Source organism: Theropithecus gelada, chromosome 13 (genome assembly GCF_003255815.1).
Source record: "Theropithecus gelada isolate Dixy chromosome 13, Tgel_1.0, whole genome shotgun sequence".
NCBI lineage: Eukaryota > Metazoa > Chordata > Mammalia > Primates > Cercopithecidae > Theropithecus > Theropithecus gelada.
In genome coordinates this window covers 74,737,261-74,809,349 of record NC_037681.1, presented here as the reverse complement: position 1 = coordinate 74,809,349, position 72,089 = coordinate 74,737,261, and the positions used below count along the sequence as shown (strand labels likewise).

The 72,089-nt window shown below is 40.6% G+C and overlaps 1 protein-coding gene, 1 long non-coding RNA gene and 1 pseudogene across 3 annotated transcripts in view; all 3 read right to left on the bottom strand.

Annotated features, from left to right (window-relative positions):
* The window catches only part of ACYP2 (acylphosphatase 2), a 202,443-nt gene extending 197,740 nt beyond the window's left edge, over nucleotides 1–4,703 (bottom strand). For both annotated transcript variants that reach the window (XM_025354685.1, XM_025354684.1), the window contains exon 1: nucleotides 4,213–4,703. In XM_025354685.1, the coding sequence (XP_025210470.1) occupies nucleotides 4,213–4,354 (142 nt within the window). In that variant the 5' untranslated portion in view covers nucleotides 4,355–4,703. The remainder of the gene's footprint in view (nucleotides 1–4,212) is intronic.
* A 31,778-nt stretch (nucleotides 4,704–36,481) lies between these two features.
* LOC112605095 lies at nucleotides 36,482–61,062 on the bottom strand. Its single transcript, XR_003115347.1, has 2 exons — nucleotides 60,961–61,062; nucleotides 36,482–37,629 (listed from the first exon to the last, which is right to left on the bottom strand). It is a non-coding gene; the product is annotated as an uncharacterized LOC112605095 (long non-coding RNA).
* Nucleotides 61,063–66,309: 5,247 nt separating this feature from the next.
* Nucleotides 66,310–67,673, bottom strand: LOC112605093 (annotated as a pseudogene).
* Nucleotides 67,674–72,089: the final 4,416 nt, after the last annotated feature.

Sequence of the window (72,089 nt, the reverse complement as noted above, 5' to 3'; positions counted from 1 at the left end):
CAACATCATTGACAACAAGGTAAGTCTAACAGAATGTCACAGCCTCAAGGAGCCTAAGGAGCCAAGGGGGCTATATGTATCCTGGATGGGATCCTGGAACAGAAAAAAAGACATTAGGTAAAAACTAAGGAAACCTTGAATAAAGTAAGGACTTTAGTTCATAACAATGTATCTATATTGGCTTAAACCAGTTATAAGGTCCCTATACTAACAACACATCATTTTTGGTTGGAAAACATTTTCTGTGATAAACTCAAGTAAGCCAATTTAATTAATTGATCAATTTTCCATATAGGAAGGTTAAAACATTTTCCATTTTTTCCATGTTCACTTTAACTTCATTGAAACCATTTTCACTAGAAATAGTTTCCACTCAAATATTTTAATGATGACTTTATCAATCCATATTTTGTCCATAATAAATGTTCCCAATTATAGGTTCTTCCACTGCAAATTTACTTTCATAGCTATTATTTCTAACAAGCCAGTTTTCACTAAAATGTTATTATTTCATACTTCATTTATTTTATTTTATTGTTTCTTCAGAGACAGTCTCACTCTGTGGCCCAGGCTGGTGGCCCATGCCTATAAGGCCAGAACTTTGGGAGGTGGAGGTGGGAGGCTTGCTTGAGGCAGGAGTTCAAAACCAGCCTAGTCAACATAGTGAGACTCTATCTCTACCAAAGAAAAATTAAAAAGTTAGCTGGGCATGGTGACTCATGCCTCTAGTCCCAGCTACTCAGGAGGAGGATGAGGCAGGAAGATCATGTGAGCCCAGGAGCTCAAGGCTGCAGTGAGCTATGATCTTGCCTGGGCAACAGTGAGACCCTGTCAAAAAAAAAAAAAAAAAAAAAAAAAGGCTATCAAGGTTCAAATCCCAGCCCCACCTCTTAATTTGTATAACTGGGAAAGAAGTTACTTCCCCATGCCTCAATGTCTCCATCTGTTAAATGAGAAAAACCACTGCAGTTACAGAGATGAGGATTAAATGAGACAACGTATGTAAAATGTTGAGTACAGAGCTTGGCACATTCTAAATTGTCAGGGAACGTCAGTGTAGATGTGTGTAAATATGTGATGGTGAGTTTGTAGTACGCACTATGCCTTGATCAATAGTAGGCATGTACTCTCTTCCATTTAACATACTGCAAACTATAGGAATTACTGCCCTAAAGTTGACTTTTTAAACCCCGCTATTTTATGTATAGTACATTTCTCTTTTCCATATTTTTACTGTTGGTCCAAATTGATTATATACCGTGTTACCACTATGTGCACAAAAGTAGAATTGTATAGTTAACAGAAATATATAATGTAATAGCAGAAAACATCATATAATGGGAGAGCACAAGTTTTAAAGTCAGAGAGATGTAGAATCAAATCCCATTTGTCAATTAAGGGCTTGTCCAACTTACTGAATCTCTGTGCACCTGTTGTGTCCTTGTTGAAACAGGAATAAGACATGCAACTCACAAAATTGTGATGATTAAGTCAACAACAGTGAAATGTTCAGCACAAAGAACACCCACAATAAATGTCACACACACACACACACAGACTCCTTAACTACTGCCACTTCTCTCTAGTGGACCATTCTGTTAGGTGATCTTTGCCTTCACTTTCGTATTTTACATTATGTGCTTTGGTGACTTATTGTGGCAGTTTTCAAAGCAGGATACCATACCCCTGGGTGCACTTAAAGGCTTTATAAAGAGCACAGATCTACGCATAATGTTCAGGGAATCTATTTCCAGATGTTCAACTTCCACATACATTCTTTCCCAAAACTGACCTGAGACTCCTTTCCTATCTCCCTTTGCACAATCACCCTTTGAAAGAAAGGTCTCCTATTATCCTAAGTGAAGTAACTCAGGAATGGAAAACCAAACATTCTATGTTCTCACTCATAAATGGGAGCTAAGCTATGAGGATGCAAAGGCATAAGAATGATACAATGGACTCTGGGGACTCAGGGGGAAAGGGTAGGAGGGGGTGAGGGAAAGGCTACACATTGAGTACTGTGTACACTGCTTGGGTGATGGCTGCACCAAAATCTCAGAAATCACCACTAATGAACTTATTCATGTAATCAAATACCACTTGTTCTCCAAAGACCTATTGGAAATAAAAATAAAATTAAATTTAAAAAAGAAAGATCTCTTTACAAAAGGCACACTTTTACCCATTCTTAATCTTACCCTGGTACACTGCACCAAGGTGTAAAAACCTCTAGAGTACCAAATACAAGGATAATTCAACTCTTCCTCTGACCAAGGTTAAATAAATACCCCCAGCCTTCTCATTAATAATAAATTTCTGGCTGAGTACAGTGGCTCACGCTGTAATCCCAGCACTTTGGGAGGCCAAGTGCAGGAGGATCGCTTGAAGCCAGGATTTCGAGACTTGCCTGGGCAACAGAGACGCTTTCTCTACATAAAATAATTTAAAAATTAGCCATGCGCGGTGGCGCGGGCCTGTAGTCCCAGCTGCTTAGAAGGTTGAGACAGAAGATCGCTTGAGCCCAGGAGTTCCAGGCTGCAGTGAGCTATGATTGTGCCACTCAACTTTCTCCAGCCTGGGTGACAGCAAGACTCCTTCTCTTAAAAAAATAGAATTAAAAAAATAAACTTCTAACACAAATTTACCTTTAAATTTTAATAATGTTTATCATACTTTTCATATTATTTTCATCTAGTGTTCTAATAATAATTTCAATAATAATTCAATCCAGACAAAAAATTTAATACTTGGAGCTGTTGAATACAATGACTTCTAAATTTCTCTTCAAAGAATCAGTATGTCAGTATGCTCGGTTCGTTGCGCTCTATTTTAAAGTCTAGCTTCCTCGTTCTCCTCACCCCTAGTTTGAGTAAACAACCTTTTCTACCAGTTTTAATCAGTAGTTCACATCTATTCCCCTGGTCACCTGCTCCATCTTAAGTCACCCCTGGTCACCTGCTCCGTCCTGAGTCACCTGTGGTTGAATCATCCTGGGTCACCTGTTCTGTAACCACCCTTCCTGCCAAACTACCCACCCCGCCACTCCAGCTCATACCCCTGCTCGTTAAAACAGCCAATCGGAATTAACTTAGACTGTGCGGTCCAACCCTAGCCAGTAGGGGAAAGACACAGCAGTAGGCGCTACCTGTGTCAGGAATAAGAACTTCCCCTTCCCCTCCCCTGTTCAGGTGTGCTCTTGCCATTGTTCCATCCGCGAGTCGCACCTTTCTATAGAAGTAAAATTGCCTTGCTGAAAAAATTATTTGAGTTTTTGTACCAAGGAACAAGCATTTGTTTCTAACAAAGCCTTATTGTCAAAGGAAATTAAGAAAAAGCATTATACTTATTCATACATGTGCATATATATATATACACACACACACATATAGCAGAAAAGTATGATAGGGTGAGCAAAGAAAAAACCCTCAAGGGAAACAATGGGGTAATTCTGTGGGAGAAGTGGAATGTAAATCAAAGTCAAAGAGGAAAAGAAATGAGTAAAATTTCTCATTGTTGAAGAGTTTTATTTCAAATTAAGATGGTGGATATTAAATCATTACCGTATTTACATTCCATTGAATACATTTCAGAGTGACTTAATATTTTCATTTATAAATATCAATATTTTAAATAAGCCAGACGTTACAAACTTTGCAACTACTTAAACTTAGGATGAAACAAAAATTAGGTAACAATTCAATTCTTTTAAGAGCTACAAAGAGGTCTAAAAAAAGGTTTGACCTCTGAAAAGGTAACCTTAAACCATCTAAGCGTCCTTCCTAAAACCCAAGTCAAGACTAGGTAGCTTCAGTGGCAAGCAAGGAGACCCTCTTCTTTTCCTACCCAACTTCAACCTTTCCCTCTGTGCCGCTTACTCCCGCACCCGGCAGCCGCCCACTTCTGATCCTCAGCAAACCCCTGTCCACTTCTCTCCCCATCGCCACTTCCCTCCCCATCGCCACTTCCCTCCCCATTCCCCTACTTCCCTCCCCATTCCCCTACTTCCCTCCCTATTCCCCTACTTCCGCCCGTCCAAGTCCTCGGGCGCATGCGCGTTTCGCCTCTTTCCCCATCGCCGCTGCTGTGTCATGGCTGAGCGGAAGTCCCAGCCACAACGGGAAAAGGCATACTATAGGTGGGAGGCGCTTCTCACAGCTTTCTCCCCTTCCTCCCATAACCTTTTTGATCTCCCACTGTGGAGGGGCCTCCTACCCTGCACTCTCCCGAACACCTCGTAGTCCACGGATTTGAGTGGCCCGGCGGTAGACATGGCTGCGGCGAGCCCTCTGTTGAGGAGCCGGAGCAGGGCTCGGGGCGCGGCGACTGTGGCGGCCGCGAGAGGGAGGGGACACATGGGACCGCTTGGCGCACCCCGCGCCTGTCACCGGTCCCGGACGCTAGCGCGCCGGGGTCACGCGTCGGACGCGGCAAATGAGACTGCGGGGCTTGGGAGCGAGGGCCGCCGGGGACGCCAGGAGGGAAGAGGCAGCTGGGCCCCAGGCATCCTAGGCCTCCTTTCTCTGCCTGTCTTCCCGGACTGGGGAGAATGCTCTCTCCACAGCGCTCCCTACCATTTAATTGATCAAGGTTCTCTGTTCCCAAAGTTAGTAAATAAAACCCGGATGCTGTGCCCAAAAAAAGTTGCTTCCCCCAGCTTTATTAAAGTGTAATTGACAAAAGTTGGGTATGTTTGTGGTGTACAAGGTGATGTTTTGACATATGTATGCATTGTGAAATGATTACATCAATGGAATTAACATATCGATTGCACCATTTTTTCATGAAGAGAACATTTAAGATCTCATCAATTTTTAAGGACACAATACATTAACTACAGTCACCATGTTACACATCAGATCTTCAGAACTTCCTGTTCACACTAACTGAAACTTTGTACCCTTTGACCAATATCTGCCCATTTCCAACCCCTTTCATCCCCCATCCCAGGTCCCCCGCCCTACTCCATCCCGGCAAGATTTGCTTTTGAAATCAAGGGCCTGCTGGTTTAGTGTTTTGAGAGTTAGTAAATTATTTATGAAATGTTTAGATGACTACCAAATCCGGCGATTTTGAGCCAGCTTTTAAGATAAGGTCTGCAACATCTTGAACTCTTCTGTAGAGTCAGGAAGTAGCTGAGCCTGAACTCATATTCTAAATGGATTGTGATATTTTTCTGGGATAAGAAACTTTTTAAAAATATGAAGTATTTTATTCTAGTGGAAACAGACAAAAGAAAAACACTGTAGTCATCTTGTCTGCTGTTCAGTCATACAGTTTTGTGTGTGGGGAGGTTTGTTGTTGTTTTGAGACAGAGTTTCGCTCTTGTCGCCCAGAGTGAAGTACAGTGGTGCGAACTCGGCTCACTGCAACCTCCACCTCCTGGGTTCAAGAGATTCTCCTGCCTCAGCCTTTCAAGTAGCTGGGATTACAGGCAAGCACCACCTCACCCAGCTGATTTTTGTATTTTTAGTAGAGACGGTGTTTCACCATGTTGTCCAGGCTGGTCTCAAACTCCTGACCTCAGGTGATCCACCTGCCTTGGCCTCCCAAAGTGCTGGGATTACAGGTGTGAGCCACCGCACCCGATCTTTTTTTTTTTTTTTTTTTTTTTTAATGATCTTGATTATTCTCAGCAACATCCCAATTGCCTAGAAGGTTAAGGCTGTATTTTATTTCCTAGTGAGCTATTATAAAGTTTTAATATAAAACCATCCACCACTCCAAGGGATCTGGATACAGCTATTGATAATCTGCCAGCTTCTAGAATTCCAAATATGTTTACTTGTGAGAATTTGCATTTCTGTATTTGTTGGCCTCAATACCTTTACATATTTCTCTGCATCTGGCCACACAGTTAAAATAATCCACTGCAATCTGATTCAATATACTGTGCCAGTTCTATTAGAGAACACCAAAAATCACCTAAAACTTGGTTAGAATATGGTTAAATCATTTTTAAAGTAAAATGTATTACAGAAATGCTAATGCAGTTAATTTATGTAGTGAAGGTCTTGGTTTACTGCAGAGACCTCACAACTTACCTCTTCCATCTCCCAGTTCATTCCATGCAGACTCTAGAATCAACATAAATTTTAAGTCATTCTTCCTAATACGTTCAAAATAGAACCTGAGGTCTTCAGCCTCCACTACCTGCGTTTAAACTATAGTCAAGACACTCTCGGTTATTCCGCTGTTTCAATAGAGAGGTTTAAAACAAAGAACCTCCTCTCTTGGATCTACTGTATCTGGAATGCCTTCCCCTTCTCCAGTATCTTCCTCGATCCCGCTCAGTCACCTCTGCGAGTGGTTACCAGATTTTATCCTAGTTATTTAGTGTGCCTTCCCCACTAGTACAGTCGGTCATCTATATTAGCAGGTTCTGCATCCATAGATTCAACCAACCTCAAACAGAATTTTTTTTTTTTTTTAAGTATCTTGACCTGCACGGTGGTTCACACCTGTAATCCCAACACGTTGGGAGGCCGAGGCTGGCGAATAGCTTGAGCCCAGGAGTTAGAGACCAACCTGGACGATACAGTGAAGCCCCGCCTCTATAAAAAATACAAAAATTAGCTGGGTGTGGTGGCCTGTGCCTGTAGTCCCAGCTACTTGGGAGGCTGAGGTGGGAGTAGGATCACTTTTGCCCAGGAGGCGGAGGTTGCAGTGAGCTGAGATGGGGCCACTGCACTCCAGCCTGGGTGATAGAGCAAGACCCTTTCTCAAAAAAAAAAAAAAAAAAAAAAAAGGCATCTCTACTGAACACATGCAGACATGCAGACTCTTTTTTCTTGTCATCATTTCCTGAACAATACAATATAATAGCATTTACATCTCATTAGGTATTATAAGTAGTCTAGAGATGACTTAAAATATACAAGACAATATGTGTACGTATGTGTCTATCAGGAACTTGAACATTCAGGATTTTTATATCCAAGGGGAGTCCTGGAACCAATCCCCTGCAGATAACAACGGACAACTATACCGTAGCTTCTAAGTAGTCACTGACTGGGAAGGTTGACATTTTCCTTTTCTTAATCAATCTTTGACTTTTCTCCACATTTACCCAAGAGTGCCCCTGCCAATTATTAGGTAGGTTTATTTGAATTTTAGAAGTGCTATAGCAACAATTGACATTTGCTTAGCTGAAAAATTTGCTGTGTCTGCCAGCAGTCTAACATTAGCAAACGGAAATTTTTATGTACCATTTCAGCATGGATTGCCAATAATGCGTGATTCTAAGTCTTTAGAAAATTTAAGCAAATGTTTCTAATATATGTTTTAAGTAATTATAATATGAATTCAACTTTTATTCTTCTTTTCCATGTTGTTATCTTTCCAATGAATATTTTAATAAATCACATTAGGTGGATAAACCACACATGTACCTACTGTGAGTCCCTGTTGTTACATATTCAGGCTGCTTCTCATTTTTGGCTACCATAGAAAAGAAAATATTTGTGCATATAGCTTCCTTCCCACATATTTTTAATTGAAGTTAGAATATCAAATCAAGGATATAAGCATGTGTTGTTCTTGATGTATATTGCCAAACTGTTTTTCAAAGGGCTGTGCCAATTTAAATATATTACCACCAACACTGTATATGATTGACTTTTTATACAAACAAATGTATGCAGGTCCTTCACATACAATGTGTGATTTAATTATATGAAGCTTTGGTTTTGTAACCTGAGCAACAGCTTTGGAATAACTAGGCTTTGTGTTACTACTGGTTGAAATTAAAACCTGTCAATTCCCTTCTTTGAACCCTTTAAGACAATTTGTTTGTGATCTAGGATTATGTTTAAGGTAATACATAGAAAAGGAAAATCCTGCTTATATAATATGACTGTAAAAGATGACCAAGCACCAGAACCTGTGAAATAATACGCATATATAGATATGTATTATCTATGATAATACATATGATAATAATACATATGATAATATGATAGATAATACACATCTATATATGTGTATATCTAATAAGGATAGATAATACACAGAACCTGTGAAAAAAGGATAGATAAAACTCTGTGTCCAAATCACATTTGAACTGAAGAGGTACTGCCTGTAACTCTTGAATTCATCACCACATGGGGTCATTTGAAAGTGATTGCTAGTTATTTCTCAGAAATTTGATATTAAGATATGATTGATTTCAAGGACAAGCAAAATTACTTTATCTATCAACACATTTCTATCCCTGAAATATTTTTGTAATCATTATGGTGAAAGTACAGGACCCAACAGGATACAAATTGTTAACTTCCACAAGGGAAGAGGCCTAAACAAGCCATTCAATGATTCCCTGTGGAAGGAACACTTTATAGGTCAAAATAAATGCTTAGATAATTGTTACTAACTGGTTTCAAAATTATTAGACAGCAGACTGTTGATCAGCTGAGTAAGTAGCTGGTTTCCCAGAAGAGACTTTAATCTTATTACAAATTATCAGAAAATTGCTTAAGCGTTCTCTCAGCAAAGCATATTTCTTTCCAGAAGGATATTCTGTCCGAGGTTTGAACCAATTTTTCTTTGTCACTGTCCAATTTAATAGTAAAAAGTCAGAAGGATAAGTAACATTAAGGCATCTTCCCTCTCCCAGCTTGGTACTGAGTATGCTAAATTGAGGAGAGGCGATGGTTGGTCCCTGCCCTTGCCTTCATTTCCCCCTACCTAGCTGAAAATGGAAAGACACAACGTACTTTTGAAATCCATTTGGGCTCTCTGGGAATGGTGAATATCCAAAGCTGATTACTTATTTTGCAGGATTCTTTTTGTGGGGACTCAGAGCTTCACCCTAATTGGAATTCCTGACTGCTGCTCCCTTGTAAGGCAAAGCCAGTTCTCTCTGCAGCCCCATCCCAGCTTCTGTATTAAATGCCCTGGCCCAGCTTGTGTATTAAATGCTACACCTCCAACCTCTTTCTGCTGAAAGAGACTAGCCCCCAGCAAGAAGGCCATCTGGGTGGGATCCATTTTAAACTGACCACAGGACCACATCCCTTTCTCCCATCACATACTAGTTGTGGAGACTCATATCTCTGCCCTACCAGTGATAGAAGTCACAGATTGCTCTGAACTCAACCACGTCTCTTTGCTCTGCTTGGCAGTCATTTCTCAGACATCTCCAGCTACAGCCTTTCCTCTTGCCTTTCCTCAGGTATGGGTCAACCTGTCTTTCTAGCTCTGAGGAGTAAACACCGAGATCTCAGAGAGGTTTTCTTAAAGACTGTCTCACTGAGCTTGGGGTGATGAAGAGACACCTGCTTCTCTCTCATATGGTGGGAGGAAAAAGCTACAGTTCCCCAGTGCATTTCCCCAAAGAAATACTCTGGAGCCTCAGGTGGGTGTTGGACTAAAAATCTTAAAACTCTTTTAAAATGCCCCTTTTGTACAACACATGGAGTTTAGCACCTCATCTCAAAATGTAGCTATAACTATGGTTTTGTTTTCAGTCTCAGGTCTCAGCTGAAGCTGAGACAAAAGTCCTGTTTTTCAAATCAACAGAATTCAATACATAAACCTTGTTTGGATCCTGATTGGAGTACGTAAATCTGAACAAGGCATTTTTTAGACCATTGGAGAACTTTGAATGTAGGCTGACTACTAAACATTACAGAATCATCATTAACTTTGTCACTGTGATAATGGCATCATGGGTATTTAAAGGCGTTAACTGTTAGAGGCATGTACTGAAATACATAAGGGTACTATGATATAATATTTGGGGCTTGATTTAAAATCCTCAGGGGTTGGCGGATAGGACAGTTTAGACAGAATAAACTTGGAAATGGTACAGTTTTGAAGCTGGGTCTTGGGTAGATGGGGATTCATTATACTATTCTCTAATTTTGTATATGTTTGAAATGCTTATGTGAAGTTTAAAAATAAAACTAAAAATTGAAGAGAATTTAATTTTACTTTACAAAATGCCTGACTAGTAATTCTCAAAATTGTCAAGGTTATCAGAAACAGAAAGCCTGAGAAGCATCAACCAGGAGCCTAAGGAGACCTGATGACTAGATGCAATGTTAGTATCCTTGATGGGATCATGGGACAGAAAAAGAACTTGAAGTTATTTCATTCAGAACTGAGGACATCTGGATAAAGTGTAAACTTTAGTTAATAATTAGATATCGATATTGGTTCATTAATTGCAACAAATATACATTTATCATTAACAATGGTACAAAATACTATTTATTAATATTAAGATTAACAATAGGGTAACTGGATGTGGGGCATATGTGAACTCTGTACTACATTCACAATAATTTTGTTTAATCAATAACTTCCAAAATTAAAATTTTAATTTCTGAAAGTTTATTTTAGTATCCTATTATATGCTTTCATAATAACATTTCAAAATAAATTTCTCAATGTGGTTCATGAGCAGATTCACTATTTCAGTATACAGGCATACAATTTTTTTATTTTTCAATTTATGTTTTATTTCAATAGGTTTTGGGGGAACATGTAATGTTTGGTTACATGAATAAGTTCTTCAGTGGTGATTTCTGAGATTTTGGTGCACCCATCACCCAAGCAGTATACACTGTACCCGATATGTAGTCTTTTATCCCTCACCCCCTCCCACCCTTTTCCCCAAGTCTCCAAAGTCTTGTATCATTTTTATGCCTTTGCATCCTCATAGCTTAGCTTCCACTTACGAGTGAGAACATATGATGTTTGGTTTTCTATTCCTGGGTTACTTCACTTAGAACGATAGTTTCCAGTTCCATCCAGGTTGCTGTGAATGCCATTATTTCATTTCTTTTTATGGTTGAGTAGTATTCCATGGTGTGTGTGTGTGTGTGTGTGTGTGTGTGTATGCGTGTGTATATATATATTCCATGGTATATGTGTATGTATTTATACATACACATACACCATGGTGTATACATATATATACATATATATATATGTATATATATATATGCACATTTTCTTTATCTACTCGATTGATGGGCATTTGGGCTGGTTCCTTATTTTTGCAATTGTGAATTGTGGGCATATAATTTAAATTTCTAGACAACTCTGAAGTCATGTTCAGGCAAAGACAGGATGAAACACTTTACTTTCAAAGCACTAAAGCATATCTTAACTGACATAAAGAAGAACAAGGAGATAATCAAACATACTAAAACCTTTATTAATGAAGAGAATGTGTTACAGAAATACTTCATTTCCAGAGGAAGAAATAATACAAAATGCATAAGAATATATCTAGAAGTAAGGAAAAGTAAAGGAAAATATCATTATAATTAGCATTGAGTCCTTTAGAAAACAGGAAATATGCATCTGAAGGTACTGAGTGAGAAAAAGGTAAAGTTACGATTACATAAGAAGGCAACTAATCACAGATGCCACTGCTTGGACACATCAAGGAGGCAACAAATGGCAAAGTCAGATTTTGAACAGAGTGTGCCCAGACGCCAAGCTATAGCACCAAGATAAGGAAGGGGAGAAAGGGCCAGGTACCACTCAGACAAAAAGTAGACACCACAGACCCCTCCCTTCCTAATACCCCCAAGGCGTGGACTTAAGCAGGTAACAGGTTTGCTTTTCCTATGGAAGCAAGGAGCCTATCAGGGAAGAGATTTGTCCTGATTTCTTCTTAGTTCACACACACTTACTCCTGAAAAGGCTTGACTCAGATTTACCCTCAGGTCTGGGATAGTGTGACAACAATGGCCTTTGTGTCTTTGAAATAACTTATCTACTTCATGATGTCCTTGGTGAAACAGTGGATTGGTACACACATCCATTGCAGTCTCTTTCTAGCTGGACTTCCTGTTTCCGTAGGGCTGGAAAGTTTAAAGCTACAACCCCTAGACATTCTTGCAATTAAGATTCCTTATGTGATACAGTTTCCACCAGCAGAACTACCACTGTAGATATGGAGGGTGGGGAGGGAGGGGATGCGTGAGGCAGAGGCCATCTGCTGCTGGTTCTGTGATAAGCATAGTCGCGGGGGAGTTTAGTTATTCTGTGGCATTGTTAACTGACTGTTCACTGGCTTGTGGGGCACTAAGAGGCAGGGCACGGGACATTTGTTTTACTAATTAATATCATAGCAAGTTTCGTGGGTCCCGGAGTAGCAGCTTTTTGGATGTGGCAGTTTCCGGACCGTGGCAGCTTCTGATGGTGGCAGGGGATGCATTGTTTGGAATCCAGCAGCCATAGCAACAACTTCCCAATTAAGCAAATGGTTTCTTACTGCAGAATCAGTAGATCCCTCGATGGCCCAGTTCTGCAGTAAAAGTCCATCCTAAAACTTCAGCCTCAAAGTGGATCTCAACTCTGATCTCAACATTTGAATTTCCAGGGGAGCTTATTCCCAAAGGTTTTGATTCACTATGTCAGCAATGGATTCCCGAAAGGATATTCTAGAAAAGCAACCCAGATGCCTGTGATACGAAGCTCAGATTGAGAGTAAGTGACCAAGAGCTTCTTTCATTAGCCCTCCCAACAACTTCATAAGCCATTTAATGCCCAGTGTTAAACAATTTCTGTTTAAACTGTCTGGAATGGATTATTGTTTCAGTAACTGAACTATGACCAATGCAATGTCTGGGGCAAAATCTTCACAATAGGAATATAACAAAGGTTAGGCAGAACGAAAGTTCAAATATGCCACCCCTTTCTGTCAATAGAGGAGCATTAAAATTCCCAGTACTTACAAAGAGAAGAAATAAAGATTGTAACAACAACAACAACAAAAAACAAGCTAAGAATAGCAATGAAACCAAGCCTAGAGCTGTTGAAAAATACATTGCTGTTGAAAGATTATAGAATAAATAAAGGCTTAGGTAGTCTATATTCTGCAAGCTAGTCACATCATGCTTATTTATTTTTACTATCTACTTGGTTTGCAGCTATATCATTTTATTTTGGAAAAAAAAAGTGAAAGACTAACTTTAAAAAGAACACTTTAAGCGCTTTAGTTAACAAACCATAATTTCTGATCTGTTGCTGCCACCTACCAACTATCCAAGGCAAGGCAGTTCCCGTGGGTAGGGTTACTCTTTCAGTCTTCAGGAAGCTAGTGCCACCTAAATGTCTCTCATTTCAGTGACACACTTCGAAAATACTTTTAGGTGCATGCTAAACCCCTAAATGACAGGCAGTTTAGTTGCTGTTAGGACCCTTCACTCAACAGATGACTTAAATATGAAAGTATCTTGCCCATGAATTACAATTAGATATGGATGTTATAAGAAAAGCAAAACTTGGCTGGGCAAGGTGACTCACGCCTGAAATCCTAACACTTTAGGAGGCCGAGGTGGGTGGATTACGAGGTCAAGAGTTTGAGACCAGCCTGGCCAACATAGTGAAACCCCGTCTCTACTAAAATATACAAAAATTAGCCAGGTGTGGTGGCAGGTGCCTGTAATCCCAGCTACTCGGGAGGCTGAGGCAGGACAATCACTTGAACCCAGGAGGCAGAGGTTGCAGTGAGCCGAGATCATGCCATTGTAGCCTCCAGTCTGGGAAACAAGAGCAAGACTCCGTCTCAAAAATTTGTCTGGTAAATGTTGGTTGAAATCCTATAATACGAGTCTTTATGTTCCCAGCATATGCATCTACTACATCCTTTAAAATTAGCTTTTCTTAAAGACTGTGTGTCTCAGAGATCTCTTGTTAAGTAAATAACATGGTTTTTACCTGGACATAGGAAGCTTTTTGCAGTATAAAAATGTTTCACCTAGAATTATTTACTTTTAATCCTTATTTATAAAATCTGATATTTGTCTGGGAACGGTGGTTCACACCTGTAATCTCAGTGCTTTGGGAGACTAAGGTGGGAGGATCATTTGAAGTCAACCTGGGCAACCCATCTCTGCAAATAAAATAATAATTTTAAAATTTTAAAAATAAAATCTTATCTTTAAAAGGTTGATAATAATGATGAATGCAGTACAGTGTCAATAATTCAGCACTTAAAAACATTTTGCTTATTGACTATATGTGATTTCCTTTTGAGTCCTTGAGTAGTACATTAAATTATACTTGCAGTGGCATTTTATGATTATTGTAACACTTTTATATACCAACTCCCATTATATATTTACAGGTACAGAACCGAGTAGGACAGGTACTATACTTTAAAGACAGAGAAATAGTCTTAGAACTTTTAAGGGATTGAATCCCATCTAGAATCCAGCCTTTTGTGGTAAAATTCAGTGTTCTTTCCACTCTGTCACACTGCCTTCAACAGTCTTTCATTCACTCATCCAACAGATGTTTATCAAACACCTAATGTTTGCCATGTGTAGGTGCTGGGGAGACGGTGATGTTTAATTTAGTAATGGGGGCTAGGCACAATGACTTAGGCCTGTAATCCCAGCACTTTGGGGGCCTGAGGCAGGAGGATTGCTTGAGCCCAGGAGTTACAGACCAGTCTGGGCAACATGGCAAACGCTTCTCTATAAAAAATACAAAAATTAGCCAGATATGGTGGTTTGGCTGTAGTCCCAGCTACTCGGGAGGCTGCACCTGTAGTCCCAGCTACTCGGGAGGCTGAGGTGGGAGAATTGCTTGAGCCAGGGAGGTAAGCCATGATCATGCCACTGTACTCCAGCCTGGGCAGTAGAACGAGACCCTGTCTCAAAAATGAATAAATAAATAAATTTTTAAAATTCAGAGATGGGAGTAGATTAGGGCTTAGAGAGGTTGTCTGGGAAGGTCTCTGGGGAAGTGATCGCTGAAGAATGGAAAAGAAGAAACCAAGAAGCAAGGTGGGAGAGCTTAATCCACGCAGAGGAAGTAGCATGTAGAAAGTTCGAGTTTCCCAAGTAGTAGAAACTGAAAGAAGCCCAGTGTGGCTGCTGCATCATAAAATATGAGACGGTGGCATTAAATATGGCTTTCAGTCAAGGCAAGGAGAAAGGTCATGCCAGGCTGTGGAAGCCACGGTGGAGTCTTGTTCCTGTTCCGAGTACAGTGGGAAGCCGGGGAAGAGTGCTCAGCCTCTATGTCCCATGCTGCAAATCAGAAGTTTTCCTGGGGGGAAATTTCCTGAACTGTTTTCAACAAAACAGTATTCAAAAAACATCTGAATATTTCCCCAAAAATGTCTTCCAGAGACCACTAGGTAGTTTACTAACAATTGTGTAGGCTTGGAAGGGAATACTTGAATTATACCCTATGCCTCAGCTTGTAACACAATGTTACATTGTGGACACAGTTATTCTCTAAGACCTGACTAGACCCCACTTTTTTGTGCAATCCCCTATCAGCCCTTTTTGTCTAGTTGCACGTTATGTTCACTTGGGGAGCGTTCTTCCCTTCTCCAGAAATTTTAATATAATTAATATGGTGTTAGGCCAGCCACCAGCAGTTGTTAAAAAGCTTCTCAGGTAGTTCCACTGTTTAGCCAGGGTTGAGAATTGCTGATCTAAGGGATTGTAATAAATGACTTTTATGTAATACTTTCTCATTTTCGAAGTGATTTTTATCAAGTGTAGCATACTCAGACTAAAATAAGACTAAAACAGCAGCCTGTAAGGTGACTGTTCATTTGGTTTATCACTCAGGCTCCAGAGTCCTGCATCGAGCAGTTTGGTAAAATCTAACTACATCAAAAATGTCAACGTAACAAAACCTGGAAAAGTTCTTTATAAAGGTGACAAAAGGACTTGAGCTACATGACTAAGCTTGCCCTTTTATGGTATATCCATTTTACTACACACCAATTTTAAAATAAATATATAATACACTATAATACCAAAGGTACATAGTGGGAGGCTCTGATAATTTCCACTTCTTCCTCATGAAGGAACTTATGAACACGTAGTCATTATAATCAAAGGAATATTTTCTTTTCTCATCCTATTTTGATTCTGTTCTCCAAGACTACTGACCATCATCCATGCATCAATGTACTCTTGTACCACACCAGACAGCATCAGTATATATCTTGCATCGGAATCCTAATTCTACATGCCAGATGTTCTTAATCTGTACATTTGGAACAACCCGAAGTTCATTTTAAGTATCAAGTCTCTATCACCAATAGAGGCGGTACCCACAGTTACACTCAGGAAAACACTGGCTGCCTGCTTTCTTGTTCAACCTGTGGCTGGGTTTGATCTGTTTAGCTGAGCCTTGTAGCACTCTCTCTAACCTGCAGGCTCTGACTGGCATCTGTATTCTCTGTAGCTGCAGGCATTTCCTCCGCCTGCCTGCCGCATGGGTGGGGCATGGGTGGGGAAGGGATTTATTCTGCTCTGTTTGGCAGCAGAGCACCATCAAGCTACATATGAATCACTCATGGTACTCCCTGTGGGATACCATTAAAGATCCTCTGATATTTAATGCTCAGAGCACTATTCTCTAACATTTCTTATTCACTTTCTTGAGCTCTATATTTTGAAATAAATAAATCATATTTCATAGTCATAAACATGTTAGAAGAATAGGAAGAAAACCAATGGCCCATTTTACAGATGAGAAAACCGGGCCACAGAAGTTAAATCAGAGTAATAACTAAGCCATAAAACTATTTAGTGTTTAGAATTAGGATGAATAAAAGCATAATACCCACTGCATGGATCTATGTGTAATTTAAAATAGTAATCTTGAGTAAAAATATAATAACAAAATTAGGAAATAAATGACAAACTGAAAAAAAACATTTCCAGCATGCAAAACTGAAAGGAATAAAGATCAAGGTTAAGATGTTAGGAACATCTTAAAAGCACTGTGCTGATAGCAAAATGGACAGATAACTCATAAAAGCCCAAATACAAATGGTCAACAAATATCTGAAATAAAGTTTATGAATGAATATGAAATAGAACAATGATGTGGTGGACATGTGTTGCTTTTATCTATGCATTATTCCTTCTCCCCAACTTTTGATAGAAAACTTATTTCTCCCACATTCCAACCATGTGGTTGTGGGATAGCTGACGATACTTGTAACATACATTTTTTCTTTTGCTGGCACAGTATCCGCTCTTTTTTTGTCTTTTACAAACCCTCTTTCTCCCCTATTAGTCCTTGTGATTTTAGGGGAGCTAATGCCTTCCCTTACCCTTGTGCAGGGGTGGCATATACCCCAATCCTAACTCATCAGATTTGTTCATCCCTCTGCTACAATGAGTGGTAGGGATGGACACAATTTGGAAGCCAGGCCAACCAAAGTCTTCCTTCCTCAGAACCTTTGTTGGACCCATTAGAAATGAGGTATTCCCTTTGAGACCCATGAGACTGCTGAATCATTTCACCCTGGAGCTATCAGGAATCATTTTGCCAAGAGGCAGAGAGAAAGTCTGCCTCAGAATGAAGCCAACAAAGAGGAGAGCAGGGCAAAAGATAAAAAGCAAGTCCTGATGATATTGTTTGAGCCCCTGTTCCTGAAAGAAGAACTCTCAACTAAACTTCAGTTGCATGAGCCAATATATTCACTTTTCTTTTTTTTTTCTTTTTTCTTTTTCTTTTTTCTTTTTGGCTTAAGCCAGCTTCAATTGGGTTTCTATCATGGCACTTAAATGAGCTCTGATTAATGTAGGATTGAATCAGAGACAGCAACGATGTCTCATTCCTCTAGACCTCCTTAGCTAAGATGATGTAAGCTAGACCTGCTTGCAACCATGTCTCCCTCCTTAGAAAAAAGTGTCTGCAATAGAAGAGGAATGAGGGACAGCGCTTTCTGTGAAATCATTTGAGTTCTTGAGTCAATCAACCTTGAGGCCAGCACCCAGATGCATGAGGCAATAAATCTCATTATTTGCCTAAGCTGGTCTCTAACAAGTCTCTCTCACTGTAACAATGTCATCAGCTCACTGTGTAGAGTTCCAACACAATTATATCTTATTTGTATTTGTCCTAATATAAATGAGATATCAATTTTCCTAACATTAAAAATAGTAATACGCAGTATTATTTATGATATGCTAAAACAGACTGTCACACACAGCTAGCATTTGGATACAAACATTTTGTAAAACAATTTGACTATAGACTTCAAAAGCCTTAAAAATTACATACATTTGAGGGAGAGATGAACAGGTGCGGCACAGGGGATTTTTTGGGCAGAAGAACTATTCTGTATGATACTATAATGGTGAATACATGACATTACACATAGTCAAAACCCATAGAGCCGTAATCCAAAGAGTGAACCCTAATGTAAACTGTGGACTTCAGTTAATAATGTGTCAATACTCATTAACCTATTGTAACTACAAATGTGTCACACTAATCCAAAATGTTAATAATAAGTTAAAATATGGTGGAGGGGGACGTATATGAGAGCTCTCTGTACTTTCTGCTTCATTTTTCTGTTAAGCTAAAACTGCTGTAAGGCATAAAACACACTAATTTAAAAAGGAGAAAAAGAGAGGAAAGAAACAAAGAAGGAAGGAAAGATAGATTACACACGCTTTACCTGGCAGTTCTTTTTTTCTTTTCTTTTTTTCTTTTCTTTTTTTCTTTTTTTTTTTCTTTTTTTTTTAAGACAGAGTCTCCCTCTATCGTCCAAGCTGGAGTGCAATGGCGCAATCTCGGCTCACTGCAAACTCAGCCTCCCGGATTCAAGCGATACTGCTACCTCAGCCTCCTGAGCAGCTGGGATTACAGGCACATGCCAATATGCCCGGCTAATTTTTGTATTTTTAGTGGAGACGGGGTTTCACCATGTTGGTCAGGCTGGTCTCAAACTCCTGACCTCGTGATCTGCCCACTTTGGCCTCCCAAAGTGCTGGGATTACAGGCATGAGCCACCGCGCCTGGTCCCTGGCAGTTCTTAAGTTATAAATAACTCCCCAAGGGAAGAAAATAGGCAAGAATTAAAAGATATAAATAAAATAACTGTCATTACAAAGTAGTTTATTACAGTAAAAAAAAAAAATGGAAGTACTCAAATATCCATCAACTTAAATAAAATTAAATAAATGCTGATTCATGTGCAATCTTGGAGGATGGTAATGTTGATCAAGGGTTCTTCCCTATAGGCCAGGACTGAGCTTCAGGGGTTCAAATGCAGCTCTCTCACAGGGTTATTGATGGATTCTTTGGATACTCCATGGGGTCCTCTGACCACATAGCTCCCTGTTGTGGTAAGCATTATGAGGGCAACTAGTGGTACTTCCCTCAGCTGCTAGCTGCTGGCATTCCCTTGCCCTGGCAGGCCACCCTCTTTGGTGGATTATTTCCTAGAAGGCTTAGCCCAAGTACCCTGAATTCCTTAAAAACCTTCAAGAGTCTCCTAGGACCTACAAAGTCCAAATTTTTTGGCATGATATTCAAGACATTTTATTAAGTGCTTGAGTTGACTGTTCCAGCCTCATCTCCCATTCATAGGAGACTATCTTTAGTTTTTTGAAAATACCAGGTACTTCCCTCTATCATTATTCAAAAAATAGAAAATGGTTCCCTGTGAAGGGGCTGAGTCATGAATGGTCAATTCAAACTACAGTCTTAAATACTATTCCTCACATGGACCAAATAGGAAATGAGTTAAAATGTGGCATGATTTTGTACAATTGGTGGAGTATTAAAAAAGGAGGATCTAGGGTGGGTGTGGTGACTCATCCGTATAATCCCAGAACTTTGGGAAACCGAGGCAGGAGGATCTCTCAAGCACAGGAGTTCAAGACCAGCCTGGACAACATAGAGAAACCCTATCTCTAAAAAAAAAAAAAAAAAAAAAATTTAATTAGCTAGGTGTGATGGGGCACAGTTGTGGTCCCAGCTACTTGGAAGGCTGAGATTAGAGGATCACTTGGGCTGCAGAATTTGAGGCTTCAGTGCACCATGATCATGCCACTGCACTTTGGCCTAGGCAACAGAGCAAGACCTTGTCTCAAAAAACAGAAAAAAAAGGAAGTATATATTTTAACGTAAAACTAGAAACATTCTATGACTGGCATAGGAGTTCTAACATTGACCCTATAAAGTGGAAAGCAAAAAGTAGTTTTTGGCTATACAGTGAACCAAATCTGTAAAGTCATAACACATGAATGTTCATTTATTATTTTTTACAATTTTGGAATAAATTCACAGACAAACTACAGAAGACTAAATTGTGATTACAGAAAAGAGTATGTGATACACCTGGAAGACTTAAAAGTAAAGTTGCAGCTGACAAGTAAAAGAGAAGAACAGGGAAATGCAAATTAAAACCACAAGGAGCTACCACCTCACACCTGTTAGAATGGCTATGATGAAAAAGATAAACGATAGTGTTGGCGAGGATATGGAGAAAAGAGAACACTGCGCATTGTTGGTGGGAGTGTACGTTAGTATAACCATTATGGAAAACTGTATGTAGGTTTCTCAAACAATTAAAAATAGAACTGCCATATGATCCAGCAATTCCTGGATATGTATCCTAAGGATATAATATCAATATGTTAAAGAGATATCTGCATTCCCATGTTCATTGCAACATTTTCACAATAGTCAAGATACGGAGCTAAAAATAAAAAAATAAAAGATATGGACCTGAGTGTCCATCGTGGATGAATGGATAAAAAAATTTTGCTTTACCTACATAATGGGATACTGTTAATCTTAACAAAGAAGGAAATCCCGTGATTCGTGACAACATGGATGAATCTGAAGACATCGTGTTATGCAAAATAAGCCAGGTACAGGAAGACAAATATCACATGATCTCACCCATATGTGGAATCTAAAAATACTGATCTCATAAAAGCAGAGAGTAGAGTGGTGGGGACCAGGGGCTGGGGGTGGGAGTGGAGACTTGGGATATGTTGGTCAGAGGACAAGAAATTTTAGTTAGACAGAAGAAATGAGGTCAAAAGATCTACGGTATAGCATGCTGACTAAAGATAATAACAACGTGGTGTATACTTGGAAAATTGCTAAGAGAGTAGATTCTAAGTGTTCTCACCACACAAAAGTAAGTATTTGAGGTAATGCATATGTCAATTAGCTTGATTTAGTCATTCTGCAACATATACATATTTCAAAACATATTGTACACCATAAATGTATATAAGTTTTATTTGCCAATTAAAAATTAAATGAGAAACAGTTAAAAAAAAAAAAAAAAAAAAGGAACAACAGGTGAAGGGAACCATCCAAGCACAAACATCCTCAACTCTCGGTTGATGGAACACTAAATAGAGGTTCTAAGATGTTGTCTGCAATCAGCTGGGCACAGTGGCTCATACCTGTAATCCCAGTGCTTTTGGAGGCTGAGATGGGAGGATCTGTTAAGCCCAGAAGTTTGAGACCAAGCCTGGGCAACATAGCAAGACCTCATCTCTACAAAAATTTAAAAAATTAACCTGGTGCATTGGTGCATGCCTGTAGTTCCAGCTACTCAGAAGGCTGAGGCAGAAGGATCACTCGAGCCTGGGAGGTTGAGGCTGCAGTGAGCTATAATCACATCACTGCACTCCAGCCTGGTGACAGAGTGAGACCCTGTCTTTAAAAAAAAAAAAAGAGGACATTTTCTGAAATCAGAGAGGACCAGCACAGTATGAAATCAGAGAGGACCAGTGCAGTAGCAGAGGTTTGTGACCAAATTATGGTGGGAGAAGGGAGGCTGGGCAAGGAAGCTAAATTTGCATTCATCTTGGTATCTAAATCAAGTAACAACACATTTGGAGATTTCAAGCTAATCACAAAAAGAACTAAAAGCAGAAACTGTTCAAAGAAGTTGCCTCAGGAGAACAAGTTAAAGGACACTATAGAAAGCAATCAGTCAAATCCAGAATGTAGGACATTCCATGGGACAACTGCCCTCATTTCTCTAATGAATCAATGGCAGGGAGAGGAAATGAGTTATAGAAAAAAAGGACATTCAGGAGACAATGAAACAGTCAAATTCAACGTGGGCCCTTCATTGGGGGATCCTTTATTAGAACTTTGAGACAATCAGAAAAATTTAATTATGAACTGGATATAAGATGGTGTTAAGAAATTGTGGCCAGGTGCAGTGGCTCACGTCTATAATCCCAGCACTTTGGGAGGCTAAGGCAGGTGGATCACCTAAGGTCATGAGTTCAAGACCAGCCTGGCCAATATGGCAAAAACCCCAATTCTACTAAAAATAATTTTTTAAAAAAATTAGCCAGGTATGGTTGTGCACGCCTATAATACCAGCTACTCAGGAGGCTGAGGCAGGAGAATCGCTCGAACCTGGGAAGTGGAGGTTGCAGTGAGCTGAGATCGCACCACTGCACTCCAGCCTGGGTGACAGGGGGAGACTCCATCTCAAAAAAAAAAAAAAAGAAGGAGGGAAGGAAGGGAGGGAGGAAGGGAGCAAGTGAAAGAAAGGAGGGAGGGAGGGGGAGGAAGGAAGAAGAAGAAGAAGAAGAAGAAGAAGAAGAAGAAGAAGAGGAAGAGGAAGAGGAAGAGGAAGAGAGGAAGAGGAAGAGGAAGAGGAAGAGGAAGAAGGAGAAGGAGAAGGAGAAGGAGAAGGAGAAGGGGAAGAAGAAGAAGAAGAAGAAGAAGAAGAAGAAGAAGAAGAAGAAGAAGAAGAAGAAGAAGAAGCAGCAGAAGAAGAAGGAGAAGGAGAAGGAGAAGGAGAAGGAGGAGAAGAAGAAGAAGGAAAGAAAGAAAGAAAGAAAGGAAAGAAAGAAAGAAAGAAAGAAAGAAAGAAAGAAAGAAGAAAGAAAGAGAAAGAAAGAAAGAAAGAAAGAAAGAAAAGAGAGAGAGAAGGAAGGAAGGAAGGAGAAAGAGAGAGAAAGAGAAAGAGAAAGAAGAAAAGAAAAGAAATGGTTAATTCATTAGGTATAATAATGGCATGGTGGTTAGAGTTAAAAATATCTTTTGCAGTTACGGATATACTGAAGTATTTCTAGCTAAAATAACATGACGTCTCACATTTGCTTTAAAATACTCCAACACCACCCCTTCCTCCCCCAAAATAAAGAGGAACAGAGAAACAATGCTGGCCAAATGTTGCTAATTGTGGAAACTGGATGATGGATTCCTAGGGTTCACAATACCTTTCCCTCCTTTCATGTGTGCTTGAAAATTTCCAAAATATTATAACAGTGTGAGAATGAAAATTAGAGTTTAAAAATGCAAAATAATACACTGTTGTTGTGTTGTTAGTGTTATTTTTTGCAACCAGGTGCCTCTGAGGAATGGGATAGGATTTGGGGAACAGTGGTGCTGGCAAGATTTTCATAGTTTTCATTTATTCAGTGAATATTTACTGAGTCCTGCAATGCATGAGACACTGTGTAGACACTTTAGGGGAATGAACAGAACAGATCAAAGTCCCTGTCCTCATGGAGCTCACATTCCCATCAGGTGAAAGAGACAACAAACCATAGATATAGTAAGCCAGTTATGAGTTAGAAGTGGGTAAGTGCTGTGAGGAAATACATGGGTTAAGAGGGACCAGGAGTGGAGCCAGAGCTGTAGTTTTAAATAGCAAGTGCACGGAAGAGCTCATTGAAAAAGAAGACCTTGGAACAGAGACTTGAAGGAGGTGAAAGACATTATAAACCCCTTTGAATTATTGCTTTTTAATTATGTTCATGGATTACTTTGCTAAATATAACTGAAAAAGATTCCTTTAAAAATAAAATAGTTTAGGCCAGATGTGGTGGCTCATGCCTGTAACGCTAACACTTTGAGAGGCTGAGGCAAGAGAATTGCTTGAGGTCAAGAGTTCAAGACCAACCTGGCCAACCATAGTAAGACCCCATCCCTATTTAAAAAAAAAAAAAAAAAGATTAAAAAATAACAATAAAAAAATAAAATATTTTGCCTGGCCATGGTGGCTCACACCTGTAATCCTAGCACTTTGGGAGACTGAGGTGGGTGGATCACTTGAGGCCAGAAGTTTGAGACCAGCCAGGCCAGTGTGATGAAATCCCATTTCCACAAAAAATACAAAAATTAGCTGGGCATGGTGGCACATGCCTGTAGTCGTAGCTACTTGGGAGGCTGAGGTGGGAGGATTGCTTGAGCCCAGGAGGCAGAGGCTGCAGTGAGCCAAGATGGTGCTACTGCCTTCCAGCCTGGGTGATAGAGCAAGACAATGTCTCGAGAAAACAAAAAACCCACACACACAGTTGGGCTGGGCATGGTGGCTCATACCTGTAATCCCAGCCCTTTGGGAGGCCGAGGTGGGTAGATCACCTGAGGTCAGGAGTTCGAGACCAGCCTGGCCAACATGGTGAAATCTTGTCTCTACTAAAAATACAAAAAATTAGCTGGGCGTGGTGGCATACACCTCTAATCTAAGCTATTTGGGAGGCTGAGGCAGGAGAATCGTTTGAACCTGGGAGGCGAAGGTTGCAGTGAGCCGAGATCGTGCCACAGCACTCCAGCCTGGGCAACAGAGTAAGACTCTGTCTCAAAAAAAAAAAAAAAAAAATTTTTTTTTTCTCCCCACCATGTCTCCTTCTCTGCCTACCAAAATCTTCCTTTCTTTTTCAAGCCAACCATGAGTGATCCTGCCTTCATGAGGTCTTTTTCATCCACGGCCAGAATTAACCACTTTCTTTGTGGTTTTTGTACATTGCCAGTATCTCTAACATGTACTTCATTCTCCTATGTAGGACAGCTCTTCATAGCTTTACTAAGCATTTTACTTTTCATTATTTTATTTACACTTCACAATGATATTGAGTGTTGTTTTTTTTTTTTTTTTTTTTTTTTTGTGATGGAGTCTTGCTCTGTCGCCCAGGCTGGAGTGCAGTGGTGCCATCTCGGCTCACTGCAAGCTCCGCCTCCCAGGTTCCTGCCATTCTCCTGCCTCAGCTTCCCGAGTAGCTGGGACTACAGATGCCCACCAACACGCCCAGCTAATTTTTTTGTATTTTTAGTAGAGACGGGGTTTCACCGCGTTAGCCAGGATGGTCTCCATCTCCTGACCTCGGGATCCGCCCACCTCGGCCTCCCAAAGTGCTGGGATTACAGGCGTGAGCCACCGCGCCCGGCAGAGTGGTTTTTATTTAATATCATTGTTATTCCCACTTGACAGATGAGAAAACTAAGTCTCTGAAAGAGGAAGTGACCTGTACCCAGACACAGAAAAAGCACCTGAATTCTAGGCCACATCCTCTGAATCAAACATTATTATTTCTCTCTGCCTCACTACCTCTTTATCTTTAGTTGTTTCCAAGAGTCTTGTTTTAATGTTAAAATTAGATTTGAGTCAAAGTACTATCTGCATACGATATTAATTTCGGTAGTTGAGAAAATCTTAGAAGGAAAAGCAAGTCTCCCACCTAATCAATCCGCAGTCACATTTCGCAGAGACAATATTCTTTTCATAATTTCTATTTTTAGTTCTTCCGGCGGTTGTCTGTGTAACTCTAGAGAATATGCTTACACCTTTACATATTGATTTTTATCACCCTTAGATATTATCTGCTGACTTCCTCCTGTGAAGGGGGAGGACTTACCTCATTTGCATTGCCCTAATGTCTTAGGTTAGGTTTCCTGGGAAACTGACTCTCAGGCAGAGACTGACGTGTAGGAGGCACACAACTCTGGAGCAGTGAAGGCAGCAGAAGTGAGCTGCAGGAGGAGTTGACCTGCTGTGCAATTGACAACAGAAGCCTCAGCCCAACCAGCGGGAGCTCAGAGCTCCCTTCAGGGTTGTCTACGCTGAACCCCACCATCAGTGGGTCATTGGATGCAGGCTGTGGGACATAAGCTTAGAAAGCCAACTCTCTTTGGCTGAGGACAATTCTAGAAGAACTTAAGGTAGGTTGTCAAGCAGCCAGTACTTCTGGCAACTGGAGAATGAACATCATGGTCCTAAAGTGAGCATCGGAGCAGAGCACCATGGCATGCATCACTGTACACCCTCTATGTCACTGGAACCCACCTGCTTTTATAGTAAGTTCACCTTATTAGAGATTAGCTCCCCTGGATTTCTGGTTTGTTCCTTCATTAGGAGAACTTTACAATAATGTCAGGGGGCCAAGTTACAGTCTTTCCCTCTGCAGCTGCTCTCAAAGTCACATCTGAAACGCTCCATTTCCCTCCTCCACTACCAGTTCTAGATTCCCCTCACCCTCAGCTAGCACCTCTGCTGCTCCAGATGGCTTAACTGGTGGATGACTCCATTCCCCATCCCTGGTAAATCTTAGCTCCTTGTCACCCAAACCTGTTTCAAGGCTGATTATAGGATAATATAGGTTGGCTACATTGTTGACTTACCATCACAACTGGGCAGGGGAGAAAGAAGAGATGTTCCTATGGATCAGCGAGTGTCAAACATATTCTTCTCTGTCCCACCATGAAGGAGAAATCTCAACTTCTCCTGATTACCAGGATCCATTATTGCTGCTGAAATGTGGCTCCTGTCCCTACTCTTCCCTCTTTTATAACCCACTTGTAAATGAAGGTGCCTATGAGACAGCTCTATTCTACTGTTCCCCAGCACTGCAAATTCAACATCTTCAAAACTGAACTTAGATTTTTTTCTCTTCCTTAAGCTGCTTTTCCTTCTTCATCCATCCAGCACCTCTGCTGGAAACCTGGTTCATCTTTGGGTCCTCCAACTCCCTCACCCTCTACAGCTACCTTATAGCTCTGTAAAGTCTCCCTCGTGAATGGCTTTTAAATCAGCCTCACTCTCCTTCCCCACAGTTGCTGCCCTTGTCCAGGCACCCATACTTTATCACACGGACTATTACAAACACTTTCTTTCTCCAGTCTTGCTCGTACTCCTCCCACCAGCACCTCTGAGGTATGAAAATAAGGAGAAACAAAGAGACCTGGAACTGGAAATGTCTCTATCTAGAGGGACATTTAAAATCAAGAGAGTTGGCTGGGGATGGTAGCTGACGCTTGTAATCCCCACACTTTGGGAGGCTAAGATGGGTGGATCACTTGACATCAGCAGTTTGAGACCAGCTCGACCAACATGGCACAACCCCGTCTCTACCAAAAATACACAAATTAGCTGGGCGTGGTGGCACACACCTGTAGTCCTAGCTACTCAGGAGGCTGAGGCAGGAAAATTGTTTGAACCCAGGAGATGGAGGTTGCAGTGAGCCGAAATCTTACCACGGCACTCCAGCCTGGGCGACAGAGTGAGACTCTGTCTCAATAAATAAATAAATAAATAAATAAATAAATAAATAAAATCAAGAGAGTGAGATGTGCTCCAAAAGGGACTTAAAAAAGAGATAAGGGCCTCTGTAGAGGCCATTAAAGAAAAAAAAACTCTTTTGTTATTTACCTTCATGAATATAAATATGTTTATGCTGCAACATTTTTTATCATCATTTTTCCACGTTAGAAAGTATATATTGATTTCCTACTATTTGGAAAATGAGGATTTAGCTTTCTTCCTGTGTTCCCCACCCCAATATACACTTGCTTTCCCCTGTCCTCCAACATAGTTATGTTACAGATGTACTAAATCAATATTCACAGATTGCTTCTTTTCATTTGATAAATACTCCTTTGATCTGCTTTGAAATTTTGAGTTAAGACATAAAATAACCCCCTTTGTCCTTTTAATCATTACAGGCAGGCTCTCGTAGGTGTTGCATTTTGAGAAACATTAGTAGAGTTTCTTCTCTGCCTATTTTAAAAATAGAAAAATCTATTTTAAATAAATCAACAATTATGTCAGCGCTCATTGTATCCAAGGCAACGTCATGGAAACAAAGATGTCTAGTGCAGAATTCCTACCCTCAAAACACCAACATGTAGATGGTAAAATCATCCAAATATGTGGAAAACAGGAACAAGTCTATACACGTGCTGTCTGACAGATCCCAAGAGTCAGAGGAAGAAGTCCCATGCATGGAGTGGTGCGGGACAGTGTTACAGAGGAAGGGAACAGAGTTGAGGGATTTGATAAGCTGCAAAGGAAGATAGGGCAAAAGGCAAAGAGGAAGAGGAAGAGTGGTCCAGGCAGAAGAGAATCCTAGAGTACTCTAGGCACAACTGGCAAAGGCAGGAAGGGAGGAAACACCGCTTCATTTTGTTTTGTTTTGAGATGGAGTCACACTGTCGCCCAGACTGGAGTGCAGTGGCGCAATCTTAACTCACTCCAAACTCCACCTCCTGGGTTCAAGCAATTCTCCTGACTCAGCCTCCTGAGTAGCTGGGACTCCAGGCATGTGCCACCATGCCCAGCTGATTTTTGTATTTTTTGGTAGAGATGGGGGTTCACAATATTGGCCAGGCTGGTTGCGAACTCCTGACCTCAAGTGATCTGCCTGCCTCAGCCTCCCAAAGCTCTGTCTGGGATTACAGGTGTGAGCCACCGTGCCTGGCTGAGCAAACTTTTTAATAGTTAAAAAGTCCTTAATTCAGTGGGAAAAAATGCTGAATTATTAGGTGACTTGAAGAACATTTTAAAGAAATATTAGGTTGGTGCAAAAGTAGTTGCTGTTTTGTTTTGGGACTGCATCTCACTCTGTTGCCCAGGCTGGAGTGCAGTGGTGCAGTCACAGCTCACTGCAGCCTTGACCACTGGGGCTTAGGCGATCCTCTCACCTCAGCCTCCTGAGTAGCTGGGACTACAGGCATGCAACACCATGCCCAACTAATTTTTAAATTTGTTTTGTAGAGACAAGGTCTCACTATGTTGCCCAGGCTGATCTCAAACTCCTCAATCTTCCTGCCTCAACCTCCCAAAGTGCTGGGATTACAAGAGTGAGCTACTGCACCAGCCATAAAATACAGTTTCTATGTTGGAAAATAGTAATAAACTTAATAACCAGGAGATATACATATCTGAACTTCTGGCCTCAAGCAATCTCCTCTCCTGTCTTGGCCTCACAAAGTGCTAGAATCACAGGCACGAGCCACTACACCTGGCCAACATTTTTAATATCAAAAATAAATAGTTAGTTAACAAATTAGCACACTGATTCAACTAGTAATTGTTATTCAAGGTTCATTCACCGCTTAGTGTATCAGCTCTAAATTCTAATAATTAAGCTAAATACTGGGAAGTAAAATTATAAATAAGAGCTAGTCTTTTACTGTAAGGAGCTAATAATCCAATGATAGAACGAACTTTCTCAACTCCATTTCCAGAGCAGCGCTAGTTTTCGCAAGAAATATCTGAAACTTATTAGCATAGAAGTCCTGTTATTGCACTTTATTGATCTTTCTTACTATCTTATCTTTCTTACTTTCTTATCTATTAGTCTTATCTAACAATCTTTCAGCTGTCTGTTGAACATGCAATGGTGGGCTGTGGGGCTTCAGAATAATAGATAGAATAGAATGCTTTATGGTGACCAATAAGAATGTGTGTGGTCAAAACACAACTTTGTCCTTGTCTTCACTGTACTCTTTCTGATGTACTAAGTGGGAATAACCTTTCCCCGATCTGAAACGAAAACTCTGGCAGACTCCACAACTTTTCAGCTCAGTCTTAATTAATAGGCCAATCTATGGTCACTTTAAGCCACAGTTTCAATTCAATAATTAGAACATCCAGTCCAAGATGTTGAACAGAATTCTGAACTTGATTTAGAGGTGATTCTTCCTGCGCAGCTTGGCCCTGGGGCAGACTGGAAGCCTGCCATGAGAAAGGAGGTGTGGCTGGCTTCTCTCCCTCCACCTCCACCCCAGGCTCAGTTTGCCAGTCAGTCTCTGACCCCTCTGAGGAGATGGAGAGGGCAGAGTAAGAGGGTTTGTGCTCGCAGGCCCTGGCAGACGCCTGAGGTTGACTCTCTGGTGAATAACTTATAGGCTCTTCTGAGACCCCCTGTGGGGTCCCTTCCATTGCAGCAGGAGAGACAGTGGCCTGTGACCCATTCCACAGTAATCCAGTTTGCCTCCCACCTCTTGAAGCTGAGGTGTCTCCACTCCTTTAAGTAGTTCTGTTGGACATGATCCGATATGACCTCATGCTGCTTTCTCTCTCTGGGCCTCTTCGGAAGCCCGGGGAAGACACGTATACTTTGCCCTAATACTCTCCAGAATACAGGCTGGTTCTAACCTAGCAGCACTCTTTTGGCTCCACCAGAAGAGTTGCTAATCCCTCCTCACCTTTCCAGAGAGGAGTTAGTCGCCAGTCCACGAGGACTCCCAGCTGCAGGGGCCACGTATTAAACTGTCCAAAGAGTCTACTGGAAGTACTCCTTACTTGGTGAGGTAGGATCTGTGTCACAGCACAGCCTTCTCCAAAGACCTCCTCCTCCAAAAAGTTCTCCCGTCTTTGCACAATCTAACCACTTTTCTTCCCCTACCACTTTTTATATCCTTAATATGTGTGAGAGTCTTGGAAAAATTTCCTTTGTAAATTTCACATTCGGGAATCTGTCTCTAGTATCTTACATCTATTTTTTCTTAGTATATTGGTTGAAACTTCAGTTTCAATGTCCTGCTAACTATCCATCCATCTGTCCATCCATTTATCCACTTATTCACCCATCCGTATGTCTTAAGCAATACTTCTAAGGAAAAGTTGGGGGCGATAATGAAGAAGGAGATAATAGCAGAAAGAGGTGCATTGAAGAATGAAATTAGGTGGCTCACACCTGTAATCCCAGCACTTTGGGAGGCCAAGGGGGGCAGATTCATTGAGCCCAGGAGTTTGAGACTAGTCTGGGCAACATGGTGAAACCCCGTCTCTACAAAAAACATGAAAAAATTAGCCAGGCATGGTGGCACATGCCTATAATCCTAGCTACTCAGGAGGTTGAGGAGGGAGGGTCACTTGATCCTGGGGAAATCAAGGCTGCAGTGAGCCATGATGGTGCCACTCTAATCCAGCCTGAGTGACAAAGTGAAATCCTATCTCAAAAAAAAAAGAAAAGAAAAAAGTGAATGAAACTAGCAGGTTAATGCCAAGAAGATTAGAAACATTTAGCATCCAAAAATGACAAATGTACACTTCAATTTCTAAAACAGATATTTCTCTTGACATGTGTATAGTTGTGTTTTCCTAATGCAAACTTTCCCATGGATTAATATTATATTTTCAAATGCTTTGTTTTCATTGATGATTTCTATTCATATTATATTGGTTCCTTAAACTTGATGTAACAAGTTGCTCTTTGAAATGAGGGAAACAGACCTGGTTCTCAGACAAATGTGATAATAAATTATGCAGCAAAACATAGGAAAGAGAAATATATTAATATCCTAAATACCTTATATTCTTTGGAGAATACTTTATGCTTTACTACCCACTTCCTACACCCACTTGTGAGACTCATGAGCCAAGAGAACAGCCACTTTTGGCTCTCCCTCTCCCACCTGAACTCCTCCCCATAGCTCACTCTCCCCTGCCTGCCCTCACTGTCTAGGTTTCAGAGGAACAAGGCCTGAACTAATCAATACCTGACCACATGTCTAGTGCAGAGGTCTTTATGAGTGTTAGCCTTCCAGTTCTGCAGAAAATGTAAAAGTGACTCTGCCGGACCCTCTCGCTCGCACCTATAATCCCAGCACTTTGGGAGGCTGAGGCAGGTGGATCATCTGAGGTCAAGAGTTTGAGACCAGCCTGGCCAACATGGTGGAACCCTGTCTGTACTAAAAGTACAAAAATTAGCCAGGCCTGGTGGTGCACGCCTGTAATACTAGCTAGTCTGGAGGCTGGGGCAGGAGAATCGCTTGAATCTGGAGGTTGCAGTGAGCCGAGATTGTGCCACTGCACTCCAGCCTGGGCAACAGAGCGAGACTCTGTCTCAAAAAAATAAATAAATAAAAAGTGACTCAAAGAAACTTTTAGCATCACCAGAAGTCAGACGATATATATAGTCTTTATGTATACATACATATGTTTTCCCAACATTTTATTTTGAAAAACTTCAAGCCTTCAAAAAAGTTGAAAGAATGACACAATCAACACCCATATATTCTTCACCGAGTTCAAATAATTTTAACTTTTGCCACATTTGCCTCTCTTGCCCCACCTGTCTCTCTCTCTCTCTCTCTCTCATGTCTATCCCTTTTTCCATACACACTAAGTCCTCACTTAAAGTTGTCAATAAGTTCTTGGAAACTTCAACTTTCAGAGAAACAACTTAAAACAAAACCAATTTTACCATAGGCTGATTGATATAAACTAGAGTTAAGTTTCTTCAGTATATTTCTGGTCACAAAAACATCACCAAACTTCTAAAGCCCAAAACACTTATAGTATTAGACACTGAGATAAATGTGAGCTATATACACATTTAAGAAAGATTAATTTTAGAAATGAAAGATGAATAAAAACTAATAAGATAATGATTTGCCCCCTTATTCCAGTTTAATGTCACCGAGGGCCAGAGTCCATCCTGGCAGCTTGGGGCATAAGGTGAGAACCAGCCTTGGACAGTCTGCAGTCCCATGGCAGGATGCACTCTCAGACTCCCACAAGCACTCACCCACTCACACCGCCACCATGTGGACACACCAGTGAACCAAATGTGCACAGCCTTGGAATGTGGGAGGAAACTGGAGCACCTGGAGAAAAACCCTGCAGACATGAGGAGAACATGAAACTCTACACAGACAGTGGCCCTGGCCAGGAATATATTTCCAGGTATGATTTTTTTTCTCATCCGTGTTATAACAAATTCACATTGAACAAAACGACATTGAACAAAAAGACTTGTTTGAGGACATGCTGTGCTGCTTTTTTGAAAGTAAGTTGAAGACACAGAAAATTCCACCCGGAAACATTCCCCATGCCTCACCTAAAAATAAGAACATTCACCTACATTATCACAATACCGTCATCACATCTAAGCAAAAGATAACCTAATTTCAATATTGTTATCTTCTATATGGTCCATATTTAAATTTTCCCAATGAGTGATTCCCTGAGCACCAGATCTTTTCTTGCTCAGGCTGGACACAGGTGGCAGGAAGAGGGCAGTGCAAGGCAAGTTACTGACTATGACAAAGCCCCGGAAAGCCGGGTCCCATTTTGCTGACTCTTACAGCATTACTTTCCTAATAAATAATACTGTTAATTGTTAAGAGTAATCAAACGTCTGGCTTCAGTGGTTGTGAATGTGATTTGTACTTCCAGCAAACCCATCAGAAGAAATCAAATCCGAGTTATTTATCAGTAAGAAATAAACTGAGGCTGAGCACGGTGGCTCATGCCTGTAATCCCAGCACTTTGGGAGGCAGAGGCAGGTGGATCACTTGAGGTCAGGAGTTCGAGACCAACCTGGCCAACATGGTGAAACCCTGTCTCTATTAAAAATACAAAAATTAGCTGGGTGTGGTGGTGCATTCCTGTAGTCCCAGCTACTCAGGAGAATAGCTTGAATCTGAGACACGGAGAATAACTTGAACCTGGGAGACGGAGGTTGCAGTGAACCAAGATGGCGCCACCGCACGCCAGCCTGGACGACAGAGCGAGGCTCCATCTCAGAAAAGAGAGAAAGAAAGAAAAAAAGAAATAAACTAAACACTAAAATTTGCATTTAATCCCTGAACTGACATTCCCTAAATGGATACCTTCTCTAGGCTTTGAAGAATTCTGACATATAAACCATTATTGTATTTTTGGAGTAGTAGAACCTTATTTATCAGGTCACTTTTCATCTCCACCAAAGCCCACGTAAGGAGCTGAGCCCTTAGATATGGAAGAAACGTTTTACTCTGGGAAAAAAATAAAACGGAAATTATACTTTTAAAAAATCATTGTTGTTTTAGATTTGGGGATATTTGGGACATTTCTCATCTTTTCAAAATTTATAGTTTAGTGTGATTTCTTGTTCTGTTTAAATATTCACTTTTGTACCTAATTTTACATTTGTTATCTTGTATTCTCTTTCTAAAGAAAGCGCTCAAAACCGTACAAGCATCAGGCTACTCCAAACTGAAACCAGGATCTGCTCTGGGTCAGGTTTCAAGGTCAATTTTATGGGATTTGGTCAGTTTTATGTAGAATTTGGTTTGGGTTTTAAAGATGTTAATGCCCCAGGGTCTGGGGGGATGTGCCCAGATTGTGCCTTTGGGGGTGATGGGGGGACAGTAATTATCAGCAGGACTCTGGAGCTTCATGTCAGCTTCCTGACAGCAGGCCAGACTCTCCTGAGATGTTTGTGTAGACAGTCGTTCTCCATCACATGTGTTTGGTTCTTTTAATCCTCGTGGGTTCACTATCTTTTCCCATCACGCTGTTTGCTGCTGACCACACCAACAATGGCTGTTCTCTGTAAACTTAGAACTTTGATTTCTCTTGAAAGTAGCAATCCACTGGGTTTTCTCGCAGTCGAACATTTTGGGTCAGCTGTGGGAACTAAAGTCTTTACGGCTCACAGATAAAATGTCATTTAACAAAGAAGACTGGTGTGCTGCCATCAGAGCTTCAACTAGAATGGGAAATAAAGATAATGTGCCAGCTTCACATGGCTTGCCATTGCTGTGGTCTCTATCTGGGAAGCTAATATCCGTATTGATTAGCCCTCAAGAGAGACATCATCTACAAACTGACCCCTGGCAGGGGGCAGCAGACTAACATTTGTGCTCGCTTCAATAACAGATCCTGTTTCTGGGAACCCACATGGGCAGCCGTTGCCATGACAACACATCATGCAAGTCGCCAGTTTCCTCTGTAATTTTCTTGAGAAGATAGTGACAATTTTTTTTTTTTCTTTGAGACAGAGTCTCACTCTGTGGCCCAGGCTGGAGTGCAGTGCCATGATCTTGGCTCACTACAACCTCTGCCTCTCAGTTCAAGCAATTCTCCTGCCTCAGTCTCCCAAATAGCTGGGATTACAGGTGCATGCCACCATGCCCAGCTAATTTTTGTATTTTTAGTAGAGACGGGCTTTCACCATGTTGCCAGGCTGGTCTCAAACTCCTGACCTCGGGTGATCCACCGCCTCAGCCTCCCAAAGTGTTTGGATTATAGGTGTGAGCCACTGCACCTGGCCATGACCACTTCTCAGTCCTACCTAGGAACTTGAGTTTTGCCTACAAGACCATTAATGTCAGCCCAAAACTCAAATACAGTAGGTCTGTCAGTACTAGGAAATGTTGCATAGATTTAGGTTGTAAACTATACAAAATAAGTTTAAAGACATGTGAAACCATGATAATGCAGAAATGGTTTAAAAATTGATTATTGGAGGAAAGTTATCTTATTTTAATAAGGAAGTACTTATACTATAAAAGAACTATAGGCTGGGCGCGGTGGCTCATGCCTGTAATCTCAACACTTTGGGAGACTGAGCTGGGGAGATCCCCTGAGGCCAGGAGTTTGAGACCAGCCTGGCCAACATGGTGAAACCTTGTCTCTACTAAAAACACAAAAATTAGCTGGGCGTGGTGGTATGTGTCTGTAATCCCAGCTATTCAGGAAGCTGAGCCAGGAGAACTGCTTGAACCCTGGAGGCGGAGGTTGCTGCAAGCCGAGATCACAGCACTGCACTCCAGCCTGGGTGACAGAGTGAGATTTTGTCTCCAAAAAAAAAAAACCTGTATATGTGTACAAATTATGTTTCCTGACGTAAATGAGAAATAATGAAAACTGATTGATATTTTAAAATTCAGCTGCATCATTAGAGATCCTTAATGTCCTATCCCTGCTCGTAATTACTGTGATATGCCTGTCAGATCAGGGTTAGGATTCAGGGAGAGCAGCTCCAGGCTGGGGCAGGACAGGGGGTTTATAAATCTCTTCTGGTACCGTACATGGAGCAAGCTGAGACTTGAAAAACACTTGTGCCTTAGGCGGTAGAATTATGACTGCCCTCTGAAGAAGCCCATATGAACTTCCTGGAAGGTGACAGACGTGTGGCCTAATCATTCCTGTTACCTCAGCTCAGCTGATAGCCAGCCAACCTCCAGTCATGATGGTGAGGCCATCCTGTGGCCAGTCAACCCTCCAGGTGGCCACACGTGGGTGAGTGGAATCAGCTGAAGAACAGGAGAACCACCCACCTGACCACATCATCAGACATGTAAAAACAAAAGCAGATACCTAATGAAAACAAAAAGTCTGTCTCATCAGGTATATAGAGTCATGCATCGCTTAACATCGGAAATAGGCTTAACATTGGAAATGTGTCACTAGGCAATTTCATCATTGGGCAAGCATTACAGAGTGTGCTTATACAAACCTAGATGGTATAGCCTACTACACACCTGGGCTATATGGTATAGCTGATTGTTTCTGGGCTACAAACTCTTACAGCATGTGACCATACTGAATACCGTAGGCAATTGCAACTCAGTAGTATTTGTGGATCTAAATATATATAAACATAGAGAAGGTGCAATAAAAATACAATATTATAATCTTATGGGACTGCCGTTTTCTATGCAGGCTGTCCTATTAGAGGTGCACTGTGGATGGAAATGTCATATGCACTACAGGACTGTACTTGATAATACTGCCTTTATTATTATAAATACACTGTGCTTTTTCTCTTTTTTGATGGGGATATTTTGAGATGAGTTTTTCAGAATTCCAGTACTCATGGAGCACAAACTATAGCAGTATTATAAACAGAACTGAGGGGGGCCACATGTAGGCAGACTCCTCGAATACTGATCTTAATGAGGATAGAAGAGAATTCATTGTCTGCCACTATAAAAAGAATATTGAGGACAACTGGTAACTAAATATGATGAACTCAAAGAGTATTTGAGGTTATTTTTGCTCAAGAAAATTTGAAATGTCTTGAAATCATGTAAGAGGTTTTCTCAAATTTGACAGATCTGTACAAAATGCTGCAAAACCAAAAGAAGGTTTTTTTAAGCTATAGAAACAAAACAGCCAGGCATGGTGGCTAACCCCTATAATCCTAGCACTTTGGGGGCTCAAGGTGAGAAGATCACTGTAGCTGGGGAGCTTGAGACCAGTCTGGGCAACATAGTGAGACCTCGTCTCTACTAAAAGGGGGAAAAAAAGGGGGCCGGGCACAGTGGCTCATGGCTGTAATCCCAGCACTTTGGGAGGCCGAGGTGTGAGGATCACCTGAGGTCAGGAGTTCAAGACCAGCCTGACCAACATGGTGAAACTCCATCTCTACTAAAAATACAAAAATTAGTCGGGCATGGTGGTGTGCACCTGTAGTCCCAGCTACTCGGGAGGCTGAGGCGGAGAATCACTTGAACCTGGGAGGTGGAGATTGCAGTGAGCTGAGATCATGCCACTGCACTACAGCCTAGGCAAGAAGAACGAAACTCCATCTCAAAAAAAGGAAAAGGAAAAAAAAGAAAAAAAACAAAACAAATTTTGATCAACTACAGAAGAGAAAACATTGGATTATTTCTATAATAAGATTACAGGATATCTGTAACGCTAATACAAAAGCACTGTCTCATGAAGAGGACATCAAAGAAACTGCATCCCAAAAAGCGTGAGAAAAAATACCACAGAGATGTGTCAGGCAGATAATAAAACAATAGAAATATTGTTTTTAGGGTCCTTGCTTCCAAGATGACAAAGAAAAGAAGAAACAATGGTGGTGCCTAAAAGGGTCACGGCCATGTGCAGCCTACAGATAAGGCTATTAGATTCATCATTCAAAACACAGCAGAAGCTGCAGCTGTTGGGGACATTTCTGAAGAGTGTCTTTGATGTCTATGTGCTTCCCAAGCTGTATATGAAGCTGTGTTACTGTGTGAGTTGTGCCATTCACAGCAAGGTAGTCAGGAATCGATCTCGTGAAGCCCATGAGGACTGAACACTCCCACCTCGATTTAGACCTGCAGGTGCTGCCCCATTACCTCCACCAAAGCTCATGTAAGGAGCTGAGTCCTTAGAGACTGAAGAAACATTATTCTCTGGGAAAAAAGAAAATGGGAAGTATACTTTAAAATATTATTGTTGTTTTAGATTTGGGGATATTTAGGATATTTGACACCTTTTCAAAATTTGTAGTTTGGTATGATTTCTTGTTCTGTTTACATGTTCACTTCTGTACTTAATTTTGCATTTGTAATCTTATGTTATTTTTCTTAAAGAGAACCCTCAAAATTATGTAAGCATCAAGCTACCCCAAACCTAAATCTGGATCTGCCCCTGGTCAGGTTTCAATGCTGGTTTTATGGGAATCACTCGATATGGACTCAAAAATGTCATCAATGATTTCCTTTCTTTCCATCCCTCTGGAATCTGTGATGTCAGCATCCCTCTAATGCTGCTTTTTTGACAGTGACAATGGAGCTGACTTCCTCCACGGAACAGTAGGAGTTCCAAGCTTCCACCTGTACTTTGTGCCATCCAGAAGGAAAGGGACAGCTGGTTTCTCATTGCTGTCTCAGAAGAACTAGAAAGTTCAAACAGAAGCTCCCGTCACTAATGTGATTCCTAAATCAGCCACACTCCCCTTCCTGAACGCTGATTGGCTGAGGTTTGATTACCTGAAGAACTTAATGGTAGCAGCGTGGATGGAATTACTAGAATGGGGTTAACCGTCTCCCCAAGGGTCCTGGCTGGTACACAGTAAAGGTGAAAAGAGTGCTTGGAAGACAACCACAATGTCCAGTGGAGGGAAGACATGAGCACACCTTAGATATTCTATGGACTAAATTCTGCATCAAGTATCAGTCATCTAGGAGACGAAGATAAACAAGAACTCAACACCTCCCAGCTCCTCCTCATTGAGACAGTCTCTTCATTTTAAGACACTGTTTTGGTTTGAGATATTTGATTCTAATACTACTACAAAATGAATTTAGAAACTACAATATATCTCACTTTTAAAGTCTCTACTCATTTGGCAAACAAACAATATATGCCTACTGCATACTCTTCATGGCATGGGCTCCAAAATGAAATTTTTGACATCATGGGTTAAAAAGCTTATTGAGGCTGGCGTAGTGGCTTATGCCTGTAGTCTCAGCACTTTGGGAGGCTGAGGAGGGCGGATCACTTGAGGTCAGGAGTTCTAGCCTGGCCAACATGGTGAAACTCCATCTTTACTAAAAAGAGAAAAATTAGCTGGGTGTGATGGCGCACGCCTCTAATCCCAGCTACTGTGGAGGCTGAGGCAGGAGAATTGCTTGAACCCGAGAGGCGGAGGTTACAGTGAGCCAAAATTGTGCCACTGCACTCCAGCCTAGGTGACAGAGTGAGACTCCATCTCAAAAATAAAATAAAAAAAAAAAAGCTTATTGAGACGTCTTAAGTGAAAAATTAAAATAATAAAATGTTTGCATAACTGAAACAAATATTTGTTCAAGATGACAATAGAGGAGATGATGCAAGATGGTACAAGAATAGCTTCCAATGAGTAGTACAGATAATAATAATAGCTACAGGAGTTGGCTTCCATATATGTGTGTGTGTATGTGTGTGTGTTGTGGTTTGCATATATGTGTATATGGAAGCTATTACACTGGGTTTTTTAAGGAAGATATCACTTCTTACTGGGACCGTAGATGGCTGTCCTAGCATTGGCCTGAAGTGTATACATGAAATTTCACTTTTAAGTTTGTTATCAGTTACTTCCAATCTGAGTAACAGATAGGAAGCAGACACAAGTATGCACTTTGACTTGCAGTATTACTCTCAGTATTCAGTTATTTTGTTGTTCAGCACACTTCCCTGTGTCAGAGATGAGACAGAAAGTGCAATCATTGGCCAGGCACAGTGGCTCACCCCTATAATCCCAGCACTTTGGGAGGCTGAGGCGGGTGGATCATTTGAGGTCAGGAGTTTGAAACCAGCCTGGCCAACATGGTGAAACCCCATCTGTACTAAAAATACAAAAATTAGCTGGGCGTGGTGGTGAGCACCTGTAACCCCAGCTAGTCGTGAGGCCCGGGAGGCTGAGGTTGTAGTGAGCTGAGACTGTGCCATTACACTCCAGCCTGGGTGACAGAGCGAGACTCCATCTTGAAAAAAAAAAAAAAGAAGAAAGAAAGAAAGAGAGAAAGAGAGAGAGAGAGAAAGAGAGAAAGAGAGAAAGAAAAGAAAAGAAAGAAAAAAGAAAAGAAAAGAAAAGAAAAGTGCAATCATTACTGCTTCAGTAGACTGAGGGGTTTGCTTAGAACGTAGTCCTAGTCTAGCATTTCATAACTTGTTCTCTTAGTTGCTAAAGAAGGTGAAGTGGTTCAATGGAAAGAGCACTAGTCCAGGACACAGGAGACTTGGTTCTACTTCCAGTTCTACTACTAATTTACATGACACCTTAGGAAAGTCACAGCCTTTCTGAGCCTTAGTTTGCTGGGAACGTAAGCTAAACTCCCATACAGATTATTTCCCTATTCTGTACTTTCTAGCCTCCTTGAAGGGCTGCTTCCCTATTTTGAATTATTTTGCTGGACACTCTAATGGTCAGTCTATCCTCACAAGCCACTTCTCTGCCTGGTTACCACTTCCTCTTCTCAGAAGTCCCCTTTCCTTGTACTGGCTGTCTTGCCTTTGTTGATAATTATCTGCTCACCTCCAGCAGCCATGCTACAATATTGCATGCACTGATAATTTTTTAACCTTCATCTCTAGCTCTGAGTTAGCATTTAGATTCATTTATTGCACAAATATTTATAAATCCCTATATATGCCAGGCACAGAGTTAGAAATAAAATGTTAAACAACAACAACAAGTTTGCTCCTTTAAAGCAAACAATGGATAGATGCACCAAGGAGCTTATAGTGGTAGAGGGGAGTCACAAACAAAGGTCTTTTGCTCCAACTATGAGAACTTAAGCAAGTTGTTTGAATTCTTAGGTCAGCTTAGATGAGTCTAGGACTTCTTCCATTTCCAGAAATCTCTAATTCTGCTTCGACCTTGTTCTATTTTGTGAAAATGTATCTTAAATTTCAACAACAACAACAACAAAAACAAGATAGATAATCTAAATGCATTAAATAGTAACTCAGAGTGAGGGTAGGTTTTATTAGCTCTGTATACAAAGAAAAACACATTATTGAAAACCTGATTTATGTGTGTGTGTTTAGTAAAATTCAATACGGTTTTGTTTCCAAATAACAGTTCTTCAGAAGATCCTGAAAACCCGATTCAGGGTTACAGTCAAATAGAAATAATTTATAAAAATAGTTAAGTCTCACAGAGGTGAAATTACTAAGACAACTTTCAGGACTCAGTATAGGCAGCTGCTAAGTGTTATCTTTTTCACACACTATGCAAGCTGTATTTGACCACTCCTAAGGGGCCCTGGTCTAGCCACCACCTCCACTCCAGGCCAAGCCAAATGGCTGCTGTATCTTCTCTCTCTCTGCCTCCCTGATCCATCTCCAGGACTATGAGTTCTTCAAAATTCCTTCTGCAAAACACTCTGGCCTTTTTTTGTCTTGGTCCTGAAAAATTCATCTTCTAAGTGAGATTCTATATAAAAATCTATTAAACTTCTAGACTAGTTACTATCTTTATATTCAACATTTTTAAATGCCTATTTTGATGTTTTCAGTACATTACTGTCTGGGTAGATTACTTAGTTAGGGACTGGGCCACTGGAGACCTAGCTCCCAGTCCTTTCTCTGCCATTAACTAGCAGTGGGATATTCCATGAGCTTCTCAATCTCTTTAAGCCACCATTCTGCAATCTACAAAATAAGGAAATCAGACCAGATATACTATTTTTAAATTGCTAATTGTGCAAGTAATGCATGCAATATATTCTCCATATAAATTTTAAATACAATGCAGATAAGTTTGAAGTCTGCTTTGTACTTCCCCCACCGTTTTCTCAAGCCCAGTACCTTTTCATCTCTCTGGTGTTATCAGTCTGGCATATCTTCTTCCAGAATACTTTCCTTACATTTACATAAGCTCCCCACCAGATTTAATATTTTACATATGAAAAACTAAGCAGTAATTATGCAAAGAAATGAGAATTCAACTTGTGTACAAATGCATCGTTTTCCATATGGGAACATTTTCATTTTTGGCCCTAATGAATGTTCTAAAAACAATGTTAAATCTAAAATCAAAACACTTTTTATAATGCAAAACTCAATATATCTGCTACAAAGAACTCACAAAATATAAATATTAATAAAAAAGAGAAACGTCAATATGAGTGACATATTTTATAATCTTTAGTTATGTAAAAGGTTTACAAAAAGGGAAACTTCTAGGGGTAAATATTGTATAATTTTATTATTAGAATTTTTTTTTTTTTTTTTTGAAATGGAGTCTCGTTTTGTCACCCAGGCTGGAGTGCAGTGGTGCAATCTTGGCTCACTGCAACCTCGACCTCCCAGGTTCAAGTGATTCTCCTGTCTCAGCCTCCTGAGTAGCTGGAATTACAGGCATGCACCACCACTCCTGGCTAATTTTTGCATTTTTAGTAGAGATGGGGTTTCACCATATTGGCCAGGCTGGTCTTGAACTCCTGACCTCAGGTGATCCTCCTGCCTTAGCCTCTCAAAGTGCTGAGATTACAAGCATGAGCCACCATGCCCAGCCTTTTTTTTTTTTTTTTTTTTTTAATTTTGAGACAGAATCTCACTTTGTTGCCCAGGGTGGGGTGCAGTGGTGCCATCTCTGCTCACCGCAACTCCACTTCCTGGGTTCAAGCGATTCTCATGCCTTAGCCTCCCAAGTAAGGATTATAGGCATGCGCCACCATTCCCAGCTAATTTTTGTATTTTTAGTAGAAACGAGGTTTCACCATGTTGCCCAGGATGGTCTCGAACTCCTGAGCTCAAGTGATTCACCCTCCTAGGCCTTCCAAAGTGCTGGGATTTCAGGCATGAGCCACCGTTCCGGGCCTATTAGGAATAATTTTTATAACCTCCATTACTAACTCTATTAATAGCCTAAGTAGCCTATCAGGCACACACTGTCCGTTGAACTTTTATTGTAAATAGCTACTATATCTACAACTGCTTTTTAGGTGAATCAACAATGCCACTTCCTAAAGTTATCCAGTCATCAGGACCAATGAGAAAGTAGAAAGAATAGGCCATTATAATGATTGATTTTGTATGTCAACTTGGCTGGGCCACAGTGCCAAGATATGTGATCAAGCATCATTCTGGATATTACTGTGGGGGTATTTTGGGTGAGATTACAACTTAAATCAGTGGATTTTGAGTAAAGCAGATTGCCTTCCATAATGTGGGTGAACCTCATCCAGTCAGTTGAAGGCCTGACCTCCCCTGAGTAAGAGTAAATTCTGCAGCCTTTAGACTTCAAGTGCAACGTTGACTCATCCTTGCATCTCTAGCCTGCTGGCCTACCCTGCAGATTTTGGACTTGTCAGTCTCCATAAGTGAGCCAATTCCTTAAAATACATTTCTTTCTGTTGGTTCTCTTTCTCTGGAGAAACAGAATACATCCTGTTGGTTCTCTTTCTCTGGAGAATCCTGTCTAATACAGTTACCCACACACACACACACACACACACACACACACACACACAAAAATTCTGTTCTATTTATATATAATTAACATGCCATAAAATTCACCCACTTAAAATGTACAATTCAGTGATTTTTGTCATAGTCACAGAGTTGTGCAACCATCACCACAATCAGTTTGTTTTTTTTATTTACTTATTTAAAATAAAGTAGAGATGAGATCTCATTGTATTGCCCAGATTGGTCTCGAACTCCTGGACTCATGTGATCCTCCCACCTTGGTATTTATTTATTTTTTAGAGATGGGGTCTCCCACTGTCACCCAGGCTGGAGTGTAGTGGCCCAATCATAGCTTATTGTAACCTTGAACTCCAGGGCTCAAGTGATCCTCCTGCCTCAGCCCACTAAGTAGCTAGGGTTACAGGTGCACACCACCAAGCCCAGCTAATTTTGAAAAATATTTTTTGTAGAAATGGGGGTCTCACTATGTTTCTCAGGCTGATATAAAACTCCTGGCCTTAAGCAATTTCCCCACCTCAGCCTCCCAAAGTGCTGGGATTACAGGTGTGAGTCACTGCACCTGGCCTTGTTTTCATTTCTTTTAGGTATATACCTAGGAGTAGAATTGCTGAGTCATATGGCAACTCTATGTTAAACTTTTTGAGGAACAGTCAGACTGTTTCCAAAGAAGTTGCACTATTTTGCATTCCCACCAAAATTATATGCAAGTTCCAATTTCTGCACATCCATGCCAACACTTGTTATTTTCCATCATTTTTATTTTAGCCATTCTAGTAGGTATGAAATGGTATCTCTTTGTAGTTTTGATTATTATTTTTCTAACAATGAATGACATCAGACATCTTTAAAAAAATTTTTTTTCTACATCAAGCATCTTTTCATGTGTTTATTGGCCATTTGTAAATCTTCTTCGAAGAAATCTTTGTTCAGACCTTTTGCCCATGCTTTAATCATTGTCTTTATTTCTGAGTTGTAATAGTTATTTACATATTCTAGATACAAGTTCCTTATCAGATATAAGGTTTGCAAAAACTTTCTCCCCTTCTATGAGTTGTCTTTTCACTTTCTTGATGGTGGTGTCTTTTGAAACACAAAAATTTTAAACTTTCGTGAAATTCAATTTATTTACTTTTTTCTTTTGTTGTTTGTGTTTTTGCTGTCAAACCCAAGAAACCATTGCCTTTCCAAAGTCATAAAGAGTTACATCTATGTTTTATTCCAAGAGTTTTGTACTTCTAGCTCTGGTAGTTAGGTCTTTGATCCATTTTGAGTTTTTTTTTTTTTTTCAGGTGTGGTCTCCCTATGTTGCCCAGGCCGGACTCAAACTCCTGGGCTCCCACTTCAGCCTCCCAAGTACCTGGGACTACAGGCATGTATTACCATACTTTGCTCATTTTGATTTATTCTTACATATGTTGTGAAGTCAGAGTCTATCTTCATTCGTTTGTATGTAGATACTCAGTTGTCCCAGCACCATTTTGCTGAAAAGACTATTCTTTTCCCATTGAATTGTCTTAGCACCATTGTCAAAAAATCAACTGACTGTAAATATAAGAGTTTATTTCTGAACTCTCAATTCTAGTCTATTGATCATATGTCTAGACTTTTGTCAGTACCACACTCTCTTGATTAATGTACCTTTGTAGTAAGTCTTGAAATTAGGAAGTGTGAGTCCTTCTACTTTGTTCTTTATTAAGATTGTTTGAGTACCTTGCACTTCCATATGAATTTAGAGTCAGCTTCAATTTTCCACTTTTATAAATGGTAGCTGGGGGCTGGGCTTGGCAGCTCACGTCTGTAATCCTAGCACTTTGGGAGACTGAGGCAAGCGGATCATTTGAAGTCAGGAGTTCAAGACCAGCCTGGTCAACATGGTGAAATCCTGTCTCCACTAAAAATACAAAAATTAGCCTGGTGTAGTGCCACATGCCTGTAGTCCCAGCTACTCATGATGCTGAGGCATAAGAATCACTTAAACCCAGGGGGCAGAGGTTGCAGTGAGTCAAGATTGTGCTACTGTACTGCAGCCTGGGCAACAGAGTGAGGCTCTATCGAAAGAAAGACAGAGAGAGAGAGAGAGGAATGAAGGAAGGAAGGAAAGAAGGAAGGAAGGAAGGAAAGAAGGAAGGAAGGAAGGAANGAAGGAAGGAAGGAAGGAAGGAAGGAAGGAAGGAAGGAAGGAAGGAAGGAAGGAAGGGAAAATTTAAAAAGGTAGCTGGATTCTAGAGGCTGAGATGGGAAGATCACTCAAGCTGGAGTGGTCAAGACTGCAGTGAACTGTGATCATGCCACTGCACTCCAGCCTGGGTATAGAGTGAGACCTTGTCTCTAAAACAAAATAAATAAAATAAGGCATCTAGGATTTTGATTGGAATTGCATTGAATCTGTAGATCGATTTGGAAAATATTGTCATCTTAATGCTAAGTCTTCTAATTCATGAACATGGCATGTCTTTCATTTATTTAGATCTTCTTTAATTTCTTTCAACAATATTGGATAGTTTTCAGATTATAGGCTTGCACTTATTTTAATTCATTCCTAAGTATTTTAATTCCTTTTGATCCTTTGAATATGGGAATTATTTTCTTAACACCATTTTCACTTTATTTATTTATTTATACATATATATATATATATATATATATATTTTTTTTTTTTTTTTTGAGACGGAGTCTTGCTCTGTCTCCCAGACTGGAGTGCACTGGTGCGATCTCGGCTCACTGCAAACTCCACCTCCTGGGTTCAAACGATTCTCCTGCTTCAGCCTCCTGAGTAGCTGGGATTATAAGTGTGTGCCACCATGCCCAGATAAGTTTTGTATTTTTAGTAGAGATGGGGTTTCACCATGTTGACCAGGCTGGTCTCGAACTCCTGACCTCAGGTGATCCATACCCCCTTGGCCTACCAAAGGGCTGGGATTACAGGCATGAGCCACCACACCCAGTCTAACATTATTTTTAAATTGCTCATTGGAGTATATAGAAATACAATTGATCTTAGACCAACCTGGGCAACATGGTGAAATCCTCTCTCTACAAAAAATACAAAAAATTAGCTGGGTGTGGTGGTGCACACCTGTAGTCTCAGCTACTCAGACGGCTGAGGTGGGAGAATCACCTAAGCCTGGGAAGTCAAAGCTGCAGTGAGCCGTGACCATACCACTGCACTCTCACCTGGGCGACAGAGTGAGACCCGGTCTCAAAAAAAAAAAAAGAAAGAAAGAAAAGAAAAGAAAAACAATTGATCTTGTATGCTGCAACCTTGCCAAACTTGTTTATTAGCTCTAAGAGTTTTTGTAGATTCCTTTGGATTTTGTATACACAAGATTGTGCCATTTGTAAGCAGAGGTAGTTTTACTTCTTCCTTTCCAATCTGGATGTTTCATTTCTTTTTCTTACATAATTGTCCTGGCTAGAATCTGTAGTGTAATGTTGAATGGAAGCAGTGAGAGCAGATATCCTTGTCTTATTCCTAATCTTAGGAGGAAAGCTTTCAGCCTTTCACTATTAAGCATGATGTTACCTGTGAGATTTTCGTAGATGTTTTTCTCTAAGTTGAGAAAATTCCCTTCTATTCCTAATTTATTGCATGTTATTATCATGAAAGGGTGTTGGATTAGTCAAATAAAGAAAAGCTTTTGAGGCCGGGTGCGGTGGCTTACGCCTGTAATCCCAGCACTTTGGGAGGCCAAGGCAGGCAGACTGCTTGAGCTCAGAAGTTTGAGACCAGCGTGGGCAATGTGGTGAAACTCTGTCTCTACGAAAAAAAAAAAATACCAAAGAAATTAACTAGATGTGGTGGCACACACCTGTAGAACTACCAGGCAGGCTGAGGTGGGGAGGATCACTTGAGCCAGGGTTTGGAGGCTGCAGTGAGCCCTGATCATGCCACTGCACTCCAGCCTCAGTGACAGCTGAGACTCTGCCTCAAAAAAAAAAAAAAAAGAGCTTTTGAAAATAATGTGAATTATATTTTATTTTCATTTAGATATCACTTAAAATTAGAGCATAGCTTATAAAGTAACTAGAGTTGTTAAGAAGGGTATCCTTGGAACTCAGAGGGCTTAATTGGTGCAGTGTTCACCAATTCTGGAATATATGTTAAATAACTTGGGGTTGAGGATACATAAAAGAGCTGAGTAAGTGGGGAAAGATCTCACCTATAGAAGCACAATAAACAATGCAGAGGAACGGCAGATAGTGTGCTGTGGTTAGGTGTAAAATTCATCCTCATGAAACCACTTAACCAGGATTAGACTTCAATGTAAATCACTGCAATGATTTAACTTGAATAAGAATTTCAGAATCCTTATTATAAGCCATTTTGTCAATTATGACTGGACACTTGCCGAGCAGATTCTAAATGTTTTTCTTCTTTTTTTTTTTTTGAGATGAACTTTTGCTCTTGTTGCCCAGGCTGGAGTGCATTAGCGCAATCTCAGCTCACCACAACCTCCACCTCTCGGGTTCAAGAGGTTCTCCTGCCTCAGCCTCCTGAGTAGCTGAGATTGCAGGCATGCGCCACCACGCCCAGCTAATTTTGTATTTTTAGTAGAGACGAGGTTTTTCTATGTTGGTCAGGCTGGTCTTGAACTCCCAACCTCAAGTGATCTGCCCGCCTCGGCCTCCCAAAGGGCTGGGATTACAGGCATGAGCCACTGCACCCAGCCCAAATGTATTTTTTCTTAAGAAGTGAAACATCTTGAGATTTAACTTACCCCCAGAGAAGTATTCCGGGTTAAATATTCCAAGCACAATGTCTTCTCTCTTTCATTAAAATCTGCATAGTTTAGTGACTAATGTTTTTAAACACATATAACTTGCTAACTACAATTATGTCAATCATATAGCTAAATTCAAAAACTTACTGGCCAACTAGCATATTCATCAGCTGGTCACCCTCAATGTGTTCAAAATATGATAGCATCATGTGAATCTTTCCATTCATTCTGTATTTTGCTTTGTTTTAGCAGTGGGAGATGTTTATGCAAGTTCTTGGGAAAGTAGGGGGTGAGAAATGTCAGGCAAATTATCCCCATATATATGACAAAACTGAATCACATTACCTTCTGGTTTGGTTATATAAAAATCTTCATCTCCAGCTGGGTACTGTGGCTGACACCTGTAATCTCAGCTCTTTGGGAGGCCTGGGCAGGAGGATTGTTTGAGGCCAGGAGTTTGAGACCAGTCTGGGCAACAAAGCGAGACCTCATCTCTACAAAAAATGTTTAAAAAAATTAGTCGGGTGTGGTGGTGCCACGTGTAGTTCCAGCTACTCAGGAGGTTGAGGTGGAAGGATTTGCTTGAGCCTAGGATCTTGAGGCTACAGTGAGCTGTGATTGCACCACTGCACTCCAGCCTGGGTGACAGAGGGAGACCCTGCCTTAAAAATAAAGTTAAATAAAATAAAAACGAAAATAAAATTAAGTAATTAATTTAATTTAATAAAAAGATAAAATTTCATTATACCACCTTAAATGGCTGTACCAACAGCTATTGCTTCTCCTTCAAACACAGGCTGTTTGAGAAGAATGCAGTCTCCTTCTCAAACAGCCTGGGTAAGATTATTTTCTTATTCATAACTAAATGGTATATTAGTTAAGATGCTCTTGGGCACATGTAGCAGAAAACAACTCATGTTACCTTTAGCAAAAACAAAAAGAGAGACTTCATTATAAGGACACAGACATCTCATAATCCTCAACATCAGAAATTCGAACAAGCTGGAGGGAAGAACTGAAAAACCACCAGAGTCCAAGCAGTTCTCTTTGGACCTAGTTTATGCTTCTCTTTCTACAGAATACCTGTTTCTTCTTAATCCACATGCGTTGAAAGCAATGGCTATCCCACAGTTTCTGAGTTTACATACATATCTTGGCCAGATTGATTCTCTTTATTCCCTCTCAAGTCCTTGGAGAAGATCTCATTGGCCTAATTTGGATCAGGTGCCTATCTGTGACCAGAGGCGGACATCCTGCTACCGGCAATCCAGCCCCGAGAGCCAGGAGGTATTCAATGGGTCTTTTATAAGGTAGGATTATATACTAAACAGTGCCTACAACAAATGGATAGGGCTATACAAACCCAGTTCCTCTCTCAAATTCAACAAAAACATGAGTCATCCCTTCTCTCCTGGGATGAAACAACTAAAGGCACAGAGAAAATCCCAAGAGCATTAGAGAAATCAATCTCCCTCCACACAGAAATATCAGTTCTAGTGTAAGAATAAGCTAAGCTGGCTTATCAGTGACACACTCCAACTGGATGACTGCCATGCCAAAATACACCTGTAAAGTCAAATGCCACATTAAACAATGTGTGTTCATTCTTGTTCCCTCGATGCTTTGCTTAAATCTTATGGGTTATGCAAGCATAACATCTCCCACTGCTAAAACAAAGTATTTTATGTGTAAGATAACCAAAGCATTTAGGCTAATAATAAAGCAATTTGTGCTTATAGCCTTTATTTGGAAAAGGCAAACGATTTAAATGTTAACTTTAAGGGGTCACTGAACTGATAATTATCTATTGTTTTGTTTACTTTTTACTTTCCCCTAAGGGTTTGCTAGTCTGTGGATATATTAGTAAGTGTGGGACATCTTGCATAGGAAAAAAAAAGTTACTTTTAGATATAAATTTAAAGTTGAGATGTTTAAAAAATAATTTTAGGTACAGTTACCACAGATTTTCCCCTTACAGATGAATAATTTGCTAGACTGAGTTCTAGGAATACCTAAAACTCGTCTTTTTCCCTAGCAGATAACAATTCATGTTAAGTAGGCACTGTCTCTAAATATATTCTCCTAGTCTCATCTTTCAACATTATCTGCTAAATTTAGCTACAGATCCTTAAGTTACATTTTTTTCCATAAATGGTGTTAAGCAAAGGTATTCTAATGTGGGAAGTACATAGTGCAAGGTAGAAATAATCTTGGTTTTATTTCTGATGCTCTGTTTGACATTGGAAAACTTATTTTGCCTTCTTATTCTGTAAATTTTATACAATGACAATGCTTTACAGCTTTGTGGTAAGAAAAAAATAAGAAGATGTAGCAAATATAAAAATTGCTATGATGGCTGACACTGTTGTTGGTGATCTTGCTCTGCTTATAGGAACACAGACACCATTTGCCTTAGACTTAACTTTCAGAAATTCAACCTTTAGAGTCTCAAGTAAGTTAATAATAATACTTGCATTTGTATAATGTTTTACAGCTTGCAAATGTTATTCATTTACTCCACATAAATGTTACATGACAAAGGTGTTACCATCAGAGGAGACAGAGGCTCTGAGATGTCAACAGATCTGCCTAAGTAGACACAACTGGTAGTAAAATTAGGATTCAAATCTCAGATTCAAACTCCATCTGTTGACTCTAGCTCCAGCATTTTCCTTTATTTGTAGTGGAGCTAGTCTAATGTTTTTAGAAGCTTCTGATCCTTTTTCTCATCCTAATTTATAATATAGGAGTCAAGTGGAGAAATTCACCAAAGAGCATTTGGCCACCATGCCCGGATTGGTCAGAGATCCTGATGGCTTCCTTTAGCCACTTAAATTTTAACTTCCTTTAAGTACTTCTTTAACTCCTCACCCTACTTATTTGTTATTTGGCTATGCTTTTGTCCCTATTAAACAGAGATGTCTTCAATTTCAAAATAATGTAATACATCCTAGATTGATACCAGTCAAGGGAACACAGAATAAGGGAAAGGAACAAATGATAAGTCAGATGATTTTATGGCACAGTGGTTTGGCATATGCCTAGTAACACATGGCTGGGTTCAAATTCAGATTTCTAAATAACCTCAATTTCCTTACTGGAAAATGAGGTCAGCAATATCTATTTCATATGGTTGAAGCGTGCATTAGTTTGTTTTCACACTGCTATAAAGAACTACTTAAGACTGGGTAACTTATAAAGGAAAGAGGTTTAATTGACTCACACTTCTGCATGGCTGAGGAGGCCTCAGGAAACTTACAATCATGGCAGAAGGCGAAGGGGAAGCAAGGCATGTCTTACATGGTGACAGCAGAGAGGAGAAGGGGATCCACCACACACTTCTAAACCATCAGATCACGTGAGAACTCCCTCACTATCACAGGAACGGCATGAGGAAAACTGCTGCTGTGATCCAATCACTTCCCACCAGGTCCCTCCCTCAACACATGGGGATTACAATTTGAGATGAGATTTGGGTGGAGACACAGAGTCAAATCATATTAGAGTGAGAGTTGAATAAATACATGGTGTATGGAGGGATGTATGGTGTGTGTATAAATAAATATTTATTAGTGGTTGGAAGAATGATTGGTACAAAACAAATGCACAACAAATAAAAATTGCATGACTTCAGAAGGAGAAATTTGTAAATAAGTCATATTTGAAAGAGTCTCTGAACACCGGTAAGTAGCACGTATTAGTTTCACAATTTCCTGTTGTTCCATCTTGTTGTAAGTGCTGATGATAGTGAACTTTAGGCAAGAATTTATTCACCTGAGGATGCATAAACACAGCCTAGAGGACACTTCAACAACGCCCTTAAACAGAAAGCAAAATGTAGTTTTCTCATGAATGAGATGCTGCATATCACTTTCCGGCTACAGCCTGTTAAACATTTTATTCACCAATATGTGTAAGGAGCAAAGCCCATGCATGACAGATGGCAACCCAATTCTGGCTTCTCTAAAATGGCTTTCCACTTACTCACACCAGCCCAGGGATCTGTTGAATCAAGCACTACAAATGAAGCCTCAGCTCTGAATACTATTTCACAGGGTGACTCAGAGACCAACTGTGTTTTTCCTCATCAGTGATAGCCAAGCATTGAAACACGGTCTGAATTCAGAGTCTGGATCTAAAGAAAGTGTACGTGCAATTGGTCATCCAACTCCAACAAGTTTATGTATGTACATAAAAGCATAGGAGAATAGAAAAATCATTTGATCAGCCATTAAATTATCAATAGCAATCAGGATTTAAACAAAGTACCTGGGCCTCATATAGTAAACACCCAATTCAAAGAGCAAAAATCCAAGGACTAACCTTGATGCCTCTCTTTTCCTTAACCTCCCCTACATCCAGTCATAACAATTTCAAATGTTAACCCTTAAATCCAGGCACTTCTCTGTGTTACCACTGCAACTCCTACTCTAAGCCAACATCATCTATCCCTTGGGTCCCTCTACATTTATTTATTTATTTAGAGATGAAGTCTCTCTCTGTCACCCAGGCTGGAGTGCAGTGGCATGATCTTGGCTCAGTGCAACCTTCACCTCCTGGGTTCAAGCGATACTCTTGTCTCAACCTCCCCAGTAGCTGGGATTACAGGCCTGCACCACCACACCCAGCTAATTTTTGTATTTTTAGTAGAGATGGGGTTTCACCATGTTGGTCAGGCTGGTCTCGAGCTCCTGACCTTGTGATCCGCCCGCTTTGGCCTCCCAAAGTGCTGCCATTACAGGCATGAGCCACCGTGCCTGGCAGTCCCCCTACATTTAATCTAGACCCTCCTTGATGCAATCTGAAAGAGCTCTTCCAAATGCAAGCTTGGTCCTGTCACTGCCTCCACATCATTCTTGCAGCTTAAAGCCTTAAATGTCTTCCCTTTGTACTTATAATTAAGATTAAAACACTTAGCATGATCTATAAAGTACAGTGTTTTTAGTTACCACAGTGTACAACTAAGTACACTCAGGGCTTTTAGTTACTAAAAGCAGATGTGGACTCTGGTTAATTTAAAAAGCAAAGAAATGTATTAAAAAGATATTGCTACTAGGAAGAAATGAACTCTGGCCCATTCAGACAAGAAAGAAATTTATAAAAGGATATGGCCCCCAGGAAGGTTGGGAGCCAAGCTAAGGAAATAGATGCCACAGCTTGCACTGCCAACACCATGGAAACCACTGCCAGAGCCACTGCCACACCTGCCAAAGCCAGAGGAGAAGCCCTCACTGTTCTGCTTCTGGCTCCTGACCCAGATACTGGCTGGGTGCTGTTGACTGGCTGAGACTAGGTCCTGCGCCCACATCTAACCACCTGGGAGCTGAGCTTATATAATAGGAAGGCAGTGGGCCTCCCACCAAGACCCCTAAAGTAGGGAATTCCCCATACACAAGAAGGGGTTTCAAAAAATGCTGAGCAGCCAAAAGAAAGAAACCTGGTATGGTGGCTCATGCCTTCATGGTCCCTGCACTTTTGGAGGCCAAGGCAGGAGGACCACTTGAGCCCAAGTTCAACACCAACATGGGCAACAATAGCGAGACCCTGTCTCAAAAAAGAAAAAGAGAGAAGAAAAGAAAAGAAAGAGAAAAGCATCCACTGCATCCTATAACCCATAATTTGGCCCTTGCCTACCCCTTCAACACCATCTCGCCCCTCCTTCTCTACACTCCAGCTACACTCTCCTTCCTTCAAACAATTCCCCTGAAGAGCTCTTATCTCTGCCTAGAATGCCCCTTTCACCACCACTAGTCCCACCCTCTCTGGTCTGGGCTCGAGTCAGTGTCCTGGCAGGAAAAGGATGACACACCCATGGGTGAGTTCCATGAGGGGACCATTTAGAAAGATATGAGCATGGTTAAAGGAAGCCAACTAGCTACAGGGAAACATTCTGAACTAGCAACAGCTGGAATCCTTTATCACCCCCTCATCTAAAGGAATAAGTGGACAGCTGGTTCCCAGAACCTAGAAAGAATAGCTGTGGCCTTCAGCAAAGAAAAGAAGCTAATCTATAGCCTGGCTGGGAAGCGGAGTAAATTGCCCGATTTCACTCTGCTCCCACCACCCAGTCTCCTGCTGATGCCTCTCCTGGGTCAAACCCAGCCTGAGGCCAGAGGGACAGGTTACTTGTTGATGCAGGCCACAGAGGCCGCCTCCTGGAGCACACAGCAGGGTCGAGAAAGATGGAGGGTGAATCTAAAAGGGCTAATGGAAAAAAATCCAGTGTCTTTTGTTTTAGATTATTTTCCCTAACAGCACTGAACTCTCTTTGTATCTATATTATTAAAAGTGGTTTAAAAATTATTACAGCCAGGTGCAGTGGCTCACACCTGTAATCCCAGCGCTTTGGGAGGTGGAGACAGGCAAATCGCTTGAACCCAGGAGTTCAAGACCAAACTGGGCAACATAGTGAGACCCTGACTCTATTTTGAAAAGAAAATAAATAAATAAAATAAATCATTATTGTTATTATTATTATTTTCTATTTTCTCCACTGGATTGTAATTTCCTCAAGGTCAGAGATGGAGTCTATCTGTGCTTACCATTGTTCCCCAGGAACTCTCCAGGAACTATCGTAGTACCTGACACACAGATGGGCTTCAGCCAATAGTCGAATTAATTAATGTATCTGAAAAAGGGATATTGTGCTTTAAATAGTCGAATTCTTAAGCCTTTAATAACTAGAATAGAAAAGTCATATCTTTCTACTTCCTTGCTAGCCAGGTTGTTTTCCTGTTTTTTCTTCTTTGTTCATCCAATAAAATGGGCTTCAACTGCAAAATCTCTGTGACCTTGCCTAAACTGAGCTAAAGTTCTAATAGTTTACTTTTATTGTGCCCAAAGTTTATCTTGCTTAGTTAACTTTTCCAGGTAATTTGTTGAGAGCTCATTTTATGGTATACATGTAGAAAGCTAACTTAATCAGGCTTCATGATAACCAGAAAGTCTAAACCACAACGCACAGCAGACATTCCAGTTTAAAACTCTTTGCCTTTGTGCTATATTAAAACATGTCTTGAAACAGGCATGATGCCATGCGATGAATAACATATGGTACATGACAGTCCCTATTTGTATGGAAAATATGTTAATGATATCCTATATAGGAAGTAAAAGTGGAACCAGATTTATTTTTCTATATAGGTTGATCTGGTCTCAGCATCTAAAAATACTGATTCTCAATGTCACAGTGGAAATGAGATGGAGGCTGAAGAGAGATGGCTGGTATGTGAGGTCACTTACAAAATAATCTATCAGATAAAAACAGGTGTATTATCGGGGAGGTCAGAGTCAAAGTAATGTTGAGGGCAAATAAAAGATGTTTAGAGAAGCCCCTGAGCCATAGCAAGGGAGTCCTTCCAGCCTAAGCTCTACTCCAGATCCAGAGAATCCATGCCTTCCTGTGAGAAACAGACTCTGTACCCGCCAGATCTTAATCCCTCCAGCTTTGTGGAATGTGCTTATTTTTTCTGACTAGAGCTCTATGAGACCCAATACCCCCTTTGCATAACAATAGTTTGTAATATCTCCTTTACTCTCCTGAAGTGGAATTCAGAGGCAATGCAATTTATGCAAAACACTTTAAAGCCAATATAATGATCTAACTATGTAAGGTATAAATAAAACACATTTATAGGCCTGGCGCAGTTGTTCACATCTGTAATCTGTGCCTTGCTAACGTTTTATTTTTTTGTAGAGGCAAGGTCTCATTATGCTGCCCAGGGTAGTCACAAACTCCTGGGCTCAAGCAATCCTCCCACCTTATCCTTTCAAAATGATGGGATTATAGTCTTGAGCCACTATATCCAGACCAGACCTTGATTTTATAATTCTGACATCCAGAATTATAAGAAAATGGCCGGGCGCGGTGGCTCAAGCTTGTAATCCCAGCACTTTGGGAGGCCGAGACGGGCGGATCACGAGGTCGGGAGATCGAGACCATCCTGGCTAACACGGTGAAACCCCGTCTCTACTAAAAAAAAATACAAAAAACTAGCCGGGCGAGGTGGCGGGCTCTTGTAGTCCCAGCTACTCCGGAGGCTGAGGCAGGAGAATGGCGTAAACCCGGGAGGCGGAGCTTGCAGTGAGCTGAGATCCGGCCACAGCACTCCAGCCTGGGCGTCAGAGCCAGACTCCGTCTCAAAAAAAAAAAGAAAGTGATCAGAATTATAAGAAAATAAATGTGTTGTATTACATCACTCTGCTTGTGGCCATTTGTTACAGTAGCTATAGGAAACTAACATGCATGGTAACTGATTATTTTCTAAGCCTGATTCTAAAACCTTCTCATAAATTTCATGAACTAATCAATAGGCTCCCATTAAAACTCTTTTATGCTAAAGTCAATCAGAGTTGGTTTCTAGTATGTCCAAAGAAGGACCCAGGCTGGTACAATCATAAGCCAGCCCTCTAAGGTTCACCAATAAGATAACAACATCATCAGCAACTTTGGTCTCTGTTCAGGAGTCAGACTCCCATGAGAGTGAAACTAATTTTCCAGATTAGAGCATGTGTCCACCTCTGTGGTCAGAGGGCAGCCCCACCAGAACCACACAAATTGGGGAAGGGGAAGTTTGCTCAAAATAATGAATCAAGTGTTTTTACCAAAGGAAGGAGGAAAATAACCCCAGCAAGTCAAAACCAACATATTTTTAATAATGTAATATTTCTAAGACATAAAAGTCATCTTCATATCCAAAAGTTGGATTGCCAAAATAAAAAACCAATAAGGAACTTCCAGCTAAATATGGCAGATTGGCCAGACACGGTGGCTCATGCCTGTAATTTCAGTACTTTGGGAGGCTAAGGTATGAGGATCTCTTGAGCCCACAAGTTCAAGACCAAGCCTGGGTAATATAGGGAGACCACATCTCTGTGAAAAAATAATTAATTCATTAAAATATATATGGCAGATAAATTCAATGTGTTTGTCTTCTCTTTTTTTCTGAAATTTCATCTAAAAATGGTATAAACCATAAGAGCAGGTAGGAAATGAATATCAGCAGACAAAAAAATCAAATATTTGAAAGCTAGGATACAAATGAAAGAATGGTAAATAACATTACTAAGCAAAAGAAGCTAAACACTGTTTTCAAAGCAGTGGATCCCAAGAAGCAGCCAAGCACTTTACCCTGCAGGCATTCAAAAAGGCTGAGGACTTAGAAGAATTTGAGAGCATCCTGTGCATAAAAAGCAGCATTTCATGCCTTATGACTACACATGGGTGGCTAGAGAATCTGATAAAATTCTATCGTACCAAAGTAAAATGTATTTGAGCAAATAAATTAGTAGACCCTACTTACCTCTGGAGAAAATTAATAAATTAGGTTATTAAAAATAGAAATAGATAACTAAAGATTATAAGATATTTGAGGAAAGCATCCTCAACAATAAATCCCAGAAGAAACAAAGACAGTATAGGGAACAAAACAAAACTTTACTAAAATTATAATTGAATCATTGGAGAGATCAAAAAACATTATATCCATAAAATAAGATGATTATTTTTAAAAAAGAAATAATCAGAAGAAGAATAATTTTATAGAAATTAAAAATATGACCATGGCCGGGCGCGGTGGCTCACGCCTGTAATCCCAGCACTTTGGGAGGCCAAGGCGGGCGGATCACAAGGTCAGGAGTTCGAGACCACAGTGAAACCCCGTCTCTACTAAAAATACAAAAAAATTAGCCGGGCGCAGTGGCGGGCGCCTGTAGTCCCAGCTACTTGGGAGGCTGAGGCAGGAGAATGGCAGGAACCCAGGAGGCGGAGCTTGCAGTGAGCCGAGATCGCGCCACTGCACTCCAGCCAGGGGAACAGAGCGAGACTCCGTCTCAAAAAAACAAACAAACAAAAAAACCAGCTGCTTTTGCACACATATTATGTCATCTGCTCCTTAGCGNAAAAAAAAAAAAAAAAAAAAAAAAATATGACCATGAAACAAACAAAAAAAGTCAATAAAATGATTAGAAGATAAAAGCAAAAAAAGCTAGAAAGTAAACTCAAAAGATAAAAAAGATAGACAATGAGAGAAAAAAATAAGATGCTTAAATAATCTTTCCAGAATGTGCAACATCTGACTCATAGGATTTTCAGGAAAAAAAAACAGAAAGAAGAATAAACGGATGGGAAGAAATCATCAAATAAATCCAAGAAGAAAATATCCCAGAGCTGAAATAATGCAATTTAGAATACAATTTCAGATTGGAAGGTCCCACTAAGTGCTCAGCCCAATGAATTAAAAAAGACTTACACCAAGTCACAGTATGGAATTTCAGGAAACTAATAATAAACTTGGAATTGCTAGAGGATTAGGGGTGGGAGGCAAGCACAATAAAAGAATGTGGAATCAGAATGGGCATCCAACTTGCCAGTAGCAACTGAGTTCAGAAGACAATGAAGCAATCCTTTCCCAATTCTGAGGGGAAGTTATTTCCATCCTAGAATTCTATTCATATCTTTAAGTAACAAACAACTGTGCAGGTAAACATACAGGGCATCCATGCGCTCTTGCTCACCCTACTGAAGGGTGAGTCCCAGCATAATTGTTATCAATGGAGTGACCTAACCAAAACAAACAAACAAAAAAAAATGGAAGATGGAAAACAGGGAATGTCCTGGGATGACAATCAAGACAACAACCACTCCAGACAGGAGCAGGAAGATAGAGACCACGAATAGATTATCTGAAATGCTGAATGTAGTATTAGTCAGCATCTGAAAATCTAATGAAACATTTGGTTGAATTGATAGAAAAATAATAAGATGCTGGCCGGGTATGGTGGCTCACATCTGTAATCCCAGCACTTTGGGAGGCCAAGGAGGGTGGGTCACCTGAGGTCAGGAGTTCAAGTCCAGCCTGGCCAACATGGTGAAACCCTATCTCTACTAAAAATACAAGAAATTAGCCGTGCATGGTGGTGGGCGCCTGTAATCCCAATTCTTCCAGAGGCTGAGGCAGGAGAATCACTTGAACCTGGGAGGTGGAAGTTGCAGTGAGCCAAGATTGAGACACTGCACTCCAGCCTGGGCAACAAGAGCAAAATTTTGACGAGAGAGAGAGAGAGGAAGGAAGGAAGGAAGGAAGGAAGGAAGGAAGGAAGGAAGGAAGGAAGGGAGGGAGGGAGGGAGGGAGGGAGGGAGGGAGGGAGGAAGGAAGGAAGGAAGGAAGGAAGGAAGGAAGGAAGAGAAAAGAGAAGAAAGAAAAATGGTAAGATGGAAAACTAGACAATTCTTAACTCAAAAGAAAACAAAAGGTTGTGACAGAACAGGAACATCGCCATCTTGGACAAGCCCCTCATTCTAAAGTCCACCTTAATAAAAAACTGCCTAAATCCAAAAGGCATCAGCCTAATGGCTTAGGCCAGCATGACCTCAAACCACAAATAACATCTCTAACCAGAAAGTTTCCAAACCCCTCCCTGACCAGAGACATGCTAGCCATGAGATAACCCCCCTCCAGTGGGGAAGATGCCAGCCTTGAGATAACCTCTGTCCGGGTGGAAAGATGTCTGCCCCAAGATAAACATCCCTCCTCCCAAAGACATTCCAACCCCACCATAAAACTTCTCCCTCATACAGAAACATTCCAAGCTTATGATAAACCCCCTCACCCTAAAACCAATATATACTCCTAGTCTGTAAGAGAAACCACTACTGACCCAAAAAAATATATATATATACACATTTATCTCATCATCGTCATTGTCGTCATCATCATCGTTGTCGTCGTCGTCATCATCATCATCATCATCATCATCATCATCATCATCGTCCAGAAGCCCCCCTCATATTTTATCTAAAGTAAACCTGTCTTAACTGCCAAGTCGCATTTTGTGTTTCTTTCCTCTTTAACTCTTACAGATGGTACAATGAAGGATAAGTAGTCAAAGTGCAATACTTGGGTTACCAATGACCAGCAGTGACATCATAATGTAAATACTCAATATTGAATTAACTAGAAATGAGGTTAGAATTATATTAGAATGATAGGAGAGGGAAATATATGTGTGTCAGGAGTTAATAGATAATATCTAAAATTTGTAAATGAAGACATAGCTGTACAATGATGGGCATTTTATATCAGGAAAAACTGCTGAAAATTTAAAAGCCCCTGGGAAGCACAGCTCAGGGGAGGGAGAAGGTACTGCTTTTTTTTTTTTTTTTTAATATAAGCTTTGTAGTACTATTTAATATTTTGTATAGCTTTGTACTAAACAAACTGATAACCCTCCCCCGAAAACGAACCAATGAGAGTAAGTCCAGAGATTATTCACATTTTAGCTTGTATAATGTGTTAACATCAATACTCCATTTAATGTGAAATATCTTCAAAGACCCAATATTTACTAAATTTATGAAGAGATCAATCATTGCTTCATATGCCCTGCCTCCCTCAGGGACCAATATTTGAATTTTCAAAGAATTATTCACAAAGGGAAAAACATTTTCTCCTATTTTCTGTGTGTGAAAAGTGAATATCCCAAAGCATGAAATATGAATTTAAAATATTTGTTTTCCAAATGTTCATTTCTTCTTTACATTTACTACACCACATCTCTTTGGCATTTAATAACCAAATCAAAAGCCTCTCTTTCTCTGCTCTGCCTTAGCCTGGTTCTCACTCAAACCCCTCTCAAATGGTGACCTCATTACATCATCCAGAGCCTTCTCTGCTTTGACTCTTCATTTGAGTAATTCCCACATTTCACCTTACAAATTACCAAATATTCAGTATCCTATAAACAACAGTATTATATACATTTTTGCTGACAACATATATATATAAAAAACAGTAAAGAAGTGTATAAATTCAGAACCTATTAATCCAGAGTAAACAAATTTAGTATGCATCTAATAAAACATACTTCTCTGGTAGACAGAACAGTCTGCCAGTGCTTACATGACTGTAAAAAACTCTCTTAGAATTGAATCAATCAAACATAGACTCAATATTTGTTTCTTTTACATGGGCACTTTTTTCCTCAAAATGTGTCTAACACATAAGTTCTGCCATCCTGAGGCTAATTTTACATACCAAAATGTTCTGATGAACTGTAAAAGGTAGATATTCATTAAAATCAGTATTTATTTTGAAGACTCACTTAAGCAAATTGTTGATTTTATGAAAGCAGTTGATGAGCAAAAAATGTTCTCCTTCCATGGTTCTTCACTCACAATTATGACTTGGCCAAAAACAAACACTGATAATTGTATGAATTTATAGCTGGAAACAAAATATGTGAGAACAGTAAGAAAAATTTCATCACCAAGAAACCCCAAGGGCAGGTTGCATGGTTATGTCATGAAATCAGTCAATCTAGACAATCTAGTTTATGGTTCAAGTCAAAATTCATATCCCTTCCCTATCAACCCAAATATTGAAGAAGAAAATGCACTAGAAAGCTATTTTATCTGAATTATTGGGATAATAGCGATAATTTTCACATAACTTTGCAAATGGAATTAATGTTCTGGTGTGAGCAAGATATTGATAACTTATTTGTCATATCAGATATATTAAATATATATAATGAATAAATAAAAGAAAAATTGTTTGTCTTACACAAATAATTAAGTTCCTTTCAGTTCTTTTTAAAAGTTTTTTTTTTTTTTTTTTGAGACGGAGTCTCCCTCCGTCGCCCAGGCTGGAGTGCAGTGGCGCGATCTCCACTCACTGCAAGCTCCGCCTCCCAGGTTCACGCCATTCTCCTGCCTCAGCCTCCCGTGTAGCTGGGACTACAGGCGTCCGCCACCGCGCCCGGCTAATTTTTTTTTGTATTTTTAGTAGAGACCGGGTTTCACTATGTTAGCCAGGATGGTCTCGATCTCCTGACCTCATGATCCGCTCGTCTCAGCCTCCCAAAGTGCTGGGATTACGGGCTTAAGTCACCGCGTCCGGCCCTTTAAAAGTATTTTTTTTCTGATTTTAGATTTACAGAAAATTCATTATATTCTTAATATAGGAATCAACAGATAATATAGTAGAATGCTATTTACAGGTGACAAATGGCAAATAAAATACAGATGACAGGCACAACATGTGATATAGTTACTATTTTCTGAATAAAAAAATCTGGACCAAGATAAGCTTTTCCATGGGAAAAATAAATAATTTGAAATCAGAACTATCTTAGAAAATCCAGAATGTGTCATTATTGAAAATACACATCATTATAAACACACAGAGAGCTATCATTCATTTAAAGAATACAAAGAGGTTCCATTTGATACTCACTTTACCATCTGGAATTCAACTGCACATTCTCAGCAAAAATATCTTTAAAAAAGAAATGGAAATATAAGTAGTACAGGCTATTGTGCTTCTGGTAAACTCAGTAAGCATGTGCCCTTGCCAATGGATACGATCAAACCTAAATCAGTCAATGGATGTTGACAACCTGTGGAAAGAATGTATGATTTTATTTGAATCGTATCCTTGACGATAGGAAAAAATGTAAGAAACTGCCCATGTCACCCTGCCATGAATGGTGATATCTTCTTTGCTGCCTATCAAATCAGTAGATAAGCAGACAAACTTAGGGTGTCCTGCTTGGATGACACCCTGATTAGTTCCACCAGTGCCTGGTTCCACTCACCGATCCTCCTCAAGCCAGCGGAAGACAACCAGCTCTTTTTCTCTGCTCCCTGGAGAAATTTTTTCATATGGACATCTTTTTTGAAATCAACTACATTAATCTAGAAAAAGCAGCATTTTGAAATCATAGGAGACTGGTACAAATAAGTTATTTAACTTCTGTGAGCTTCAGTTTCCGTAGAGTGGAAGAAATCTATTTACAGTATGTCTAAGGGGGTACTATACCTGACAGTACTACTATATTACAGTATGTCTATGGAGGTACTATATCTGACAGTACTATACATTATTAGACTCTGTGTTTATCACAATACATGTTATAGAATACACAATTTCAATATGTGTCCAATATTTATCTAACTTCAGAATTTAATTCATAACTGAACACTTAGAAGCATTGTTCTCTCTGCCAAACTGGACGTCTGGGTGCATGTAATTTGTTGAACAGCAGATAGACTTAATATGTCTTCGGCTATTATGTAGTGTATGGAGGGTGTCATAGAACAGGTTTTAGAGTTGAATTTAGGATCAAATTCAATCTCCACCATCACGTCCTAAATATAATAGAAAAAATAATACTTTTTCTATTTACCTTACAAGGATTTTTGTAGGAATGAAATTGGACAATATATGTTAAAATGCTTTGTGAATAATAGAATGCTATATAAATACAAATTGTTCACATTATTATCACAATTATTACTGTGAGTAATGGAATTATTATAAATAATACTTAATTTTATTATTCCTGACAGATGATTTAGGAAAAGAGGAAGAAATTATCTCATTTAAGAAAAACCAGGCTGGGCGCCTGTAATCCCAGCACTTTGGGAGGCCAAGGTGGGTGGAGCTCTTGTCGTCAGGAGTTCTAGACCACCTTGGCCAACATGGTGAAACCCCATCTCTACTAAAAATGCAAAAATTAGCTGGGCATGGTGATGCGTACCTATAGTCCCAGCTACCTGGGAGGCTGAGGCAGGATAATTGCTTGAACCGAGGAGGTGGATGTTGCAGTGAGGTGAGATCATTCCACTGCACCCTAGCATGGTTGACAGAGTGAGACTGTCTAAAAAAAAAAGAAAAAGAAAAAGAAAAAGAAAAACCAATTGTTGCATAGCCAGCTCTTTTTCATATGAGGAAAAGTTAGTAAGTAAATATTTACATAAAGCCAGAGAATTAAAATACAACTTCTAGTCTGCACACTACTACTGAAACTTCTTGGACAAATCTCCCTAATTTATTTAGCCTGGCTTTCTTATCTCTAAAGTAGTATCTACCTCATTAGATTACTATGAGGACAAACATGGGAAAACAATGGGAGATAGTCAAATCCTTTAGAAAGAAGTCTCTTGTATTCAGAGGAGTTACCTGTTCCTTCCTTCTTTAGATATGTGATTGTGGCCAATCATCTCACCTTGGTAATGCGTCTTATTTTATGAACAAGACTGCAGATATCATTATCAGAGATGTATAGATGTGGTAGAGTTAACCAAGGAAATCTTTAAGGAACATTGGAGAACCTCAGCTTCACTCTTTAATTACAGCATGGTTAACACACAGTACTGTTACGTTAAGAAGACTTCAAACCACAGCCAAGTAAAATCGAGAGACAAAAATGACCCATTGTTTGCAGAAAAGGAGAAACAGAATATTCGAGAAAATCAAAACAAGATCAGTCTGTCAGCAGAATATCACAAGGACTTCGAACTTCCTTTTCAGACCCAGGAAATCTTCTTTAAAAGAGAAACTTAGAAATGCATCGTTGGCAAGAATAAGAAAGAAGCAAAAGAAGAACCTTTTTTACATTATTAGCACATTATACCTAATCTAGAAACTATCTGTCTCTTACGCTATTTTTAAGTGCCACCTCAATGAAAAGAAGGTGAATTGTACTTCTCACTGTAAGTAATAATGTTCCCAGAATAACTTATCTTATTCTATTGTAGGCAGAAGTCTAGCAAACATCTTAAACCCTTACCAGCTCTGGGTTATGATAGGCACTCAGAAGCTGTTCTTTCATTGTACAGGAAAATCCCTATCTCGAAACTATACTTGAATATAAGCCAGGATCTGGGGCCTAGGGCCTGCGTTACTGGTTAGGGTTTTTATGCCAATTCCATCCTCTACCCAGAGAGTCTGTGCCAATATCAACATCCAGTTTCTTGACAGGAAATTGCTCTCTTCTCTTTTTTGAAATGAGATTTAATGAAAAACCAGAACACCTGTTGCCCTCTCCCAGTGAGAGTAAACTTTAATTAGTTAGGGTCTAATCAAGAGCAAAAACCACACAGTAATTTAAACAGTGATGTTTAATATAAAGAATTATTGAGTAAAGAATGATAGGAGAGTGACTCTAAAGATAGAATGAAAGCTCTAAACACTGCTGTAGGACCGAGGGAAAGTTCCAACAAAAGGACAAACTTGGAGGAAGGGATCAGAGCTCATTGAAGAAGGTGTGGTCACAATCTACTTGGTGGCAGAGGAGTTCCTAAGTTGCACAACCCAGAGATGGCTAAGAGTTACCAGGAAAGAAGTAACCCTTTGGGGCAGGTAAGTCAGAGCTGGTGGGCATGCTGGGTGTATGGGGGGGACTGGTACAGAGAGGGTCAGGGAGCCGCTGTAGGTGTGAGGCCTGGAACACGCAGTGTCTGTGTGAGGATATCTAGGGCCCAGGCGAGCTGAATTTGATGGGTGGGTGTGCAGAGTGAGTTGGGCTGCCACTGTGGGTGCTGGTGGGACTGAGAGCTGGGGAGGCCATCCGCAGCAATCAAGCGCACCCCTGCATATGACTTGGACCAGAGCAGCCTGAGCCAGTGGACAAAGGCTGGGTATCCAGTTCACTAGACAGCCAGCCCTATGGGGGACCCCAGCATGCCTATGCAAAGCAGCAATATAGGACAGGATGAAAGCCATGCTGTCTGGGTCTCCTAACCACACTCTTCCAGTCAAGAAAAGAGCTGAAGAAGGCATACAGCAAAAGCAATGCCCTGTAGGCACTTATACTGAGCCAGCAGTGAAGAAAACAACATGCTCTTCACGGGTCTGACCAACAAGCCATCAGGACCAGGGAGGAAGACATCTTTTTTCTTCAATGCCTCTCTCCAGCACCCTCTACTGATGAAACATTGTGCCGGTTATAGTAAAAGGAAAACTAAAGGGCCAAGATCTATTTTAATAGATGAGTCAGTGAAGGGAGCTGAGAGGCAATAAATTGATAACTGGCACATTCTCCCTCTGGGGAAAGCACTCCATACAATCAGACCTCCCCAGTTAGTTGCTCTCTCTCCTTTTCCCTAGAGTGTATCTTGTCCTCATGGACCACCTGCTTCCATCAACTTCCCAATGACTGATTTTTCTAACAGAGCCCTTCCAGCCATTTTCAGCTGGAAATCTTAGAAATATATTGCCTTTCTTGAAGGTGGCACAGATGTCAAAGAAGAGTCCTCTGGTGGCAGATAGAGTATTGCACAGCTCTTTTTTTTTTAAGGACGACAATACTCATTTTTAAAATTGTATCTACTTAAAAGCATTCAGAATGTCAACAGCTGCGACTTTTTTTTGCAATTACAGAGTAATATTCAGTTAACAGAGCAGTTGTTTCTTATAAGCTGCATCAGAGACAACTGAAGATGAAAAACTACCATCCCCATATATAACTAATTTGCACCTGGGAGAACCTGCTTTAAATTTCCATGCCAATTTACAGTCCCCATACTGTACCAGGCAAGGTACAGTTTCAGCCACATTTTCAATAGTGGCTACTGAAAATACGACGACAGGATTATCTAAAGACATGTTCAGTGGTGTGTTTACGACACAAAAAAAGACACTGTACAGTTTAAAAATAAATCTTACACAGCCTTACATTTCAATTTTTTTTCTTTGAAAGGAATGAATTGGGTACAAGGGGGTTAAATACTTAGACAAGAAAAAATACTGCACTAAAACCAACTTATTCAGCAGCATCATCTTCATCTTTATCCTCATCCTTATCCTCTTCATCTTCTTCCTCTTCCCTCTTTATTTTTATTTATTTGTTTGTTTATTTATTTATTTATTTATTTATTGAGACAGAGTCTTTCTCTGTCACCCAGGCTAGAGTGCAATGGTGCAATCTTGGCTCACTGCAACCTCTGCTCGCTGGGTTCAAGTGATTCTCCTGCCTCATCTTCCTGAATAGCTGGGATTACAGGAATGCACGACCACGCCCAGCTGATTTTTGCATTTTTTTAGCAGAGACGGGGTTTTGCCATGTTGGCCAGGCTGGTCTCAAACTCCTGACCTCATTTGGGAGGCCTGATTTTCCTGCCTCGGACTCCCAAAGTGCTGGGATTACAGGCGTGAGCCACTGCACCCGGCCCTCTTCCTTCTTTTTCTTGCTTTTTTTCAGTCTTGATGACTCCCTTTTTTGATGCCTCAGGCTTTCCTTTAGCCGATATGCAGCAATATCCTTTCCGTATTTTTCCTTCAACTTCACAGTCTTCTTTTCATAAGGCTGCTTGTCATCTGCAGCAGTGTCATTCCACATCTCTTCCAGTTTCTTCACAACATCACCAATGGACAGGCCAAGATGTTCTCCTTTGATTTTTGGGCGATACTCCGAACAGAACAGAAAAAAGTCCAAAGGAGGCCTCTTGGGTGCATTGGGATCCTTGAACTTCTTTTTTGTCGTCCCTTTAGGAGGGATATAGGTTTTCATTTCTCTTTCATAGGGGGCCTTGTCTGCCTGTGCCATGTCTTCAATTTTTTTTTCTCTTTAGCAGACGTGGTCTTCCACCTCTCTGAGCACTTCTTAAAAACTCTGACCTGTAATCCCAGCACTTTGGGAGGCCGAGACGGGTGGATCATGAGGTCAGGAGATCGAGACCATCCTGGCTAACCCAGTGAAACCCCGTCTCTACTAAAAAATACAAAAAACTAGCCGGGCGAGGTGGTGAGCGCCTGTAGTCCCAGCTACTCGGGAGGCTGAGGCAGGAGAATGGCGTAAACCCAGGAGGCGGAGCTTGCAGTGAGCTGAGATCCGGCCACTGCACTCCAGCCTGGGCGACAGAGCGAGACTCCGCCTCAAAAAAATAAATAAATAAATAAATAAATAAAAAACTCTGAGAAGTTGACTGAAGCATCTGCCTGCGGCTTCTAATGCTCCTCCCGACAAGTTTGCACAAAAAATGCATATGATGACATTTTGCCCCTCGCCTTCTTAGGATCTCCTTTGCCCATTTTTAGTTATTTTTCCTCAGTGAGGCACAGAGTCGCCCGGTGCCTGTCTGGTTCTCACTTGCCCAGTGCTAGCTCTATGGAGTGTAATGTACTGAAATGGCTGTGAGAGCCATTGCACAATTCTTTAAAGGAATTTGTGACCAAGAACGGTGGTTCACACCTGTAATCCCAACAGCATGGGAGGCCGAGGCAGGAGGATAGCTTGACATTAGGAGTTCTGGAACAGCCTAGGTAAAATAGCAAGACCTCATATCAACAAAAAAAGAAAAAAATTTAATTAGTTGGGCGCATGCCTGTAGTCTCAGCTACTCAGAAGGCTGAGGCAGAAGGATTGCTTGAGCCCAGGAGTTCAAGGCTGCAGTGAGCCGTGGTGGTGCTACTGCACTCCAGCATGGATGACAGAAAAAGACACTGCCTCAAAAATAAATAAATAAATAAAAATTTTAAAAGACAAAGGAATTTGATAAGTGCAATCAGAAATTGAACTAGAGACTATAAAGACAACTTTTACAGGGATGCAACTGTTTTACACAGCACTGGAGTGGTGTATACATGACTATGCATTTTTTGAAACGCATATAACCACAGTAGAAAGAATGAACTTTAACATATGCGAGTTCAAAATTTTTTTTCTTCAGTTAGTTTCTTTTTTTTTTTTTTGTTTTCAGGAATGGGGTTTCACTCTGTGACCCAAGCTGGAATGCACCAGAGATCATGCTAACTGCAGTCTCGAACTCCTGGGCTCAAGAGATCATCCCACCTCAGCCTCCCAAGTAACTGGGACTACAGGCACGTGCCACCACATCTGCTAATTTTTTAATGACTTCTAGAGATGGGAGTCTCCCTATGTGTGCTCAGATTGATCTCAAACTCCTGGCCTCACATGATCCGCCCACCTCAGCCTCCCAAGTAGCTGAGATTACAGGCAAGAGCCACAGCACCTGACCACAGCACCTGGAAGACTTTGCAACTTTAAAGGAAACAATATACAGCAGGTCCTCAAATAATGTTTCATTAAACATCATTTTTTAGACCGTTGATGAAAAATAAAATGGTTTCTACTGTTGCATCATGAGGTCCTAATGAAAAAAACAAAAAAATTGGATTATTTATATGTCATTTTGCTTAAAGTTGCAGTTTCTAAGAACCTACTGACGGTAAGTAAGGACTTACTGTACATAGAAATACATTCATTTATTTCCTAACTCTGTCCACTGAGAAGGCCTAGAAGCAGTGTCCGTCCAGTAGCAATGAGCACACTTGTGCCCAGATTTGGGTTTCTAAAAACCACTCTCCAATGAAAGAAACCAGGGCTCCTTGGAAAATAGATGATTCCAGGGCTGGACAAGGGAAAAATACAAGACAAGCTTGGCAAAAAGTAAGTATAGTGCCAGGAAGAAAGGAAGTGCTCAGAAAACAAGAGGGATGTGGAGCCAATCTGAAAGAGCTCCCAATGGCCAAAGCTGGAAAAGTGTGAGCAAGCTTGTTATTCTGAGATGAGGAGATACTCTTTTAAAAAAATTACTGGTTGAAAGAATAGAAAGTATTCATAGTTGTTTGGGGGGAGTAAGAAGCAGCAGAGGGGCAAGGACTGCTGTTTTTTGTCAAAGGCCTTGGAAAATGATTTGAGACTTGCAACCATGCCCATGCTTGCACAGCTTTCAAAGGAAAAAAGAAACCCTACATTAAAGAGTGAGCAAACACAAAAAGAATATAAAGTTAAGGCCGGGCGCGGTGGCTCATGCCTGTAATCCCAGCACTTTGGAAGGCCGAGGCGGGCGGATCACAAGGTCAGGAGATCGAGACCACGGTGAAACCCCGTCTCTACTAAAAAAATACAAAAATTAGCCGGCCGTGGTGGCGGGCGCCTGTAGTCCCAGCTACTGAGGAGGCTGAGGCAGGAGAATGGCATGAACCCGGGAGGCGGAGCTTGCAGTGAGCCGAGATCGCGCCACTGCACTCCAGCCTGGGCGACAGAGCAAGACTCCGTCTCAATTAAAAAAAAAAAAAAAAAAAAAAAAGAATATAAAGTTAAAAGGGAGGATTTTGACAAGGGAGGGTTTTGTTTGTTTGTTTTGGTTTATCTTGTTTTATTAAAATGGGAAACAGCTATTTACATGTGGATAGGAAGCCAATAGAGAGAGAAAGGATAAAATCACAGGGAAGAAAAAGACACAATTGATAGGGGCAAGTGTCTGAGGAAGTGAGGCAGTCTTATAATATGGTTGAAGGATTCACAAAAGATTAGGGGCAGCACTAGTCAGTTCATTATTCTTTTCTTTTTCTTTCTTTTTTTTTTTTTTTGAGATGTGGGTGTCACTGTGTCACCCAGGCTGGAGTACAGTGACATGATCTTGGCTCACTGGAGTCTCCGCCTCCCGGGTTCAAGCGATTCTCCTGCCTCACCCTCCCAAGTAGCTGGAATTACAGGCATGCACCACCATGCCTGGCTAATTTTTGTATTTTTAGAAGAAACAGGGTTTCACCATGTTTCCCAGGCTGGTCTCGAACTCCTGGCCTCAAGTGATCTGCCCACCTCAGCCTCCCAAAGTGCTGGAATTACAGGTGTGAGCCACTGCACCTGGCCCCAGTTCATTATTTCTTACTTATCCCAGAACAGAGACTGACACATGGCAAATTCTCAGAAAATCTCTGTCCTTGTCCCTGCTGTTCCTTCCTGCTGAGCCCTGAGGTGTACCTACCCTTGCCTGGGTATGAGGTGCTCTCTCATAAACCCTAAAAATGCACTCCCTGGGAATTTCAGAGCCACGTCTGTCACTTCCTTTTTTCAGTGTCTAAATTATCTAAAAGATTTGGAAACAATTCTGCATATTTAGGCACTGAAGACCTCTTTTAAAATGCCACATATGTGAATGCATTTAACGCTACTGAACTATACACTTAAAAAATGGTTGTAGGGACCAGGCGCGGTGGCTCATACCTGTAATCCCAGCACGTTGAGAGGCCGAGACGGGCGGATCACGAGGTCAGGAGATCCAGACCATCCTGGTTAACACGGTGAAACCCCGTCTCTACTAAAAATACAAAAAAATTAGCCAGGTGTGGTGGCAGGCGCCTGTAGTCCCAGTTACTCGGGAGGCTGAGGCAGGAGAATGGCGTGTACCAGGGAGGCGGAGCTTGCAGTGAGCCAAGATTGCGCCACTGCACTCCAGCCTGGGCAACAGAGCAAGACTCCGTCTCAGGAGAAAAAAAAAAAATGGTTGCAGGGCATGGTGGCATGTGCCTGTAATCCCAGCTACTCTGGAGGCTGAGGTGGGAGGATCCCTTGAGCCCAGTAGTTCAAGGCTAGAGTGAGCTATGTGTGATACTGCGCTCCAGCAGGGTGACAGAGCAAGACTCTTGTCTCTAAAAAAATTAACTAATAACTTGATTTAATTTTTTAAAAGTGGCTGTAATGGTAAATTTGCTATGCAGCTGTTAACACATGGTTAATTTTTTTCTTTTTCTTGAGACAAAAGTCACTCCATCACTCAGGCCGGAATGCAATGGCACAATCACACTCACTGTGGCCTCGGCCTCCCATGTTCAAGCAATTCTTCCACCTCAGCTTCCTGAGTAACTGGGGCCATAGGCATGTGCCGCCACACTTAGCTAACTTCTCTTTTTTTGTTTGTTTTTAGTAAAGACAAGATCTTCCTGTGTTGCCCAGACTCTCTTGAATTCCTGACCTCAAGGGATCCTCCTGCATCAGCCTCCCAAAGTGCTGGGATTACAGACATGAGCTACTGCGCCTGGCCTACAAAAACTTCTGTAAGCAAAATATTAAATTAGGAAAAATCATCTCTAAATGAATAATACTACATTTATTAGATTCTAATGACTTTAATAATAGAGTGAAGCCCAAGGTTAGAATGCTTAGTGAGACTTGGAAGATCAACTTGACCTTCACATGCAACCATGGAGCCAGACTTGGTTGGGGGAAGGAACTCACTTCCCAGATCACAGGGTCAATTCTATCTCCCTACCCATTGATGAGTTTTCTTCCAGAACCATGACTCAACTCTTCGGGAGAGAATTTCTTATCATGGTATGGTAGCTGGGATCTTTTGTCTAAGTAGAAAGTTCATGATATATTTAATGTATTAAAACCTTTTTTAAAAATCCATTTCACACTTTAAAAAATTATTCTCAACTTCAGAAATAATTTTAAAAGAACTAGTACTGACAAAGACTACTTTTAATTATAGTAATAAGCAAGGAACTAATAGGGGGTATTCAGTCAAAAAGGAAGAATATGCTTCCATTTGGCCTCACCTCCACATTTCATTCCTAACTTAGCCCAAACCATATTCTAATACAATACAATCAATGTATTCATGGCAAGGTGATAATTAGTATGTAGTCCTAGTAAAATGGGTCTGATGATATTTTCTGATTTGCACCTTCTTTGGTGGG